The sequence below is a fragment of the Acomys minous genome, assembly GCF_964271855.1.
Source record: "Acomys minous genome assembly, chromosome: 15".
NCBI classification, from domain to species: Eukaryota; Metazoa; Chordata; class Mammalia; order Rodentia; family Muridae; genus Acomys; species Acomys minous.
In genome coordinates, this window is record NC_140497.1 from 11,572,761 (window position 1) to 11,644,849 (window position 72,089).

General features: G+C 40.9%; 1 long non-coding RNA gene across 1 annotated transcript; it reads right to left on the reverse strand.

Moving 5' to 3' along the window:
• Positions 1 to 8,021: 8,021 nt before the first annotated feature.
• On the reverse strand, positions 8,022 to 15,294 carry LOC311584730. Its single transcript, XR_014774984.1, has 3 exons — positions 15,166 to 15,294; positions 10,838 to 10,908; positions 8,022 to 8,095 (listed from the first exon to the last, which is right to left on the reverse strand). It is a non-coding gene; the product is annotated as an uncharacterized lncRNA (long non-coding RNA).
• Between the last annotated feature and the right edge of the window lie 56,795 nt (positions 15,295 to 72,089).

Below are 72,089 nucleotides of genomic sequence, written 5' to 3' on the forward strand. Positions count from 1 at the left end.
AGAATATATAGAATAAATGGAGAGGTCATTCATGGATGAAGACAGGAGTATTGTCTTGTCACCAGGGACCTGCTGTGACATGGTATGTCTTGTAGTTTTAGCATCAAAGAGGAAATGTATTTTATTTAACTCTGACAATAACACAGATGCACATTAAGGAAATATCTTTTAGTGGTGACTTAGACAGTGGCTAGAAGAATGGTGTGGCTCTCCTCTGTGAATACTGTTCCAGGCGAACCAGACAAAGGGTGAAACTTGAGACAAAGATCAAAGAGGCATCCATGTGCTATGGACAGCATATTATTTTGTGGGGTCTCTGCTTTGGTCCAGTATGGCATGTTTCCTGAAGGGACCACATCAAAGATAATGGCAATTGCTAAAGTTTTGGTATAAAGTGCAGCTACCACTCTTCTCTGAGGGGTCCTACTCAGACCAAGAAAGTTAACCAACACTCAGAGTTTATCCTTGAATTACTTGGTGGCGGTCTGTGCTGGAGGACGTGGTGGCATAAGGATGTGTAAAATTTACAGGTATTTTCCCCAAACTCACTCCTAATAAACAAGCTATCTCTGAATCCCAGGACTTGAGACAGAGAAAGACAATAATCTGTCTCTTATCCTGCAGTTTCCCCAGTTTCCCTTACCATGAGGCTGTGTGCTCTGTGTCCTGTGATCCACTCTGACCCACAGTACCCAGCATTTTGGCCATATCACTTACAAAGCATCCTGTGCCCACTCCATACAGCAACATCTCGCAGGCTATCAGTCAGTTCTCTGAATCACACACAGCTCTGCTTTCTTCTAAGAATCTCTGGAGCAATTTGCTTCCCTCCTCTGTGGAATGCTCCTACTTCACCTTACAGAGATGCTGCTGTGCATCTGACAGGCACACTTGCTCTATGGGAAGTGTACACTTTTATAATAATAAAGCCATTCCTTAGAAAGAATCAAACATATTGGTCCCATCATTTAGAGAAATTGACATAGTGAGTTTGAATTAATTGAATTAATTACACTTACCTGATTTACTGACTTGATACTGTCTAGCCAGATAGATGTCTTGTGGAGGCATCCAGTTGGTCTACTTAACTGAATGCTGAATTGTGTCCAGCGAATGGGACAGGAAATGACTCTACGTAAGAATTGACTGAATGCTTTTTCTCTCTTTATTCTATAACTCTCCTTATATATATAAAATGTCTTTTAAAGCTAAATCTCAGCAAAGATAAAAAAAAAATAGGACATAGCATCACGAAAAAGTTAATATGGAAAGAACATGGTAATGTGGTCCCTGGTTTGTGGGGTCTTATAAAGCCAGCACTAAGATGTCTTGGGGACAGCTGTAAACATCTAGCTTCTTCCAAAAACTCCCAAGTTCCTGGAAGTCAGCAAGGGAGACATGGCTGTAAACAGACAGACTAAAAGCTTCTATGCAGCTAAACCTCCCTTCATCTCCTGGTGTACCTTGTCAATCTTCATACTGTGATTACTCAGCCTGTGACCATGTAATCACTTTCCAGGCAAGCGGAGGTGAAGGATCCCTAGAAGGTGAGGTTCCTGGCCTTACTGTTGCATGCACTTTTGTTTTGAAGGTAGAGGGTTGAGTCAGAGTTTAATGTACCAAGTATCAGGGCACCCTTACCTCTTAAAAAGAAAAGAGGAGCCTCATTTGCTACTGAATAAAATCCTGCTGTGTGTATTTGCTGCATTTTAATTGTTCAGTTACCACCCATTACCTTAAAGGGACACACCTCCAAACAAGGCAGGACTGTGTCTGGGTGGGTGGGTGGGTGAGGGAGTCCATTACAAAATGTACCAAGCTGTCAAGCAATATAAAGGGAGATTCTACAATTTGAAATTCATATTTTTGACAGTTCAAATGTCTTTATTTAATTTTTTTCTTAATTTATTTACTTATTGAATCACTCTATAACATGATCAAAGGCCCCTCCCTCCTCTCCTCCCAGTCTCACCTCACAAGCCCCTCCCCCAACTTCCCCTCCTTTTAGCCTTAGAGAAGCATACCGACCCACCTAGCAGTACTGAGCACTTTCTCTGCCACTGAGGCCAGACAAGGCAGCCCAGCTAGGGGAAAGGGATCCTAAAGCAGGTTGAAACTGTATTTTTAAACAGTTACTGCACAACCAAGAGCCTTTAACTCACTGTAAATACTAAGAGACTGAGAAAAGACAAGCAGTGAAATGCATTTATCTTGTATATTCTTCAATCAAGTGTAGGCTGTACGCTGGCCTTCACTGCGGATGTGTCAACTGCCATTCCATGACTAATCCACACTGCTTAGTGCAAGCCCTCAAGTGAGGTCACTTCTCTGTAGGCCTTGGGATTGGATGCTGCTTCCAAAGAGCCACAGAGCTCTGGGGACTGTGGTGGAAGTCCTTGTGGATAACTCAGTGGGAAGGATTGATTGACTGTATTGACCAGAGTTCTTTCTGAGACAACCCAACAACAGGTTGTGTTTGTACACTTCACAGCAAGACAGTTGGACAGCATCCTCATTCTCAGACTTCTGTGTGCAAGAGATGTCACCGGATTTCTCCTCTCGTCTAACTGAGTGTCAGCAAGACACCATGGAGGTGACACTATGCACTATTTTTTTTCTTAAGTAAAACTAGATTTATATTTGAAAAGCAAAGCCTCAGAGTAAATGAAGCTTTTAATGCTCATCAGCTGTGGTAGCCGGCTCTTCCTGGGAGGAACATTCTCTTGGAGGGTTTACTTAAAGCCAGCAGCACCTCTGCTTGTCAGTTTAGGTTGCCCCAGATTTGTACTTCAATGGTCTCTGATAATTGCCATAAGACAAAGAGAAACCGAGCATTCCCATCCTGAGCTGGCATCTCCATGGAAATAGTAGGGAAACTGAGTCCTCATCTGTGATTGTAAGTCGGAACTTCCACTTAAACCCATTATTATTATTATTATTATTATTATTATTATCATCATCATCATCATCATCATCATCATCATCATCATCACCACCATCATCATCATCATTATTATCATTATTTATTACAAATATGTTTGCTGGTATCATATCTATTAAAAAAACAATTATGTTCATGGGCAACAAGGATATGTTTAAAGATGTAACAAGGCAGTTGTGAACCCATCACAGCCCTTGAGTTTGTGTAAGGCGTCCTATCAAGATTTGTCCTAGTGAGCTTGACATGTGCAGTAAGTATCCTCATGCAGAATATAAGCCTCCACCCACTGTACATCTCAGAACTTACTCTTCAGGTGCATCACAGCTGGGCTAGCCTTGAACAGTAGCTTCTCTCACTTCTTCCTCCACTGCTGCTTCTGGCTGTAGCTGTTTCTCTCTCTCTCTCTCTCTCTCTCTCTCTCTCTCTCTCTCTCTCTCTCTCTCTCTCTCTCTCTCTCTCTCTGAGTTCCTTCCACGAGTGATATCAGAAGACATTAATTGCCTTTTTTTTTGTCACAAGTATTCTATTTAATGCAATGCCCTCTAGGCTTATCCATGTTTTTACAAAAGACAAAATTTCATTCTTTTCCACTGCTTACTAGTACCCCATTGTGGTCACATTCTAAATACCCTTTGTCCATTCATCTGTTGGTGGAAACTAAGGCAGTTCTGTATTTAGCCTGTTGTGAATAGCATGCAGTAAACGTGGGAGTTTATTGCACACCTTCCTTCAACCTCTTTATTTCAGCCCCTTTGGAGACTTTCCCAGAAGGAGAATTGCTTCATCATGGGGTTGTTTGTTCAAATTTCAGCTTTCTGAGGAACTGCACTAATGCACGACACAATGGCTATACTAAATTACGTTCATTCCTGCCACCAGCAAGAGTTCCTTTTCCTCTACTTTCTTGCCAGTTCTTGATACCTTTTTTTTTTTTAAATCATTTTCTAAGTTATGCTCCCAGGTCTGGGGTGATTTCTTACTATGGGTCTCATGGTCATGTCCCAGGATGGAGGGCTAAAAATCTTTCTCTGGACTTGGGGGTCATTTCCATGTCCTTCCTGGCTGTGCATGTTACATTTTCAGGTGTTAACACCTTTTCAAACATACGGGCTGTGAATCTTTTTTGAATTCTATGTATCTCCTTTTCATCTCATCTTCACCATTTACATTGCTCTTCAGAAACATAATTTTGATGTAATCTGATTGCTCAATTTCTCCTTCTTGACTTGAATTTTGGAGGCATAGCAAAAGTACTCTCCTTTGTCCAAAGAACTATTTTAGGGTTTATTCCCTATATTTTCTTTTAGTAGTTTCAAGTTTTACAATTCAAGTATTTAAGTCATTTCGAGATGACTTTTATGCATGTTGTAAGGTCATGTCAGTTTCTTCTTCATGTATATGCTGGTTTTCTAAGCTCTACTGCTATGTAGCCTGACACTTTCCTGGCACTGTCTCAGATGATAATTGGCTGTAAACACTTGAATTTCCTTCAGGAATTCTATCTAATCCCATTGCTCAGTGTTTTCATTTTAAATACCAATGCCCTGGCATTTTGGTTACTACAGCTTTGCCTTACATTTGAAAAACGGACAGTGTGAGGTGAGAAACTCTGTGTTCTTTTTGAGTAGAATTGCTTTTGACATTTTGCTTTTGCAAGTTCAATGCAAATTTATGGATTCGTTGTTCTTTTTCTAGAAAACCATGACATGGAATCCTTGATAGACTTCACCAATTTTGACTATAATTTCAGATAGAATAGATCTTTAAACAAAATTAATGACCCAAGGTACAAAATAGACTATTTCCTATTGTTACTCATATTTCCCTTGACTCATCAAGATTGTATATTTTTCAGTACACAGGTCTTTCATTTTCTGAATCAAGCTTAAGTTATGTATTTCTGTGGCAGTTGTTTCTTTTGCAAATGCATAATCTGAAATTTTTGGGGGGTATCTCCACATCAATATGTAGAGACAGTACTGTTGTTGCGCATTCCCCCCCTTTTTTTGAGTCCTGAAAATTTACTACTATACTTATTCCCCCCAAACAAAAAGAAACAGAAGGAGCACCTACAAGCTCATTCCATGAAGTCAGTGTTAGTCTAATAACAAAATCAAGTAAAGAAACAACCAAAACCCCAAAATCACAGACCTGTATTCCTGGAAAACATAGACACAAATATTCTCAATAAAATATTTCCAAAATGAATATAGGCACATATTGGGAAATCATCCACCATGATCAAGTTGGCTTTACTCATGAAATACAGGATCAGTTTTGACATATATAAGTAAAAAACATATTATATAAACAAACATAAAGATAAAAATCACATGATCATCTCAATACACGCATAAAAAAACTTTGACAATTCAACATGCTTTCATGATAAAGGTCCTAGAGAGAATAGAACTGCAAAGAACAGACCTCAACAAAATAAGGGTATATATAACAAAACCACAGCTAACATTATCCCAAATGGAGAAAACTCAAAGCAAATCCCCTTAATAATATTATGAACAGGATAGGGATTTTCATACTGCCCATTTTTTTTTCTACATGTTGTTGGAAGAACGAGCCAGAACAACAAGGCAAGAGAAAGAAATTAAAGGGATGAAGTGGGAAAATAAGTCAAACTATCCCCATTTGCAGAAGATATGATATTATACATAAGAGATCCAAAGAATTCCATCAGCAATTCCAGCAAAGTGGCATGGTGCAAAATCAGCTTACAAAACTCAGTATCCTTTATATATAGCACCAACAAACACACTGAGAAAGAGATCATGGCAACACTCCCATTTAAAATAGCATCAGAGACAATAAAATATCTTGGCATTAATCTATCAAAGGAGTTGCAGGACTTCCACAGTCAAAACATCGATTCTCTAAAGAAAGTTATAAAGACATGAAAATCAGAAAGACATCTGTGTTCACGGATCAGTATTGTTAGTATTGAATATCAATACTAACAGATTTTGGAGACATTTTAAGGTTTTCTCTACATAAGATCTTCCTTTCCTATCAAGATACAACTCTATATTTTCTCTGTGGACAGCCTCTGAACTAGGGAGAGCCATATTTCTTGTCTTGCTGTATCCTAGAGGAGAGGTCTGCTCTCCTCTTTAAGCCTCTCTGTGTGTTGGGGGGGGGGGTGAGAGAGAGACAGAGAGAGACAGAGAGAGACAGAGAGAGAGAGAGACAGTGAGAGAGACAGAGACACAGAGACACAGAGAGAGAAACAGAGAGAGAGACTGAGAGACACAGAGACAGAGACTGGACACCATTCAAACTCTGGCTTATCTATGCTGAGGTCTATTGATTTCACTTCCATTGAGAGATTTGTCATCAACCAGTACTAGATTTAGCCAAATGTTTCCCATTCCCTATTTTTATCACAGTGATTGACCTCAGACTCCAGATTTTGGTTGAACAAACAGTAAGTATGGAGGAATGGTAACTAAATTAGTATCTCACGTGAAGGAAAAACACTTTCACAGAATGCCCAGGTTGTAAGTGTGCTGTTTGTGCATGCGTGTGTGTGTGTGTGTGTGTGTGTGTGTGTGTGTATGTGTGTGTGTGTGAGATAAGTGTTTATTTTCTTAATTAGCTACAAGACACTCCATCTGTTTACTTCCAACTACCACTCTGACAAATTATAGATTCTAAAGACAGCTACAGCAACCCTATTCCACATGCTGCTGCAATATGGTTTTGAAACTTGGCCTTTTGAAGATGAGCAGATTCTGAAATAAACAGAATATGTGGAAAATGACATTGCCCAAATCCAGCAAGAGCCCTTGGTAGGAGTGGAGGCTCCTGACTATTCCTGCTACTCATACCTTCTTTTCCCTTAAATTCATCAAAGGTTATCAGAGCCTTTGGGAAAGACGTGTTATCCCTTGGACAGAAAGGCACAGATGACTCTCAGCTGAGAGACAGCTTCACTTGGTGTCTGTTGAGATCATCTGCTCAAACATCCAACCTGGTCAAGACACCAGAACCATGCCTCTCTGACCACATCTAACACCATGCCTGAGGGAACCAAAGAAAGACAGTCCCAGCACATCCCTGTCTTCTCACAGAGCTAATGAGAGACAGAAGACATGTTCAGGAAGGGAGTGGCTTCATGTGTTCCACAACAGGAAGTTGAACATCATCCATTAAAATCTTATGCCAGAGCTTTAGAAGTTCCACCCACATTTTAATAAATCTTTACATTCTACAAAGTAGCTGTGCAGTGCAGACTCCTAGAGGACAGATTTGCATGGGCTCCTGTGGGTTGCCTGTAAACAGGCCTATTTGCTCACAGGTTTGAAAGTTTGGGAGAAGACTTCATATGGGGAATACCTTCTGCTCTTTGGGTCAGCTGTGGGCTGCCTGAAGAGTCCCAGGCAGATAGTTACATAACCCAGCTCTGGGTTGACAAAGAGATTATGTGCACACTGCCTCACGTCAGCAGGTCACACCTGGATTCCAGTTAGGCATACGGTTCTGAGCATGGTCCTTGTGTGTCTTCACGCTGTGCCTATGGCCACCACACTCGTTCTGTGGCTTTCCGAGTTCGTTTGCATTTTTGGTTTTTGGGTTTTGTTTGTTTTGTTTTGTTGACAAATGTGCTTTCCACATACATTGTAGAACTAATTACTTAGAGTGAATTCTACTTTCTCAACGTTGCAAAAAGAAAATTAACACTGGGCCACACATTTAACAAGCCTGTTTACCTTTCCCTAGGAAACTAGCCAGCACCATGGGGCCAAGAACTTTTATAGAAATCGTTCAGTGTATCTTTAAGCATGTGAGAATTGGAGATTTATCTCTTAGTTCCTCCAGTGTCACCAACCCGCTTTGCCAGTGACAACAAGCAGTATTCCAGATAGTTCTTGTTTTATGAACCCTCCTGTTTGTGCCACTATACTTATCAAACAAAAGGAACTTAGGGTTCTTGTTCGAAAACTTATTCACCTAGTGTTTAGAGAACAGACTGATGGTTTCGCCAGCATGAGGAGCAAGGTTACTTTTCCTCTACACATCCTGGTACATAAAAGACTGACCTTGTCAACACCACCACAGCACACTTCTGCAAAGACTTCTTATGGTCACTTGATGCATGACCACCAGATGCCGGATGAAGACCATCCTCACTTCTTTGACCTGTTGAGTAAAAAGAACTCAGGTGATCTTCCACACAATATGCTAAACAGCAAGTCAGCCATGTGCTCTCACATGCCAGGCTCTGCCTATGCCATGCAGCCAAACCATTCCTAGTTTGGAATGCCTAGGAAAGCATCCTCTTCACCACCAAGAAAGCTGTTGAAACTGCAAATTTTTAGATCTCTATTTTGACTTTGATACTTCTGAAGTGACTTCAAGCAACCGGTTTCAGCCCCACCCCCCCATCCCCTTAGGTAATCTTGACTCATGCATAATTCTCTGGGTCCAGTTTTCTAGACTTTACTAGCCCACAGTTGACCAATGGTACAGGGTGCTAAGGAATCACACTGAAGGAAGCAAGGTGACCTTCTTCAGGGTCTGTCATCACATTATCTCAGAAGTCAGAGGTCACTGGCCATATGTCAAGGGAAAAAAGTCTTTCTCCAACTTTTATCACAGGCTTTAACTAAATTCAGTGTTTGAATAGGAATTCCTCCTCCACCTGGGGCCCTCTTATGCTATTGTATTTGATCTAATGCTTTGTTTTATAGTGTACCAATTCTGGAGTCTATTGTGGAAGTTGCTTTTATAATCCGGGTGAATTTATAAGCTTTCGTGTTGCATTTACTGCTCCATAAATACGTCTGTTTAGTGGTAGACCTGCTCGGTCATGCTGCAGCTAATCATCGCTTTTATTCTCCGAGGTTAATTTTCCTTTCCCCAGGACTGCCAACAAAGCAAAGCTGCGTGCTTTTCCTCCACTGAGCCATGTGACTCTAAAACATTGCCGTGTGAGGCTTCACCCACACTCAGATTAAACAGGCTTGTTGGGGTTTTATTATTTCCTACGCATTGTGCTCTACCATACCTGTCAGGGCTGCCTCCAAATATTGTATGAAACGTTCTTTATAAATGTAAGAACACTGTGGAAATATATAGCCACGCATATGATTAAAAAATTTTTACAGTGGCAAACATGCATTTTATAATGGATAAATGTGTCCGGAGCAATATATTTGTGTTGAGCACTGTGCTCCAGAATTATTGACAGTTAAGGAACTCTGATTTCCAGGGAACTCTAGTGGTAGAGACTTGGAGCTCTCTGCCTGGTTGGTGGCTGAGGTCATTTTAATCGTGTGTGTCTGAGCTGATAGAGGAACAGCTGCTTGAGTTAGTAGTGTAGGGTCTGTGATGTGACCTGAGATCCGATGCCGGCTGGCCAGGGCATTTGCATGGTGGGGTTATAGCAGTGAATTCCATTCACTGTTGCTTGTGTTGGAAAGTTAGAAGCAACTTCTTCTGTGTGTGCTATTGTCTAGTTTCAACTGAGGCTACCTACTCGAAATGCTATCTAAAGCCAATCAAGTATGAGCAGCAACACACCAAGTGTTAATCTCTGCTGCCTCTGCAGGAAGATCTTTTCAGCCTCCCTGGCTCAGGTTGAATATGCAAGAATAGGTCACTTTGTCCTTAGCACGTGACACCTGAATCCAATCTGGTGGTATCTATATATGGCTGTAGGTAATGTTGCTGGTAACATCCCACAGTAGCCCAGATAGCTTCTTCTCTCTGTGTCTGCATGTTTGTCTATTCTGTTGTGTCTCTTACATCATCAGTGTGAGATGGTTTTCAGTTACAAAAATAGGACACTCTACACCTTGGCTTTAGAAATAAGAAAGAAAGGGATTTATGAGCCTGAGGAACAAATCCGCTTTTCTCCTACATTTTGCCACTTTTGATATGGAATTGCCTTTGGCAGACTCTCCACGCTGCTCTGATCCACCCACATCATGTGTTGTACCAGCTAACGAACACATCAGGAAGATCTTTCTGTGAAACTGAATGTATGTCTTTACGTCCATACAGTGACCTCATTTCTGTGTGAAGTGCCCTGCTGAAACCACAGTTTAGTGATCGAGGGCAGGAAAGCCACGCAGTTGAAAGTGCAACAAGGTGGATTTTTAGAAAAACTGCTAATGTTAACAGAAAAAGAAAGAACGACAGAGAGAGAAGGGCCAAAACTGCTGCCGTCCAGTGCAGTCTAACTGGACTGAAATAACGAGAGAAGCATGGGAGAATGGCAGAGTAGAAGGATCCAGAGGGTTCTAGAAGCCTACAAGTAGAACATTATGATAGGCAGATATGGGCCCAGGGGTCCCGCTCAAACTAAGGCACCAGCCAAGGACAATACAGGCGGTAAACCTTAAACCCCTACCCAGATCTAGCCAATGGACAGAACACTCTCCACAGTAGAGTGGAGAGTGGGATATTACTTTCTCACATACTCTGGTGCCTCACCTTTGACCATGTCCCCTGGAGGGGGAGACCTGGTGGCACTCAGAGGAAGGACAGCAGGTTACCAAGAAGAGACTTGATACCCTATGATCATATAGAGGGGGAGGAAATCCCCCTCAGGAACAGTCATAGGGGAGGGGAATAAGGGGAAATTGGGAGGGAGGGAAGAATGGGAGGATACAAGGGATGGGATAACCATTGAGATGTAACAAGAATAAATTAATTAAAAAAGGAAAAAAAAAAGAAATAATCACTATGTGAGTGACATTATTCTTGTTCCATAGATATCGTAAATCTGGAGGAAGTAAGCCAGGGTTTGGTGAGATGATAGAAGAATCTACATTCCTTCACTTTCATCAGATCAATGAGAGTGACAGCCTCTGAATTGTGACCCTTGCTAAGTCAGTGAAATCATCAGAGTTGCTACCGAGAAAAGAGTGAACTCACCTCACCACATGTTCCTCCTCCCAGCAGACATTATAAACACCCATAGCTTCATGGACCTCCTTCACATGTTCCTGTTAACAGTATAATGCATTAAAATTTGAATACTATTTCTTGACACTCAAATACATACAAATGCGATTTCTGAGAGACGGAGTGTTGATCAAGTAGTAAGTTTTATAGTGAGTTTCTTACGAAACATGGTCATAAAGAGCACATGGGATTAAATGACATTATTTAAATGTATTTTCTTCAGATTTGGAGATGTTTCCAGTTAGAGTGGAGAACATGGAGGTTTCTCAAAAACACTTAAATTAGGATATCCCCATGACCAGCAGTATCCCACCCAGTGACACTTGCATAACCATGTTCACTGCTACTCCTTTCACAAGAGCCAGGAAGCAGAATCAGACAAGATGGCTATCAAGAAATGAACAGACAGCAAAAGTACACAAGGAGATTTTATTTGGCCATGAAAACAGAATAGTAAAATTTTCAGGAAAGTGGATGCAGCTGCAAGATATTAGATTGAGTGAGGTAACCCAAGGTCAAAAAGGCAAAAGCTGTACGTTCTCTCTCAAAAATGAATTATATGTAGCCTTTAACTGTAGAAATGTGTATCCTTGTGGAGATAATTGAGGCAAGACCCAGGAATCTAGAAATGGACCCATGAGACTGGAAAACAAGTGGTTTTCTTTAAGTTAGGTGTGTTGGGGGAGGCAAGTGAACAAAGGAGAAGCACTGAGAGTAGAGAGGGAAATAAGGAAGAGTCATGGTGGCAAGTGTGAGAATCAATCAAAATATACGGAAATTCTACATGGGAATTTGTTACTCTACAAGCAAGTTTTTTTTTCTTAAGATATCAAATTATGATGTGTCTGCTTGGTAGAATGTAATTTAAGCCTATCTTCAGAAAAGCTGGTTTCCAGTTTGGGAGGGATGTAGGGATTCTATTTTTAACATTCACCTATTGATTGATTTTGTGTGGGGGGGGCGGGGAAGGGATGTCAGTACAGGGTTCAGATGACTGAGTTCTCTGCAGGTCCCAGGATAACACTCAAGCCTTCTGGTTTGGTGGCAGGTGCCTTTAACCACATTGATTGCAAAGCTGAATGGCATCTTGAGTGCCATCTTGGGAGTGTTCGCTCTGCTGATGGGGATACAGATGACATTAGAAAGGAATTGCACGGTGACTTCCCCCTTTGTATGGCTAAATCTGGGAGAATAAGAGGACAGAAATCACATCCTCACATCTCTGTCTGTTTGTGTTTGCTTTCAAGAAACATATATACTCCAGTGTGGTTCTGTCCTGGCCTCTTATACATGGGCAGGGCAATGCTGGAAACTTGCTAAAAGAGAGACTCATGAAAGAGCCTGCCTGGATAGTAACCACAGCATCAAGAATGTGAATGGTTTGATCTGAGCAACATGGGGCACGTTAGAGGAAGCCCAAGCTCATTACAACACCCCTGCTCCTGTAGTCAGTGAGCCAGCCCAAGCCCATTGCCAACAGCAAGCACTCCGTCTGAAAGCAAGAGTCTTAGCTCAGCCCACACTGCCTCCCTGCCTGGGATCAGGACACTGACGAGAGTCACAAGGATAGCCACCATTGTTGAATATCTGAACTTATAAGCCTCCCAGGCTATGTCACGGAGGGGAACTTTTCCATCAATGAAAAGTGAGCACAGGGGAAAGAGAGAACTGCAAATTTGGGAGAAAATTACAGCGTTTTCTAAAATGAGACATAAAAAAAATTTTCCCCCACAGGGAAGGCTTTGCCCCACAGGAAGATGTCATTTAAAAATGCAAAATTTAACATGCGGTTTAACATTTTTTCTGAAATGTGTTGAACGTTCTTGTGCTCCCTGGGGAAACACTCTTACTTTTCGTAGAGAAAATAGGGTCCCTTCCTGTGGTTGCAAATAGGAATGCTTTAATTTAGTTGCCAAAATCAGGGATGTTCTCATGCTTACAGTTGTGCATATGCTCGCACATGCGTACACGTTCACACATGTATATAATTTTATCACTCTAACAATAACTACATCTGAGTAAATGATAATATAGGTGGAGATTTGTTTTGCTTTTATAACTTAACCTAATATGCATACCTCAGAGCAATTACTTCAGTCTTAACCTTATAGGACATAGACTTAATCAATACATGCCTCGTTTCTCATGGAGGGCCAGTGGTATAGCTGGTTTCAGGCCTTTTGGTACACAAGAGAACATCTGGAGTTCTTAAAAACATTAAAGTTTTCACACATAGAGCCAATCAATTTTATACAATTATTCAGCTGCATGCATATGATGTATTCTCACTGACAGATTACCACGGCCATGGAAATGTCTGAGGGGAAGTGACTCTAAATATTATTCTTTTAATTTTTCTTTTATTCTATGTATATGTGTGAGTGCTTACACATATGTAAGCACACCATGAGTGTGCCTAGTGCCTAAGGAGATCAGAAGAGGACATAAGGTATCCTGGAAGTGGCGTTACAAGTGGCTGTGGGCCACCTGACATAGGAGCTGGGAACCAATCCTGAGTCTTGTATATTGGCAGGAAGTGACCTTAGTGCTAGCCATCTCTCTACTCCCAACCCTAAGTACTATAGTGAATCCATTTCACTGTTGAGATTGCAGACTGGTTCTGAGTGCATGCCTTTAGTGAGGAGAAAATCTAGGCAGAAACATAGACTGACTCCATCTTTCTATGAGGACACTTGAAACTTTCCTTTCTGAAGATAATCCATTTTCAATCTTGATTTTGGTAGGTTGTGAAGTGACAATGGGTCTTGCAGAAGGAAAGTTTCAAATCCCAACATTTATAATTCACTAGTTTTGTTGGTTGACAGGTTGTATATGTTACATGGATAAAACATAATTTATGAAAGGTTTATCATTAATTTAGACCTTAAAAACTACATATGTATGACATACATACAAGGGGATTGCAATCCAATTCTTCCTCCACTTCTTCTTAATATCTAGTAATTATTGGTATATGGATAACCTATAGAAAATTCTAAAATAAATATGAAAATTAGTAATCAAAGCATCTATTATTAAAAGAAATTCAAGAGGACTAGTGGAAGGAATGAGACAGAATGAAAGTTTTATTTAATCCCAGTATAATCTGTGACTAATGTGTTTTTACTTAGTAGTGATTTGACATTTCATAGGATTTTTTTGAGTCTATAGGATGCGCAGTTTCTAGAACACCCATTGGCATGTGTATTTATTTTAAGCCTGCTTCTACATCCATCACAGAATATTCACCACCAATGAGGATTACGGGCTAATTTTTATACATTTCATATCTTTAAGATAATTAAGTCTTTAAAAACCCTCCAGAAATGAGAAGCAAAAATATTGGTCCATAAACTTCATTTTGTTTGCATTAGGTAGTAAGTTTAAAATAAAAGGTTTTGAGATAAAAAAGATAATAAAGTCTAATATTTTTGCCTAGCATTTCCATAAGTGAATGGAGTGAGATTCAAATTGAGTGTTACTTAAAGTTTTTTATTTGAAATCACCAAAGCCAGGGATTAGAGTTGATTTTTTTTCTTCCTCCTCTAAAAAGAAGAAAATTCTTACAGTGTGCTTTAAGTCGTCCAATATTTCTGCTACAGAGAAAAACATAATAAGATTAGCATTCTGTTACAGCCATCAGCTACATCTCTTGTGTTGGTTTCAAGCTAGGATGTAAATGTATTTTTGGTTCATGGTTGAGCACAGGATGGTATTTGGAAATCACACTCACTGACAGGATGACCAGAGTCTTTCCACTAGAAGACTCTGCCATGTGTACGTCCTCATTGCTATCACAGGCTGCCTCTGAAAAGAGAAGATGAAGGTATGAGGGAAGGGAAGAGATAGGCCTTCTTTTCTTTAAAGAAAAAAATAATTATTTGAGAACTTTGACGGGTTCTGAACATATTCAAGCTCCCACACCCAACTCTTCACAGAGCCAGCTCTCTCCTCTTGCCACTAAACTTTACATCATTTTCTCTCTAAAGAAAAACAACAACAACAACAACAACAACAACAACTTGTGCTACCAAATATTCTAGGCTACATGATTTACCAATTTACCCGGGGCTGAGCTCTTAGAGAAACCTCACGTTTCCTTCCCAGCAGCTAGGAATTGCCAATAGCTCCTTGTCTAAGGGGAACTTCATCCCCACCTTCTTTCTCCAAGTCCACGTCCAGATGAGACACATGGAAGCCATCCTCACTTTCTTTTGTTAAGAACTGGTCACATGCCCGCCATGCTCTGTGGGGACCTGAGGAATCACACCGCATAAATAGTTTCTGCAAATACTTACCTTCGGTTTTAAACTGAAGTAGTTGATTTTTGACATCTGATCGTATCTTCTCTTTTAAAAACTCAGCACATTTGATCAGATCAGGAAATAATCCTCAGATTTCCAAAACGCTGCTTCATGAAGACAGGCAAATACTAGATTCTATTCAGAACAGAAGAGTGACACGTGGCACAGTTTTGTATTGGGATGTGTCACTGTGTACATCTTGTGAAAGTCTCAATGTCCATTTCATCAGTGAGGTTTCCTTAGCATGGGGACAATGCAGTGGGTGTGGGGAGGAGGGGCAAACAGTGCCCTGTAAGACAACCCAACCCACAATCCTTTAACCTTCATTATCTGATTTGTTCCCCAGGATGCTAGGAAGAACATTTGCTGGGAATGTCTTTGAGAAGCTAAAATCTATTCCAACAGGTAAAGCCTTTCGGTGTGGTGGTCTTTCTGGTACTGCCTGTGCTGCCATTTTACTGAGGGAAAAGAGCCAATGTAGTCCCCAGTTCTTATAGACAAGCATTTGGATTGAGTATATGGTATGATAATTTCTCATGATACAAAGGTTTTGCTATGTAACCTAGGCTGGCACTGAACTGGGGAGCCTTCTGCCTCAGCCTCCTGAATACTGTGATTATAGGTATGTGCCACCACAGGCAATGATGACTCTTACTAAAAGTTGCTTGAGAAATAGGGTGCATTTCCAGCATTTTGTATATTGTAACTTACTTTTTTCCTTTTATCAAATTTATTTATTTATTCATTTTACATCCCAATAATACTCCTTTCCACCCAGGCCCACCCTTTCTTCCCTTTCCTCCCTCCCCTCTCCTGAGAAAAGAGGAGCCACCCTCCTCTGAACAAACCCATCCCAGCACATCAAAATGCATCACAAGTAAGCATATCCCTTTCCACTGAGGAACGGACAAGATGGCTCAGTTAGGGGAAAGTGATCCAAAAGCAGGCAACAGAGTACATGTCATGGACATCCCCCACTCTACTTTTTAGGGAACCCTCATGAAGACTAAGATGCCCATCAGTTACGTCTGTGTAGGGGGCCTAGGTACAGTCCATGCATGCTTTTTGATTGGTGCTTTGGACTCTGTAAGTCCCTGTGGGGTTGGCTCTTTCCTATTGGGTGGGTCTCAGATTAGACTAGTCATTGGTTGACCATTCCCTCAAGCTCTGCTCCATCTTAATCCCTGCACTACTTATAGGCAGGGAAAATTTTGGGTCAAAGGCTTTGTGGATGGGTTGGGGTCCTTTTCCCTCCACTAGAAGTCTTGCCTGGCTAGGAGGTAGGCTTTCTAGTCTCTGTGTCTCCCATAGTTAGGTGTTTCAGCCAGAGTCAACCCCATCTCCTCATAGGAGCCTACCTAGCCGCAGAGCTCCAGCTTGTCTCAGAGAAGCCCTCCCTCCTTGGTGTCCCTCCTCTCTCCCAGCCATCTTGTCTCCCACTCCCCACTCTGCCCACATCTGATGCCCTTTGTTTCACTCTCCACATCCTCTGCCACCTAGTTCCCTCTTCATCTATTTCTGATGTCTATTCTATTTCCCCTTCTGAGTGGGATTCAAGCAACCTCTTTGTTACTTAGTTTCTTTGGGTCTATGAATTTTAGCATGGATATCCTGTACTATATGGCTAATATCCATTTATAGGTGGGTACATACCATGTGTGTTTTTTAGGTCTGGGTTATCTCACTCAGGATGATCATTTCTAGTTCTACCCATCTGCCTGAAAATTGCATGGTTTCTTTGTTTTTAATAGATGAAAAGTATTTAATTGTATAAATGTATCACGCTTTCTTTATCCACTCTCAGATTGAGGGACATCTGGGTTATTTCCAGTTTGTCGCTATAATGAGTAAAGCTACTATGAACATAGTTGAGCAAGCATCCTTGTTGTATGGCAAAAAAGTCAAATTATCAATATTCTCAGTTGATATGCTAGTATACATAAGTGACACCAAAAATTCTACCATAGAACTCCTGTAGCTGATAAACATCTTCAGCAAAGCAGCTAGATATAAAGTTAACTTTAAAAATCAGTAGCTCTCCTCTATACAAATGATAAATGGGCTGAGAAAGAAATTAGAGAAACAACATCCCTCACAAACCGCAAATAATATAAAATATCTTGAGGTAACTCCAATCAAGCAAGTCCAAGACCTGTATTTAACTTACTTTTTCAAATCTCCATGAAAAGGAAATGTCATCTCCAAACAGCACATAAAGAATTTAAAACTCAAGAGCAGATAGCCTCTCCAAGATTCAAGTGTCAAGGGCTCTCCTCCTGCTGAGGCGCACACCTCTCTTGAAAGCTGGATTCTGATGCAGACTGATGTTAATGTGTGGTAGGATTAGATAGATGTCAAGGAGTTCTCTGTCTGATTGTTTGTTGTGCACACTCTCTCTTTCTCCCTCTGCAGTCTGTGCCTGCAGTCTTCAGAAGTCATCTGATGGAAAGGAGATGCATAGCAGTTATGACCTATGCCCTTGCCAGTGAAAACTATTGCACAAGGTTAGCAAGGTCATCTCTTTCTCCATTATCACACTGTGTAAATTCTCATGGTGAAGGAGTGTATCCTTAAGTACTGACGCTTGATAGTCCTGTCATCACCAGAGTTCCACCATGGGCTCCACTTTGGGAGGCAGTCAGCCTAAGGATGTGGCTGTGATTTTTATTTAATTAGATAATGAAAAGGATATATCTCAGGACAGACCACATATCATAGTGACCCAAATTGCTTGTGCAATTCCATGTTTTTATACGATACCTTCTAATTTGCCATTATAATTCAGAATAACTTCATTTTCCCTGGTGGAGCACTGAAAATTACTGTAACTTATAATTTTATGGTAATTATAGAGCTAACTCACATAATTAGTGCTGCAAGATCACTGTTCCATTTATTTTCCCAAATGAATCACATCCTTAGGACAGGAAACCCTTACATAGAGTTTTAAGGTCTTGAGTTGTGATCTACAGATTAGCTGATATCTCAGTAACCACAATCTGTGTTTCCTTCTATTTCCTTCTAGAACATTATTCCTGGCCAAACTAAGGAAAGAGCAGCAACAAGCATAGAAATTCTCGAGGTCTGGATATGCCTGAATTATCTGAGATCTGACGACATGATGTGTAAACACACCTGGGATGTTCTTTGCATTTGCAACTATCTGTTGTTGAATTTTTCTCATGAAATACAAGTTGAACATGACATGAAAACATGAATCTGAAACGCTACAAACTCCAACACTTTCACACCTGATCTTGCATGAAGGGTCAAGGTCAGAGTGCAGGTGTCCTAAAGTATTCCACCAAGTCCATGAGGCGTACACAAGGCTTCTATGAAACCAATTACATGTTTAGAATTGATGCCCACACCCAAGATGTCTCATTATACATATGTAAGTATTTCAAAGCTGAAATAGAAAAGCCTTCTGGACCTAAACATTTAAAATGAGGGATGCAGAAGGCTGTGGATGCAGCTAAGTTGGTAAAGTGCTTGCCTAGCATGCGTGAAGCTCTTGGATGATGCCCATTAAACTGGACGTAGTGGTACACATGCCTGTAACCCCAGCACTGGAGCTCAAAGTCATTCTCATACACAAAGAATTTAAGGACATCCTAGGATATATGAGATACTGCCCTCTACTTCACACCGTTACCCCCCCCCACACACACACACATAAAAACTATTAGGGACATTAAGTTTGTGTATATGCACTTAACAAACATGCCTCTTTCTATTCTGACCACAGGCCACACTGCCCTTCTGACATACAGATGGTGACCCCCACAGTACCTAAATTCTATACTCTCCAAATTTCATGTTCCTTTTAAATTCCCACTCTATGTAAGCAGCCTCTTACTAATGCTAGAACATGGGTTGTGTGTTTTAGTCCCTTCAAAAGACTCTCCCCTAATCCCATTGGTCTTTTATTTCAAGATCTCATAACTTCTTGCTTTATTTCATCGCCTTGTGAACAAGCTCCTCCACATGTCATAAGACACTTGGTAGTTTCCAAAGCCAAAATTATCAGTTTATCAATTATTAGTATCAGGTCTGAGAGAAGACATTGTGAAAATCTGTGAGAATGCATAAAGGTTGGTGGTCCAGGAGATGAACTAATCAAAGGCGTTGGGACAGCTGGAGCGCCTGCAGGTATGTCTGGGGAGCAGAGCAGGAAGAGGGGGCACTAAACAGGGAGTCAGTTGAGAAATAACCAATGAAGCTGGTTATCAACGTGCAAACAAAGGATAAATATAAATTGGCATTCCAATTCAGAGCTGGGGGAACTCTCACAAGGCCCCAACCCAAGATGAAGAACTACAAGCAATCAATGGCTGTTTAGAGAGGGCAAATCAGTCATCTCCAGGAGTGAGTCCCTTGGACATTATCCTGTCCTAGGGCCAGTGTTAAACATATACACATACAAGCAAGACTAAACGGACTCAGAAGAAAAGTACACACACACACACACACAGAGACACACAGGCACACAGACACACACATGCACACGTGCGCGCACACACACATGCATACCACATAGACACAGGAAGAGAGAGACAGAAACAGAAAAACAGAGACAGGGAGAGACACGGACTAACAGTAATAATAAAGAAGAGGTTATGAATTTGGGAGAGAGTAGGCTAGAACAGAGAAGGAGGTGTGGGGAAGAAAGGGGTGGAAACAATGTAAATACAGGAAACATTAAACATTAATTTTAAAAGAAATTAAAACTACAGACATTTTAATGACATAATGCCACTAATAAGCTTTGGGCTCAGTGATTAATGCCAAAAAGAACAAGAAGTTCAAATAAATCAATGTCCTCATAATTTGCTAGACTTTGCATGACCCAGACTACACACAACCCACAAAAGTACATCTCAGATAAGGCCACCTCCAAAGCAACTAGACAGAGTTAGTAATCTTCTTTCTGCCACAGCCCCCCACATAGACTTCCAGACCCTTCTTTGATCTTCAATACCTTGCTTTCTCTTATTTTATTTTGCTTTTTGCCCCATGCCAAACACCCCCAGGGTACAGGCCTGGAGCTGCCTCTCCTCCACGGGGCTTCTCAGCACGGCACTTGCTACTTGCAAGGCGTTCAGTTTTCTGCTTAAAGTAAGGCAGGGATGAATACTAAATATGGTTTGCTTACAATGCAGTCTTCATTTTTGATCTGCCTTTCATAAGACAAGAGAGAAAGCACACCACTTGCTTTCGAGAGACGTGCATGTGTTTAATATATCTGTAACAAGGATGGCTGTCATAAAGATCTCTGCTTCAGGGAATGTTTGAAAGGTGTCTGTTTCTTTCTGCCTCCTTTCTACCTGAGACTTCTGGCTGCCTAGTGGACACACTGTGCTGGCTATCCTCAATACCAAGTATCATGATGGACCTTCAGTAACGGAGTCTAAAAATTTGCAGGTTTATGTTCAAGACATCTATTTCAAATATGTATCTTATGGAACAACATTGTAATTGATCAGACCCCATTATCCAATGCAAATTAACCTCTAGTCCCAGAATGTATGGTTCTGATATTTTGTGGGAACTTGCAACACACTTAACTGAGCTCCTGAGTGATGGGATGCTATAGTTTCCCAGCCGTTTGCATGGGGTTGAATGAGGGGACCAGCTCACAGTCTAGGCCCATGTGTCATAAACTAGAGCCCGTCTTGCCTGTTGCAGGGCCTGACTCATGACAAACACGGTTCCTTTATCATTACTCTGGGTTTTGTAGCACATACGTAGTTCACAAATAGTGAGCAATTGGGTCTGGAGAGATAGCTCAGCCATTTGGAACTCTGGCTCTCCTTGTAAAGAACCTGGGTTCAATTCCCAGTACCCACATGGCTGCTCACAACTATCTCTAACTCCAGTCCCAGGGGTCCCAGTGTCTTCTTCTGACCTCCTTAGGTGCTGCACTTACATGATTCACAGACATACATGCAGGCAGAAAACCATACACGGAAGAGAAAAAAGTTAAAATAATGCGGAATCTAGCAACCTGAACTAGGCAGAAAGGAATCCAGTTCATTGCTCAGCCTTACTTGCAGAAGAAAAGCAACTGAAGCAATTCCCATATTTTTTCTTCTGAGCAAGCCACCTGGGGGCGGGAATCCAGAGATCTCCCCTATGCACCTGCAATGGTAACTTTTGTGACAACTGTCCCAGCAGGCTCCCAGATACAGTACTCCCCTCCCCCTCCCCCGTGGAGGCCTGCTCATTGCCTGGGCATTCCTGGGAGATGGCACAGAAGGCTCTATTGTAGGCACTTGCTCCCTGCCACCAACCTTTCACATGAGATCTTCTGAACTGAGCTTATCAGTGGACCTGGATGAACTTATTTACAGTAAAATGAACAAAATGTGGGGCATGACTTCTGTATCTTTAAGAGTAGGAAAGGCAGATGATGGAACAATTGGTCTGCTCCTAATTCCTAGGTCCTTTGGCTGGACTGCCAAATGATTTTTATTATTTTTATTATTCAAGTTAATGATGAAAATAATTCTTATGGTAAGGATTATGAGGAGGGCCAAATGACTGAAGCGTAAGGCAGCCCACTATGGAAGGTAAGTGGGCATTAGGAAAAAGGAGGGAAGGTCTGTAAACAAAGGCTGCCATATTGGTAAGGGTAAGAATTTCTTATGGTCAAAACACCTTGGAGTCTTCTCTTCCTCTTACAGGTCCCTTCACAAGTGACAAGTTCCATTATAGATATGAAATTTCATTTAAAAATGAGAATACTTTGTTGTAGACAGCTAAAGGCAAGTGAAAGGATTTACCTTCAATGCAGTGGTTAATAAGAGAAGCAATTTATGGTTTCCCATGGTCTGTGTGACCTCGGGGGTGATGTGCCCTGAAACCTAAGAATAAAAAGGATAAGAACACTCCAGGGTTACCAGCAGACTCCACTTTCATCTCCACTCACTGCTGTGACAAATCAGCCTCCCAAAATGACTAAAGACAGAATGAGACATCACTAACTCCATGTTATGTGGCCAATGAAGCTACAAGTGCTTTATGTACCTACTCACTCGGGCTATTCAAAGAGTCCAGTTGGAGTTTGCCACAAGAAAGGTACATCCCACTACATAGATGCACCTTTGCCATGTTTAACTGCATTCACATGATCAGTCACTTTCTTGCTGATATTTCAAGACATCAATTACCAGAGGCAAGAGAAATCAGGGTAGGTGCATTCTATGACACACCAAAACAACTGAAAATTAATTCTGATCAGAGTGCTCACTATAAGGGTAAGTGCACAGCATTTTAAAGGAGCCCAGTACACAGTCTGATGATGTGTCTTTACAGCACACTTGTAAATGAAAAGAATAACCATGCAAATGTATAATTAAAAGCAACACATTTTCACAGTGCTCTCAGGAGTGAATAAAATTAATTCTTGCGCTGTGAAGTTGGGTTTGCACAGTTTACGCTCATCCTGCACTTTCAGAGATTAGGGAAGGGATCAGGTCCTATAATTAGTGTCAACTTTGGGATGAGATGTCCAAATATTTTTCTTCAGGTTCTGCAAATGGTAAGACCTCTTGCAAATGTTTAAGGTTCATGTTTCAGAAAGTAGATCCCAGATGTTCACCTGCTCACAAACACTTGTGCACATGAGTTCACAGGTCGCGTGAGTAGTGTCGTTCATTTGTGTAAGTCAGTGAGAAACCCGGTGTTTTAAATGCCAGGCAACAAGTCTAGAATGTGTAGGCAGCCACTTGAAATGCCACAAAGTTTCCAACTGTGAAGTTTGAATTCCAGAGAGGAGGAATGACCCTCTTTTAGGAGACCTGTCTAAGCTTGCTTTTCAGTTTGTCCCTGGAGCAGGGAGCTGAGGCATCTCTGTCCCCAGATAATTATTTGTTGAACACTGGGCTGCCCATCAACTCATCAGAGAGACTTATCAAAGCCTTCACAGAATGAAATAGAACAAACACAAAAGATTTTGCTAATCCACACAGCACGTTTAAAATGGTGTAGAACATTCTAGAAAGGTTATTTTAAAACAAGTTTGTCTCACCATTGAGAAAGGGAAACATATTTTAAATGTACAGGCAACCAGCTCTTGGTTCTATCACCATGTCTTGCTGCTTAATTGAGAAAACAGCCTTCCAAGAAGACATAAAAATCATGTATAAAAACAAAAACAGAAGTGGCCAACATCATGTGTTTCTGTTAGGGTAAGCGGCTTAGTGGATATGGATGGCATGTGAATGAGTTCTGGAGACCGTGTGTGCCAAGCACCGTTCCAGCTGGCCCTGCAGGCAGCACAGATCAAAGAAAAGAGAGCGGATCTTGGAGCCAGGCAGATCTGGGCATAGAGCACACTTTTGCAGGCTCCACTACTCAATAACTGGATGACTGTGGGTGGGTAATCTAATATTTCAGCTCCTCGGTTGTTATGCTACATAAAATCATTACCTGGTTATTCTAACAGTGATAATTAACCCTTGAGTTATCTCTGCACAATAAATAATTTTCACAACAGGTGGAGGTAACTAGCTGCCATAGAAGAAGAGTAAAGCGGGGGCAAAGGATGTGGTTGTCATGATCAGCCCCCAGGCCGCACACCAAAGCTGATGCTGAAGAATGTGACGGTCACAGAAGCAACAGAATTTGGAAAGGAAAGTTTTGGCTGATGGTTGGCAGAGAGGCTCATCTGTGAAGTCTCATGCCGTACACACCCCCTCTATACTTAATAGCTACTGCTTTGATTGCTATGACAGAATACTGACAAAAGCAACGTAAGGGAAGAAAGGTATGCTGTCTTTTGCTGTTCAAGCAGGGAAGGCATGAGTGGCCCTCTGTGTGAGGAGGCTGGTTGCATATGGCATTTGCAGTCAGGAGGCAAACAGAAGACAGGAAGTGATGCTGGGCTATCAAACCTCAAGGCCCACCTTTAGTGACTCACCTCCACCAGCAAGGAGGAGGCACATGTTAAACGTTATCCAGTCTTTTTCAAAAAGCACCACCACACAAACGATTCTCTGCCTTGGTGCATGGTGAGCTGGAGGGCAATGGGAAGCTCAGTGGCAAGTGTTCTGAGTCTCTTGCCTTCAGCTCCTCTCTCTTTCCTGACAAGAACCATAAAAAGGAGCGTCTCCTTTCCCCAGAATAGTTCCTAGAACTCCCTATCTGAACCGAACTCACCCATCCTTAAACAGGACTTAGGGTACTTGGCAAGATCAATAGTTTTAGATGCTTATGCTCTTAATAAACTTAAGCTCAAATGTAAAAGGTATTTGATGAACAAGAGTCTTCTTTGCTTATAACTACATTGGTGCTTCTATTCTTAGTACACTCCAAGCCTTCATCTTTAGGTCTAATTGAAAATACTCTCGTTTGGAATTAGTCAGAGAAAAAAAAACTAACAGAGAACCTACTTATTAAAAATCTACTTCTGAAACAATTACTGCTTTTAGTTTTGGCTTGATACAGAGATATTTAGAATTGAGGCTGGTGCGATGGCTCAGCAGGTAAAATACTTGCTGCAGAAGCCAGATGAATAGAGTTCAACCCCAGAACTCACATGGTAGAAGGAAAGAAATGATGTCTGTGAGTTGTTCTTTGACTTCTACATGCCCACGGGCATGTGCCCCCCCCCACCAATAATAAAAAAATTAAATTACAAATATTTTAAATTGTGATTGTCCCTTATTGCTGTGTCTACTGTCACTTCTTGACAAAAGTCTTGTCATTCAGTGGTTACTCAAAAAAGAAAGAAAGAAAGAAAGAAAGAAAGAAAGAAAGAAAGAAAGAAAGAGAGAGAGAGAAAGAAAATCTAAACATGGTTTATATAGGAAGAAATACATACAAGATATGTGTTCTCATGCAAAGGTCATTGGTTAGCAACCAAACTTTAATAGATGTTAAGAGTTTCCCATGTTCCAAAATGATACTAAATATTTATCACTGCTATACAGCAATATGATTAGAAAGCTCTAGAAATCCAAATGCCTGAGCCCAAATCTCTGAATCTCTGCCTTATTTGCCTTATCCAGTAGGAAGAAATTTGAGCCCTTGCCAGGCTCAAAGCTTATTGTAAATGTCACCTAGTTAAGAGAGTTAGGCGCTGGAAAACAGCCTGGTGCACTGGAGGATCCAGGAACCACTGGCTGGCGGTGACCGTGATTCAGTATCCTTTGCTTATCCCCTGCCTGTCTTTTCAGGTTTCAGTGAATCCTCCGTGGGCCGCACATCCTCATTGTCTTTTACACAGACTGATATCCCAGAGGTTCCTGCTGGGAGTCCTGGAGGACTGCGATTCATGTGAGGGCTCAAATTTTTCTCTTTCAGTTAGAGTTAGAATTCTATGTATCTCTATATTAGATTGACTTGACTATACGTATATCATATATTAATGTGTTGTGAGAATTGTATTTATTAACAATCATAACAGTATGATCCATTGTATTATGTTATAAAATATGTATGTATGTATGTATGTATATAAAATACACATACCATCTTATTATATATGGATAGATACCTAGATATATCACAATGTAATAAGATGCTATAATTCTCTAACCATATAAGAAGTGCATCCTTTTTGTCTCAAGTGGACCATTGCTGCACAGCATTATATTGCCCACTCAGTGCCTGTTGCGCTTGGGAGATCGGTGACTTCCACCAGGGCTGATCCTCATGTTCTTGTCTGCCTTACTCCTACAATTCTCTATTCTCTCCATCTTTCCAATGTCGAAATTGCTCAGCCTTTCCTTCACTCAACCAATGCATATCTGAGATCCACTTGGAACTGTTACTGTATGTGGCTTTTCACTGTCTGAAAAGTCAGGACTTAAACTTCATAAGTCTTGTCTGTCCGCAAAGACTTGTTAACGCACCCATAATGTAGGGCCTTTAAAGGAGAGGTTAGACCTCAGGCACCATAGTCATTTCCAGCAGGAACTGGAGGCCCATGCACATCTGAGAGAGAGAGAGAAAGAGAGAGAGAGAGAGAGAGAGAGAGAGAGAGAGAGAGAGAGAGAGAGAGAAAGAGAGAGAGAGACAGACAGACAGACAGACAGACAGACAGAGACAGAGACAGAGACAGACAGACAGACAGACAGACAGACAGACAGACAGAGACAGACAGACACAGAGACAGACACAGAGATGTGAAATCTGGTGTAAGAATGGACACAAGTTGATATGAAGTCAATCAGTAATGCTTGCAAGCCACCATCAGCGATACTTCTTCCTGCAGCAAATGGGAACAAATACAGAGAATCACTGGCAGACAATAGGCAGAGATGGAAAGACATTGGGACCTTCCCCTATCAAATTCTTGCCCTTTGGGCTCAGGGAACCCTGTGGAAGAGGAGGTGGAAATAGTTTAAGAGCCAGAGAAGATGGAGGACACCAAGAAACCAAGCCCTAATAAACACACCACACACAGCACTTGAACGCATAGATGAACTCACAGAGACTGTAGCAGCATTTACAGGTCCTCCATGGTCTGTACCAGCTGGGGTCCCCATCCCTAACCCAGAAGCTATCTCTAGTTCATAACCACTTGCAAATAACAAATTAGTTCTTTCCAAGGGAGTCTCCCTGGGTTAACAAACCACTCTTAAAGGTAGGCTCCATGCTCAGCAGAAGATGGCCAACACGAAATGAACACAATATCCTTGCTGGAGGTCCCTGGCCTCATAATGTCTTCATGTACATTATGGCTTCTGCTGTCTGTATTTACGTGATTCCTGTATTTGTGATCATGCATCTTGGCATCTGTCTTTTCCTTTTCCTTTGGCTCTTTTTCTTGTTTGATTGTTTAGTCCTATTCAGATTTGCTTAATTTTTTTATATTAATTTATTTGTTATTCCTTAGTTCCCTGCTTGTTTTCACTTTCCTTTTTTTCTTTTCCTTTATTTTTTTCTTCTACTACACGTTCCAACCTCAGACTCCCTTCCCAGTTTTCCCCTACCTCCCCTCTCCCCAGATCCACTGCCCCTCCACACCCACTCAGAAAACAGCCACCCAAAGAGAGAGAAAGAATGTGGTTCTGGTTGGGAGGGGAGGTGGGAAGGAACTGGGGGGAGTATGTGGAAGGGAACCATAATCAGAATATAGTGTGTTCAAAAAATCTATTTTCAATTTTTTAAATAGTTAAAAAATATTTAATTGTTATAGATAAAATAAATGATATATACAAATAAAATTATTAAATACTAGATATAAAACATGGACACAAAAACTCAGAGCTCTATACAGATCAAAACTCTATACATTTTTATGATTTCATAAAATAAATAAAGAATAAATTGAATTATTTATACATTATATAAACATGATAAACACTTATTCCCATTGACTCATAAATGTTTTGTTTGGATCAAGTATGGGATCAGGTTTTGAGCAGAATAAACTTCCTGTATCACTAAAACAACTAATTTATTTCTGAATTGTTTCAGTTATATTAATACCATGATTAAGACATACATAAGGGTATTATGTTTCCTTTAATTAAAGTCTCTAAGTATAGCCAGGGGTAGGGGTATAAGGTAGGGCTGAACTTAAGGAGCACACATCTACAGTGTGCAGAGGAGCTGGATCTTCAACACAAACCTCTTCACTCTGCTTTAAGTAAAATATCTTCTTTGAGGCATAACTTCCCCATCCCACTGTTGACCTACATGAAGTGTAGGATTCAAGTATTCTTAGCACACTGAAGGAATGGGCGGCTGCCATCACAGGAGTGTTTGAACGTTTTTTATGTCTCTAAGTTGAAACTGCAACATCCTTCTTGTTCAACATCTCCCTTCCCTGTTCCCCCCTTTTTTCCCTGACCCCTGACCCCAGGCACTTGCTCCCATCTACTCTCTGACACATCCATGATTATCCTGGACACTATTTTAATACTCCTGCTATTTAAATCAGCTTCATAATCCTTGCCTGGCATCTCCTTCCTCTGGTAAGGTTGCAGTTCTCTGGTGACCACCATTCTTCTGATGGCTTCATAAGACCATCCTTTATTTAGATGTCAAGTGTGACCAATGTCGTATGGTACTTGACATCCTTGCCTGGCTTAAGTTGCCTTATCTAACAATCTTTAGGGTCAGTCACATTGCTTTATATGCGCGCGCGCGCACACACACACACACACACACACACACACACACACACACACACAAGATTAGCCTTAGCTTTTACAACTGATGTTTTTCTGACCCTATTACCATTCTGGTCACAACAACTCCACATTTAGAAACTGCTCTTCTAAGACTTTGGGCACTGGACCAACTCTTTCACAAAACTCTTTCTTATTATTGTAGCTTTGATTACTCTTGCCTCAATTTCTTCACTTCACAAGCCTTGGTTACAAGAAGGAAAAATGAATTTGCGACAACAGCCTGGCAGGTTTTGAGGGCTGCCAATATGGAGTGAGTTTGTGTTCCAATCAGTCCAGAAAAGAAATACAGTGTATTCATAGTTAAAGGAGCCTTTAAAACGAAGGGCTTGCTATTCTTGTCATATTGACTTTAGATAAGGTGACCTCAGGATTTGGGGATGATATTCATTGCTGACCTGGTCCTCTAATAGCAGCCAAGAATCCAAGACCTTTTGCCTCTCTTACCCAATCTCCATAGAATGTTCTTTTGTAATCAAAATGATACTGCAGAACGAAAAGGAAAAAAAAAAAAACAACAAAAAACGGACTCTAAAATTGAAATTTGTCAGTCTACCTTTAGGTTTTGCTTAGAAAATGGATTGTCTACATACACCAAATTAAGTATTTTCTTGATCACACTGAGAACTTGTGAGGGGAGGGGCCGCGAGCGTGTATCTTAACATCCTACTAAAGAATGATGGATGCTTCGTGTTTCAGAGTGCGGCGTGTGGGTAGGAGGAGGATCACGATATAACGCTGAGGCCTCTCCTGGGGTCTTCCTACCACAGCCGCTTCTGAGCAACTAGGACTGATACACCTCTCACTGCTTATAGATGACATATTCTTATAACAAATGTACATTCCACATAATAGCTCTTGAAATAAAGTGTGTGTTTTCTCCTTGCATCATCCTGGAAGAACATTTCTGGAGCATTGTCAGGCACATTTACTACCTCCAATGAAAGTGCCATCATATTCTTTTTATCCATAACCATTCGGATACTTAAAAATACAAAATGAAAACTGTATTAATAATTAAACCTTTGCTTACAATTTTGCACATCTTTTTCCTATTACTTTTAGAGACCTTTTGACACCCCAAATCGTACTAAACTTTTATACTGGACTTTTACAATTATTAAAATCATACAAAATGTTTCTTGAAAATATTAATAAAACTGGGCTTTATATGAATGATGCAGACATAGGACCTGAGGTCAGACAACACAAGGAGCTTATCATGAACAGCATGTACTCAAGGCTATGAAAAGACATAGTCAAATATATACGTACAATAGCGTGCTAAGCTAATGTGACCCAGGCTGCAGATGTGGGTCAGGGGTCAGAAGTTCTTGCTGCTCTTCTAGAGGATCTGGATTCTCAGTCTTGTTCTGATCATTCCCTTTGGGCACCCACAGCTACCTGTGCCTCCAGCTTCAGGGGAGCAAATGCTCCCTTTTGTCCTTCCTGCTCAACTTCACACATGTGGCATTACACACGCACACACACGCACACACACGCACACACACACACACACGTGTGATGTGTGTGTGTGTGGGGTGTGTATGTATGTGTGTGTGTGTGGAAATAAGAAAAATAAATTTACAAGTTAGTGTGAACTAGAAACAAGTGACTCAGGCAACGATGTAGACAATAGCTGAGGTGATTTCTTCTTGTATTATATTTAAGATATAATATCTGCATAAAAACTAAAGTTCAACAAAACCTCATTGGATAGACAGAACTCAACCACCTGAGTAACTAGTTTCCAGGTGCTGTAACTGTGCGTGGAAACAGTGAGAGTGAGTGCTCCTCAGGGCATTCTGTGACAGAAACCACAATCGAGAACACATTTGTGTGCATGTCCTTACATCTCTTCAAAAGTGGGACACCTGCTTAATGTTCAAGAACCAAGAATTGTTTGAAAATGACACTAAACATTGTAGGTAATTTATAAACTAAATGCTATAGAAAGCATTTGTTGGACTTCCTGAGGAGAAAACGGAAGTAAAACTTAATGTAAGGTTAATAATAAAGATGTATTGAATAGGCAGTTTCACACATAAGCATTCCGGTGAACAAGTTTTTAAAAAGACACATGTTCCATAGGATATTAGTATCACAAATACTTCTATGCCTGAAAAATATAAAATTTCCTGCAACCATAAGAAACAAACTCACAGCAGTTTGCTTTTCTGTCGATGTCTACTGGGGATTAAAACAAGTTCTAACTTCATAGTTAGGCACAGAAGAGGGACATGGTCTAACAACAGTGATAGAGCCTGAAGTTTTACACTGGTTTGAAGGCTCAATAAGATGCCATAAATCACTTTCACAGAATATGAGCTGGTTCATGGCAGGTGCACCATCAGGTGTTGGGCAGGCTCTTTCCTGGGCATCCTCCAGGGAACCCTCTCCTGTGCTCTGCGCTTGGATTCTTCCCTTGAACCATAATGTTGACCCAGTCATCTCATGCCAAAATGAGAAAAATCCACAGGGGCTGACTCAGCTGATGCCGAACCTGATTCTATGGCCAACAAAGCCTTTGTCAAGTTTCTATGTAACGTGTCTCCCTATTCAACTTTCCTGCTGAGTCCTTCAGAAGAAAACCATCATAAAAAGAAAAACAAAATGTGAGAAGTGTGTCATTAACTTCAGCTCCCTCAGAGAAGAAGACAAATGTCTTGGGCAGAAATATATTTTTCTATCCTATTTATTTATATGCCTCTTAATAACCAACCTATGAGAATATGGAATAACAGACAATTTCTTTATATCTTGGATCATAATCTATCACTGCTATAATTATCATTAGCCCCTAGGGTGATTTGGATGAGAACTGTTCTTCATAGTCGCAAGCATTTGATCACGTGATTCTCCACTTGGTGGTGCTGTTTGGGAGGTGTGGCCTTGAGACAGGTAGTATGTCAGTGGTAGCACACTCTGAGAGTTCACCGCTTCACTCCACTTTCAGTTCATTTTCTTCTGTTTGCCTTTAAAGATGTGGGCTCCCCACTTGCTGCTCCTGACGCCATGCCTGCCACTTGCCACCTGCCTCTCTGTCAGGATGGACTCTCATTCCTCTGGAACCATAAAGCCAATTGCTTTGTTTTTTCCTTCTTTAATTTGCTTTTGGACATGACATCTTATCACAGCAATAGAAAAGTAATTAATACACTTATCAATTATCCTCAATCCTAAATAGGTCCAGCTTTTATAGGGAGAATCTTGTACCCTCTGGTCTGTCCCTACAGTATTCTTTCAGTTTCTGATGTCTGGATGTTAGTACTCCCTTGCTTTTTATCATCCATAGATATACCCCTGGCTTCATAATCTGTGACTAACACAAGGAACATTGGCCACTTTCTTTAGAGAATAGAATTAAAAAAGCATCGTCTCACAATTATATATGCTGAAGACTAGTCTGTGACTAACACAAGGAACATTGGCCACTTTCTTTAGAGAATAGAATAAAAAAAGCAAGGGGAGGGGAATAAGGGGAAAAGAGGAGGGAGGGAAGAATGGGAGGATACAAGGGATGGGATAACCATTGAGATGTAACAAGAATAAATTAATAAAGGAAAAAAATGTGAAAAAAAAAAAAGCAACGTCTCACAATTAGATATGCTGAAGACTAGGACTCTCTCTGTATCCTGGCCATCTTCGCTGATGAAGCCAGTGTGTGTGCCACAACACCTCTACACACACACACACACACACACACACAGAGAGAGAGAGAGAGAGAGAGAGAGAGAGAGAGAGAGAGAGAGAGAGAGCACTTAAGATTTTCTTTGTGCAGTTAACTCTATCTCCATAACTCTGAGTATAAGTTCTCACTGAAGCCACCAGATGCTAACATAAAGCCGTGCGCATGAACCAAGCCCCTGCTCTCAATAATCTATTAACTCCCACTGCAGCTATGAAAAGCTACCAAGTCACTCAAGATTCTCTTCCTGTAAATTCGACAAAGCAGTATTGATGTTGTTAACCTTTAACCCCCAGGAAGTGCCTTTATCAAATAATAGACAGTGTTATTACTCAGTTTCTTGTAAATTCTATCTACACACTACACTAGTACTAGAAGTTACACATTCCAGCCTCTCTCACATTTGCACTCAGTGGGTGTGCTTCACACATTTTGCAACACAATCACACATCTATGTAATTCTGCATTCATCCACTTCACGCGCATACCTCCACCTGCTCTTGCCACGAGTTGAAAGGCTTACATCAGAATATATTATTTCTGTTTCCTGGGAGAAACATGGAAATGACTTTTAAAAAAATCTTTTTAAATACTTGGATAATTGACCAATAAAGCCAGGAGGCCGGGTAACATATTTTTGAAGGCTAGTCATCTCTAATTCATTTTCTTTAATGGTCACAGGCCTGTCTGGATTGTCTAGTGTCTTTCTTTAACTTTTGGTAATGTGTGCCTTTTATGCCTCAAATAATCATTCTCATTCACCCAAATTATCAAATTTATCTGCATATGTCAAAGCAGTTAGATTCTATTGTTTTAGATTTCTTCTGCATCCTGTGTGTTAAGAGATAATGCCCCCCCTTTCCATTTCTGATGGGAATCATTCCTTCTTCTCTCCCTTTGTCTCTGGCAGGCCTGTCTAAAGTTTTATCAATTTTATTGATCTTTTCAAATAGTCATCTCGTGGTTTTCTTGATTTTTTTCTATTGCTTTCCTGTTTGCAATTTCATAGATTTATTTAATATATTTTTCTGCTCTTTGCTTTACCCTCAAATTGCTTTCTTCATTATTTCCCAAGGTGAAAGCTCAGGGAGCTGCTTGAAAATATTTTTCTTTATAAATATATGCTTGTAATGCTATAAATTCTCTCTGTCACATACATTGTAAAGAAACGCAGTCTAACATTTATTTTGTTCAAACAAATGTCAACGTCTTCTGAAACCTAAAAATTCTCAGTACTCACCTTATGTAGGAATAGGTTATTTTATTGTATATAGTTGAGAACTTTCTGGGGCTGTAGTGTTGGTTTTGTAGTTTAATTGCATTCTATTTGGATAATACACATTGGGTGATTTTAGAAAAATTGACATAGCTAATGGTGCTCTTCAGATCTGCCATCCCCGGAGATATTTCAGGTAGCAATTATTGAAATACCAAACACATGGAAGGATTCAATCAAGCAAGAAACTGGTCACTTTCTCTCTAATTCTGTCTCCTTTTAACATAAAAGTTGATGTTTCCTAGATCACTCTTTTCTCTTGAAGTGCACATCAGAAAGGAGGAACGCATACAGTGTTCTGTGCTGTTCTTTCATGCTCCAGAATGTTTTCACTTGTTCTTAGTCGGCTTACTCTGGGCTAGTGCAACTGCTTGACCTCAGTTATGATTGCTCACAGGACATGGCCTCTTCTCTTTTTGCCTGCCCTTTGCCTGTATTATTGTAGACAACACATTGTTGAGTGCTGTTTTCAAACACTGAGAGCATCTAGCTCTTAATACATGTCTTTATTGTTTTCACAATTAAAGTGATTAGGTGGATTAAACCTATTGTGATTTTTAACCATTTTGTATCTGGTACAGTTGGCCTTTGCTTCTTCTTTCTAATACTTCTTCACCTTCTGTGATATTTGCCAAAATAGACACATGCTTGCTTTATATTATGCATTAGAATGTCAATAACATGTCTTTAGAGAAAGCCATTTGCATGCCTCAACACTTATAGCATGCATTTTCAACCAATGTAATCCCACTTAGAATCACCATCTCACCTAAACAAGCTTCAGAGTGTTGTGGCTATAGGAGAGTCATTTTTGAACTGGTAATTGCTTTCAGCTTTTCAGCTTTCTGGAGAAAGATGGTGATGACAATATTACTCTCACTGCTGGGATGTGTGCTCAAACATGCTTAAGAAGGTGAGCCTTGGTGATATGTACTTCTCACAAGAACAAAGAGTGAGAGTGACAAGACATTTAATTTACCTGTATTCCTCTTGCCTGAGCTTTCCCCTCTTCAGAGCCAAAGGTCTTCATAGTCCACTATTTATTCTCCCAAAATAACTTGTAAAATTTTTTTCTTCAAAAAGTAAGATTTTCTTAATAGAATATTTTTGTTGCTTTAACAACTCATCTCACTGGACAGACAATTCTAGTTTTTCTTTTTTTTCAACATTTCAAATGTTTTAGTGGACACTCTACTTGCTTGCAAGTTTCTGGTGAAAATCTTTTCTTTTCTTCTCCTGCTGCTTCTCCTCTTCCGTCTCTTTCTGTCCCCTGCCTTCTGCTCCCTCCTTCTCGTCTCCCTTCTTTTCACTCCCCTCTTCCTCCTTTCCGTTTTCTTCCTTCTCCTCCTCCTTCTCCTCCCCCTCTTCCTCTTCTTCCTCTTCTGTTTACTCCTTCTCCTGCTCTTTTTTCGTCCCTTCCTTTTCAGCCTCCTCTGACCGCTCTTCCCTTTTGACTTAAGAAGCTGGCACCCAGCCTGGTGATGCTTACGTAGCTTCTGTGTTACCAGGTTCTTTATGAGAGGCTTGGGATTCTGGAAAGAGAACAGGAGAACCCGGGGCCAATATCAGAGAGTTGCCCTGACTGAGAGGCATCGAGTGTTCTGGAAACCACATCCGGTCCCTTGAAAAGGCACAAAACAAAAATAAAGTACGAAAAGATAAGACTTCCTTCAGATTGTGGCGGCTTGGGGCACTTTGATCTGATGCCAAAGGCCGGAGGTGCAGATGACACTTTGGGCTGGTGCCAAAGGTAGTGGTGGTGTGGTGGCATCCACCCTTTCGTATTCCAACCAGAGGTTCTGTTGCCCAAGTTGGGCCTCAGTTGTCGCCCTGCACCCCACTTCTTCCCTGGGGGTGTCCAGGCGCTAATGCACATCTAGCAGGGAAGCATAAAGCAGAGCTACATGCATGGGTCTGCAGTATCTCAGTCCGGCTGCAGGTGCCAGGGGGTGAGAGGTGGGGAGGAGAAGGCCTTTTCTGAGGATTTCAGTGTTGCAGCTATCTTAGATGGTATTCAGCGAAACAGCTTGCGCATTTGGGATGAACAGGGGCTATACGAACTTTGGTGAGTGGGAAGGGATGTTCAGTGTGGGAGCATATTGCTGCCTGGGCTGAGACACTGTGGATGCTTTATTTGCACGGAGAGGAATTCCAGGTGCTGGGCTATGTGACTGCCTCGAGAATTGCTAGGGTCAGAAATGCAAGGCTATGTGTGCCAGGGAATTCAGGCACAGAATTGGAACGGAACGATTCTTAATCCTGCTGGTCTAGAACATTGAGATTGTAGAGGTTTGGACGAATCTCGACCTCATTTTATTTAGCTCCATGCCAGCTTCTCCAATGGCACAGTCCATGTGCCTCACATATAGGGATAAGTAGAAAATTTTAATCTTCTTTCTTCTAATGTTTTAATCGTTGTCTTCTGAGAACTAAAGACACACAGTATACAAACTGAATGTGAGAAGCCCATGAGATTTCTGGCTTTTCCCTCCCTGCTTTGTGCGTCCTAAACTACCTTAATTTGGTCTGAGCATGTGATGGGTTTGTAGCATTCATCTTCATGATTACTCCATAGATTTCCTCATCTCACTCCCCCTTTCCTCACTTGGTGTTCTGATCACTGCTATTTCACCTTTCAAGTCAAGTTATCTTGTAATTAAGGGTGGGAAGATTCTTGTCTCAGACTCTGAGAGCAAGACTGCTGCACTGATGGTGTTTAATATACAAGGCCAGAAGAGACTTCGTCCGTCTTTGCCAGAGGGCAGGGACTCAGGGCTTCCTTTCGGTTCCTTTTGGAGTGTCCACTGTAGACTTTTCTAAGTCCTTCTCTTCCTCGTGCTATCTGCATTTTTTTCCATTCTAACCCTAACACACTAATACTAGCTCCTTGAGACAAACTCCCAGAATACACCTAACTGCTTTTCATGTATGTTTTGATAGCAACTTAATTCTCTAAATTTCTCTCTCCTGTCATCCTCCTCTTTCCCTGCTTCTCTCTTTATTTCAGACTCCTTTTCTTTTACATACAAAATCTTATTTAACTGATTCTTCTTGGTTTGTGGTTTTTGTTTGAAAGCGTGGTATGATCTATGCAGTAGTAGGGACTGGGGAGAATTCATCATGAATGCCTACTGGTTTACGTTTCATGGCTTCACTTTAACCTAGCTGGGAGCTGGACTCTGTTGAATGCCTGATATAGAAGGTGAATTTCTTCCCTGGTTCTGGTTTTGCTCTTCTTGTTGACTTTGGAGATCCCTTAGGAGTCCTGTGAGAGTCTCTGTCCTGTGAATCAGAGCTGGGTGCTGTACCCCTGTCTCCATGGTGAAAACAAAAGGCAGAAAAAGACTCTATGACCCTTGATAGAGTCCAGTGCTTTACTAAGCCTCCAACTACAGTCTGACATCACGGTTGTTCTTACAGCACCATAGTTTCTCCTTCAGCCTTCATGAGTGGATGAAGAAAGCGTGAGGGCACCGCAGTGGCAGAAAAACCTCTTTCCCCTCAGAAGAGACTTCATGAAAAGGATGCCTCTTGATTCATCTCACAAAATTACAGCTTTCTTCTCCCTCTGGAGCTACTTGAAGACACAAAATACACGTGTGTGTGTGTGTGTGTGTGCGTGTGTGTGTGTGTGTGTCCGTGTCTTTTTACAGTTCCAAGAAAGATAACGAACATGAATGTGACCTCTACACAAGACTGTACCCACGTGCTGGGGCTTCACATCCCTCTATATCCAGCCCTATCACTCGACCACAGTTGCTGTGTGTTGCTGAAAGGGTGTGGCCTAGAAAGCCACCTCTTAGTCAGCAGCTCTGAGGTTCACCTCAGAATTCACCTGTGATTTCTGATCTCCTAGAGCTGACGTCTCTGGAAAACTCACCCCACTGCTGGGTTCAATAAAGGTCATTTACTCTCAGTTTGCTCAGGTGTTGCTTGTGATGTTTTGAGTGGGAGCTCCCCTTACCTCCTAGACGCTGGAGCAATGAACAAATCCTGTAGTGGTTTTATGTTCAAGAAGACATGCAGAGATTAAGTACCACCATGTAGCAGTAATGGCTCCTGGGAGGGGGCAGGAGAACCCCAATCAATTCCAGCCAGATCTTACTACCTGATTAGTGATAATTTACCCAGAACTTGAAGGAACAGCCATTAGCCTAGGAATATAAAGCCTTTGAAAACAGTAGGCCAGTATGAGTCATTGACACCTTCTTCTTCTGCCAAGATGTGGGAAGCCTGCCTGGATACAGTAGCTCTGGATGCTTGGCCGCCTTGTCAACTGCTGCCATCTGTCTGCCTCTCATATAAATCCTTCCCCTTGTTGGTTGATATACATCATGTTTTGTAGATAATTCTCTAAGGCAGGAATGATATTTGTCATTCTTGTGCAGCTAGGTTTCGGCACGCCTTTCCCACAGCCGGGGTTGCAAAGCAGCTTTTGATGCAGCTCCCTGTGAATGGTGTTATGTGCTGGCTAATTTACTGCTTCCTATTGCAGCCAGCCTTACTCATTCTACAGTTCTGCTCAGTGAGATTCAAAAGGTGAGTTTAACAGATTATACATGGTAGTTTGGGACCACTGGCCACAAGTACTATGGAAGAAGCCAGATATATATTGCTGGTGACTAACACAAGGCAGTGATTGTGTATGTCATCTTGTTTGGTGTTCCTTCCCCTTTGGGCATTGGCCAGGAGCTGAAACAGGGAGAATAAAGGTGCCTTTGTGTTAGCCTCTCTCAGAAGATTCCCAGGCATGGAGGAGAGTAGTTGCTCTTGGTAATGGTGTGTGATTGTCAGGCTATCTTGGCAATAAGCCCAGAGCTTTGTTTATTTGTAGTCTCTTCCACACTTGTGCAATAGTGGAGTTAGTGAGTGCTGACTCTGTAGATAATTTTACACACAATGAAGTTAGCTAGGAAGAACCACAAGGTTTGCTCTTTTGATCCCAGGAAGGGATGGATGCGCTAAGTCAATTTATCACACCCTGCAAGTCACAGACCAACTAGACTGACACTGTCTGGTAAATCCACAGCTTAGTGATGCTTCCCTTATGTGTCTGGAAGAAAGATGTTCGTTAAGACCATTTTTTAAAGCCAGGGAAGGGTCACCTCAATGCAGAAGGTGAGGGTGATGTTTATTTCTTCATTATGCCTTGTCAGCACTTAAGGGACAAGGACAGGAGAGGAGGAGATAAGAGAAAGCAGTAGAAAGAAAGAAAAGAGATATTTGTTGCTTTTCCAAATCAAAATGTTCTGCCCTGTTCTGCCCACTCTGCCCTACCTACCCTCTTATCTCCTTCCTAAAGTGCTTCCCATGATTGTATTCACCTCCTGCTTTAACCAAAAAATTAAGAAAACAGGGACCTTTTAGGGACAATGATAATGAGTTGAGCTCAACCTGAAACTCAAGAGAACATTACACTGATTTTAGAAAGCCATGCTTTACTGAGAAAACCTCATAGCCCACTGTAAAACAGCGGCTTCAAGTCAAGATGGCCACATGACCAGCTTCTCTGAAGTCAACATACTGAGAAATTGAAACAGTAAACTGCTTCGTTGCCTTACAGGCTGTCTTCTTTCTGGCACAGCATCATAGAATGAACATCTATGTTTCCGTTGGTGCATTTTACCCAACTCAGGTATTTAGAAGGTAATTAGGAAGTAGTGTGAAGATGGGGCCTGGGAACCAGCCCTTCCTTGCCTATTCAGCTTGTGTCCTTTACTTTAGAGACTTAATGTGAAATTGAAACATAGTTTCTTCATATTCAAAATGCATCAAAATGTGAGTAACAACCTATCTTTTTCTCAGAGTTGCTGGAAGGGTCTAGTCATTGCACTGGTTTAGTTATGGGTGCCTGGGAAACTGGCTAGCAATGCGCAAGGAGAATAGAGAAGCAGAAATGTAAGGTTGCTAAAATGGACACCACCTGAGGGTGGAATGCTGTTCCCTGACAGTCTGATGCCCTTTTCCCTTAAGGAGAAGTCCTATTTGCCCCACTGGTGTGTTCTCTTATCTTTAAATTTGATTGTAGACTAAAGCTCGTTGACTTTTCTACATTCTATTTGACATTTTATTTGTTGAAACTCCTGAAAATGCCATGAATCTTTGCATGAAATGTATGACCAGGTTCCCTGTTCAAGGCTGGTTCATTCATCTTGCAGACATGGGCAATGCTAGCTGCTGATGGCTCTGAGCTACATCCTGGCGACTGTTAAAAGCAAAAGGCTCCCACAGGTGTGTGTCTCAGAAACCTGTCTCAATCCCTTGATCTGGGTTGCTGAAATCCTTCACCTCTCAGAAATGTCTGGTCTTCCTTGATCAATGTAATTTCTCAGGATGCCTGAGTTTGGAGGAAGGGTGACTAGAGAGTGCCTTACTGTTTATAACATAGTGTCACAATGGCATGGATTGAGTGGATTAACATTCTTAATTCTCATAATTCTGAAGACTGAGAGTTTCAATACAGGGCACTGGAAGATCTAGTGCTTCATGATTCTGAGCCTTTTGTTCTCAGATTTTCTTGATATTTCTGTATCCTAAAGAGGAGGAATAAGGGAGAGATCTCTCTAGAGTCACAAAGAAACAAAATTCAACTTTCAAAGGCTCCATCCTCCAGGTGTCACTGGCTGCTAATGACATCATACTATGGATTTGGATTTCAGCACATGCATTTGGAGAAGATGCAAACATTTGGTAGAGCACAAGGAAACACCTCATGGATAATAGGGAGGAAAAACAGGTTACACATAAAATATGGAAGTGAGAGCAATGACAGCACTGTCAGCACAGCTGGTCTTGCATTGTTTATGTCCTTTATGGCCTTATCAGCATATGGTTTGATGTGACAATTCATATGCTTTAAGTCACTTTGGAAACATTGACTTTCTCTGTGTGTCTCTGTCTCTCCCTCCTCCCCCGTCTCTCTCTCTCAATCTCTCTCTCTCTCTCTCTCTCTCTCTCTCTCTCTCTCTCTCTCTCTCTCTGTATATATACATATATATATATATATATATATATATATATATATATATATCCCTTCCCCCGCCCATATGTGTGTGTTTTTGTGTGTGTGCATTCCTGTACTTTTGCCTGTGCGTTTGTGTGTGGTTCTTTGGAGCACTGGTTTATTTTTGAAGTATCAAAAAGTAAAGATGAACAATGGGCATCTAATATCCAGGGAGTAAATGCAGTTGAGTTTGAAGGAGAGGTAGGTGCATGTAAGTGACGAGATCAAGGCTACACTTAGCATAAACTGGAAGGTGGGCATCTGCACTCAGAAGACAAAGTAGAGTTGAGTAGTTAGTAGGAAAAACAAATTTCATGTTTCCATAGAGAATCCATTAAGTCTCCCTTCTCAATTTTGGAACTAGCTCACAAGAAATAGGCAAGGATCATTTCCTATTGTACAAAGAGCTTAAGCAGGAGGAGCTCAAAAGACTCTAGCTTTTCAGGACCCTGGAGAGGGGCACCTGACCCCAGTCTGTGCCAACTTCATGGGTTATCACATCAGCTCATGGATAGTGCAGAATTTTAGACAAGAATGTCCTACTCGCTTCTCATTTCTCTGCATCATAATTCCTTTCTTTCTCACCTTATTGATTAAGATGAATAATATAATTAAAACAACATGTTTTGGGATGTAACTGTCAAGATAGTCTAACACACATACATATAAATATATACATTAGAGTTGTACATAATCATATTAAACTAAATCCTCTCAGGCTAATTCAATTGATTCTAAGGAGAATATTGAGTTAAGCAATTGATGTCAGAAAATTTAGGATTTTCTTATGCCTTTTTAAAAATTTTTATTAGTTTATTCAGATTACAATTCAATTGTTATCCCATCACTTGTACCCTCCCATTCCTCCCTCCCTCCCACTTTCACTCTATTCCCCTCCCCTAGGTCTATGACAGACGGGGATCTTCTCCCCCACTATATGGTCATAGGCTATGAAGTCTCATTTTGGTAGCCTGCTTATTCTTATGCCTTATTCACTTATGTGAATGTGACACCATTCACTTTTGCTGAATGGCACCAAATGATTGCATAAAATCATGTATATGCTGAATGAGCATACTCACTTGAATTATACAATGCGCATACCCTAACTTGTATCCACAATTGATTGGCCCATTTTATTTATAATTCTATATATTTATATGCATTTTACTTATAGGTTGCCATGGCACTTCTGAACCTTTGCAATGCTCTAAAGGTAGACTCATCCTTCAATATTACTTCTGATAATTTAAGGCAAACACCCATTGTAATCAATCACTCATAAAAAGTTAATGCTGAAAAAACTAAGAGGCAATCCAAAAATAATATCTCCATCATTAACGACAACAATGGCAAATTATGCATGAATGCTAAGAGTATAAGCTCTAAAGTGCATCTGATAGCTTTATAAAATATTGATATCTGGGGAGAGGCCTTCTTGAAACCTGACAAGGCTTACTGGAAGACACAGATATTAAAACACTATTGTAGTTATTGTGAAAGCAGTGATGGGCTGAGAGTAAGATCTATCTAAGTGGAGTCAATGATATTGAGGTGCCTCTATCAAGCCTTAGGCCAAAAGCCTTGATTGATAAATAATTACCTGGTAAAGCTAAGCTCCTGGTACATACTCCGCACATGCATATTTGAGTAACTCTATATCTCAATTTCTTTCAAAAGCAAGCACAGTGGAAAACAGAGAAGCAAATAAATAAATGAATAAATGCAATTTAAAACCAGAGCTTGAATCAGCATAAGCCCAATCCTGTGTCTCGCAGAGCTGCTCATTGCCTTGTCTCCAGCAATACAGAATGTCAATATGTCTGGGTGAGTCTAATGTACTAAGTTACTGGAAGGAAACTGGATATTGCAGTGCATATCAGTTGCAGCCGATTGCATAAAAATAATAAGGAGGAGAATAAGGATGAATGGCTCATTTTAAGGCTCATTTCTATTGCTCGCATTTATAATTATCAAACCCAATCCCTTTATTGCTTAATCAAGTAGTTTGCACTTGCATATTCCATGCTAAGGATGGGAATGGTCTCTAAGCCAAGATTATTCTTATCTAGAAAGTCGCAGTCCCATCTATGGCTTCACAAAGCCTCTTAACACAGATCTATTATAAATCTGTATCAACATTTAAGTTTCTTTATAAGGAGAACATGAGTAAAATTACAAATGATTAAATGATTTCTTGTTTTTTGTTTTTTGTTTTTTATTTTAGAGATAGGGTCTCTCTTTAGTGTTGGCTGTCCTGGAACTGTCTATGTAGACCTGGCTGGCCTTGAGCTCAGAGAGATCCACCTGCCTCTGCCTAGATTAAGGACTTGCCAGCTCAAATTATTCTTAAGATGACCTACAAGAGAAAGCTAAATAATTCTTCAGGAGATTCAAATACAGTTATTTGCAGAAGGGTAATTACTTTTTGTTGAGATAATTCCCATTGGACCGTGTGTTTGTGTAGTCTCTAAGCTGAGATCCTGATTGTCTTACTCAAGGCTATTTTGCCAAGAATGTCTGTTTAATTAATTGTAACCATACTCTTTAACAATGATATTTAAATGAAGCAAAAAACAAACAAACAAAAACAAAAACAAAACACACACACACACACACACACACACACACACACACACAAAACCATACAGAAAACATCTCTTAGGATCAGAAGCAAGTAAATACTCTGAAAGTTTGCATACTCTCGAAGACATGGGGTCCTTGTACTCAAGATTTGTCTCTTGTGGTGAACAACTGAAGATATGCTCCTTATGTGTATCCCTTGAGAGTCACCAATGGATTCAAACAAAAAAAATGCTGATGCTCAACTTTCACTAGTAATTCAAGACCCTGGTTATGCACAACCACATCCGTTTACTTGACCAAGAAGCTTCCTGTCCTCATTTCAGATATCCTACAAAAATACATTAGGCTGTCAAACAGCACATTTTCATTTTTCAAAGATGCTTATGTATAGAAGGACAGGGTGTTGACGGTATATAGCATTGTAGAAGCCGGAAGGATAAGGAAGAATGGTGTCTTGGACTAATTCATTGTTTGAAGTCAATAATCACGGCTAAAAAGCAATGGACAAAATCCATGGACAGAGCAGAGGGTGAGTAGAAATTGGGATGGGTGCAGCTGAGGCCTATGTTTCAAGTTGAGTCCAACTGTGAGGAGAATCAAGAATAAATATGCACAGTAACCAGACTTCTTCTACAATGGATACAAATACAATGTAATATGAATACAAATTGTTCCTGGATGGACAGAATTTTCCACCCTGTTCAGCAAAGGGTTGGGGTTGTCTAGTACTAAAGATGGGAAGTGGGGGAATTGTACCCATTAGAACTACCAGACACATGGGTAGTGTTAATAAGTTGGGTTGGAAGTTAAAAATGCGGGGCATGTACAGTTTGTTAAAGATAAATTGTTAGGGCTCAAACTGAGTTTATCATGGTAATCTCAGGGACAATTAGAGATGATAGTTCAAATCCTGAGATGTTTCCAATGAGTCCTGCCTGCTATGATGGAGACCTGACCTTTCTGGTATGATTTCTAAGGAAGAAACTGGGGCAAGTATAATGCTCTTAGCACTTTGAACAGGCTTTATGTTGCAGATAAAGATGGCTCCCCCAGAGAATGAGAACTTGAAAAAGTGATTTTTAAATGAGTTGTTTCAGACATCTTTACATCCTCAGAAAACATGCCTAGCCTAGTTTTTGGAAGTGGGTAGATCTTAATTAGGGTTATTAGGGTAGTTGGGCATGGGGGTACATTACCAGAAAATGATGCCTTTGTATGAGTCCAGCTGAAGTAAGCAGCAAAGGGACAAAATCAATGGGTCCAACTAAGATCAACAGAACCCAGACTGCTAAGTAAGGAAGCTCCTAAAATTAGAATAGCAGATGTATTGGCAAAGGCACCCCAATATTTGCTTACCCCAATATCTAGGCTGTGGGAGCTATAATTCAAATTCAAGGCATCAGAAGAAAAGGTTAATATAGAATTTGATCCTAATTATTCCATCTCAACTCTCTTAAGGGAAGAGACCATCAAGGACTTTGGACTCCATGGCTAGATGGGGCTATGCTTCTATGGATCAAAGACACAGGATAGCAAGCCATGTTGTCCACAATTTACATACTCTAAGCATAGAAGCAAGGATTCATCTTGGTGGGTTTGATCAGGGTTCCTTTTTTATTTTGTTTTGTTTTGTTGTTTTTGTTTTTCGAGACAGAGTCTCTCTGTGTTAGCCTCGGCTGTCCTGAACTCGCTTTGTAGAGAAGGCTGGCCTCAAACTCACAATGATCCACCTGCCTCTGCCTCTGCCTCTGCCTCTGCCTCTGCCTCCCAAGTGCTGGGATTAAAGATATGCACCAAGATGCCCAGCTCTGATCAGGGTTCTTAAAGGGAAAAGAAGGGAATATGTTCATGATCTTGGCCAGGATTGAGTAGACCAATACAATGAGATAAGCTATTTGTATCTAACTGAACTGGAGGAATCAAAATGCCCTGCTTTTGTTTGTCCCTGCCATGTGAATTCAAAGAGCTGTCTTTACAGTACTAAAGTCAACTACAATTGAGACCAACAACTTTTGAGTTATAAGTGTCTCTTTTTTGTGGGGCGGTCAAGGCAGCATGTGAGAAAGAGAGGCAGCCTCCTCTTAGTGAGATATTCTCGGATTCTGTGCTCAACACCCAAATACAGCTACAATGCTCACATCACTCAAAAAGCAGCTGTTTATCTTGCTGATGGCACAAATGGGCTCCTGCTTCAATCAAACACCTGACTCCTGACCCAGGGAGGACTCCTGGCTGATAGGGGCATCCTGTCATGGCCGGAGCAGACATGAGGACTGCCAATCTAGAGGTTTCATGAACCTTGTCAGTTGGGGTAGGAATACCTCACATCAATAGACTCTCTTTGACTACACTTCAGCAGGCTGCTAAGAGCACCTCTCTTGAAGAGGCCTCAGCCAGTGCCAGCAAAGACAATCGCCTCTCAACTCACCAATTCCATCCATAGAAAATGTCACAGAGGCCAGAATGGCTGCCAACAGCTCAAGGCTACCTTCCCAGGAAGACCACTGCAGCCTCTCTAACCTCCTGCTCAAGAAAGCATAATGCTCCCTGGAGAATTCATTGTTCTCTCTAGCCAAATCTACGACAGGCAAATAGGGCCCTCCTATTTCAAATGTGAAGCTTCTAGCACTGTTACCTTCAAAACTCTGCATCCTTAATTTTAAAAGGCCTGTTTGTCTCTGGAGGCTATGATCTGCCTTCCCGGACTTCTCTCTTCCCAAGACTCTAGAGACAGCCATTTGAAAGGAAGGCATGCAAATAAGTGAATCTTCCCAGAGCTCCTGAGGGAAACTGGAGAAGAATTTCAAATAGTGTCCTGTGCTGTGTCCCTCCTGGATTTTACAAACATCGCCTACCTTACCTGGGCGTAAGTTATAACATCATCCCCCTACACTCCCTTTTCTCCCTGAAAAATGCTATGCTATCTGTATAAACTGAACCTGAGAGACCATTTTAGAGTAGACCTGATAAAAACCCATCCTAGACACTTGGCTTTGTTTATTCTTTATATAATAAATATTTTGTTAATTATTATAATACATGTTATACCATGTATTTTGAATATTTTCTCTCTCTTGTTCCCTTACCACCCTCTCAAACCTCCCAACCTCTCCATCCCAACATTTTTCCTCCAGAGCCAAGTTTATATTGCTCAGCTAGTCTTGGGAATGCAGCTTATTTTGATGTGTAGTCAACCTACCAGGGGCCACATCATTCTAAACATCTGACTATCTTCCGACAGCAGTTATCAAATGCTAAGTCTCATCAGCTAGTGATAAGAGTCCATGTACATCTTCTCTCCCTCTGTGCTGGGATTGTGTCTGGCAGGAACTTGCACAGGTCTAACGGATATTGTAACACATGGTGCACGTTCTTACATGCAGCCCTCCTCTTGTGTCTGGAGATACTGTAGCCCTGCACCATTATGCTGGCCTGGGAGCAACCCTACTGCCTACATTTTGGAAACATCACTGTTTTGTTCCTCTGCCAGAAGCAAATCCACATATGTTGCTAAGTTCTATTAATAGGGATTTGTCCACCTTAGAGCTGGGTAGCCACTGAGTCACCCAAATGGAAAACACATCGCTATTGCTCTTCACCACAATCAGCTGCACATTCGTCTTGTATTAGTGGACCAATGAATGGGTGTGGTCACCACTCAGCTCTGAATAAAGTTCTCCTTAAAGGACTGTGTTATATATATTTACTGACAGCTCATTGCCAGTGGTGTAGCCACATAGAGTGTCACTTAGAAACTGCAGAGAAGATTGACATCTTTTTCTTCTTTAGGTCAAGACCTCCAGAGAAAAGCTCCCCAATTGAACACTCTGTGCCGCTGACATCAATGCGTGCCTGAGACTCTGTCTTTCTAGAATACCAATGAGACTTTAGCTGCTATTGGAACCTCTGCTGCTTTTGAGACCACTAGTAACACCTGCCCTTTGTTACAACTGGGGCATATAATAATGGCCTCCATTTCTAATGGAGCAGACTGAGCTGCATACCAAACTACTGTCTAAAGTTGGCCCACTTGTGGTAGAGAGAAGAACACTTCGCAAGATGTTAGCCATGGCCATACTTTGTATAATTAACCATCCTCTGGTTCTTGTCTTCCTCTGTGAATATTCTGCCCCTATTGCACAAGGCAAGTAGAAACCTCATGTAACTCCTCAGAGGCAGTGTCAGCCATTGGTGCCGACGGCATCTCAGAGTGGACCTTTTACCGCATGCGGTCAATGGGCTAAGGGCTACACTATTTATGCACCATCCATGCCACCTACAACTCCCAGGTTTCAGATACATGCGCTATGGGGAAGCATCCACTGAGAACGGAATGTTTCTGGCAGCATCCTTCCACCATTTGGACTAATATAGGCATGTCAGTCTTTTCGCCAATGACGCTAATGTCAAAGTGAGTGGGTACATGTACCGGGAGACTACTTTATGGTGTTCATTTTGGTTTGTGACTTGTGTTTCTAGTATTTCCACTAGGAACAAGTCATTTTTCTATCCTTGCCATTTCTTTCCTATACTGCTTATGCATAATTTGTCTTGTTTTAATTTAAAATAAAAAAACAATGATAGTCTAAATTTTAATTTCATACATTCAATGATCCTGGTTTTTCATCAAGGTTCTGATGTCATAGCTTAACTGTGTAACAGTTCACCCTTCTGGATTGTTTCTTCACATAGCTGTGAGAACGACTGTAAGTACCAAAGGCAGCAGGAAGTATAGAAGAAAGCAAGTTTCAATTTTGAGAAACAGGAACAAGAATGAAAAAGCAGGTGACCAATATCAATAATGCACACGGGCTTGTACTTGGAGGAAAATAACTATAAGGTTTCTCACATGATATGTGCAAAGTATGAGACTGAAATCTTAGTCATTCTCTTTTCCTGATTAGTTACTCTATGGAAACAGTTTATGCTACCAAAAAATTAAACAGAAGTGCGATAGTGTACGATTTTTATTTGAATCTATTAAGATAAGGTTATTTTTGGAAGCAACGGTGACTGCGGATGGGGGAAGTGCTTAGAATCAGAAGCTTAATGATGCTACCCAGAATGTTCACCTACCTGAAAGTCAATGAAAGAAATGTGTCATGTTGGCTCTCTGCCTCTCATGCAGCTGTGTGTGAACACGGGGCCTAATGAATCTCCGAATGCATGTATCCAGGCTTATAGTATAAAGTGTCTACCTCAGACACTCAGTAGAAGACAAACCATCCCTAAAATGCAAGCCATTAGCTGTGGCCTCAGCCGACTTTAGAAAATCCAGTTTGAGATTTGATTCTCTAGTTGTTTTATGTCAGAAATCTTATCCATGATGCTTTTCTGCTCATCTCTTCTAGAGATGGTGAGTTATAACATAGACCCAACCTCACTGTAAATTCTTCAATATTCAGATCCACTTGAGCTGCTAACGCCAGGCTTTATGCTATACCGCCTGGCACTGTAAGGGAAGTCCTGGAGGTGCCTGTCGGTACTAAGCACATCGCACCTTTATCTCTCAGGCCTGATGTTGGCTGGTTCCTACAAGAGTTTCCTGCCCAGTCACTTAGCACAAAGCAACGTGAATATGACAAAACAAAAGAAAAACCCAAAAACATCACCCACACTTGGGGTAACTGATGTGATTCTCTTGGGTCCTAAAATTCATGAGATGAAATCATTGTCATTAAATCCTGGAGAGAGAGGGGGGGGGAAAGAGAGAGAGAGAGAGAGAGAGAGAGAGAGAGAGAGAGAGAGAGAGAGAGAGAGAGAGATGTTGAAACAAGGCAGTTAACCAGAAGCATCTTAGAGACTGAGAAGGATGGCAACTGTGTGACCTGGAAAGCAAGCCTGATGAGAGCTGATCTCTGCTTCTTGTTGAGTGTTCCTGTGGTAGGACTAGAAAAGTGTTTCCAGTATTGGAGGTGATGATCCCATCAAAGAGAGGAGGCTCTGTGGTCTACTCATGTTCTGGATGTCTCACCTGTTTATCTTTCAGACTGGGTATCAGGCTACATCACAGGAGGTTGGAGAAGACAAACCTTCTCACTGAAAAGTCCAATCACAAAGACGCCATAGGAGACAATGGATTTCCCTGGGTACTGTTCTGGTATGCAGTTTTAATCTTGACATGCTGAAAAATGCAGAGCTATGAAGTGGCTGACTTTGGCTGTAGAAAGTGAATCTCTGAGGATTAAGGTTAATTCTAGGTCACAGGCCACGTGGAGGTGTGGCATTTGTTGAAAACCTGCCCCAGCTATGTTAATTACACTCCGTGGTCAATTACAAATGCCAATGTTCTTCGTTTTCTTTTTTTCTTTTTCAGCAGAAAATAAAAAATTTCAATAATTTACTTAGATCACATACAAATCAGGTTTCTCATGAGTAACAACATCCTTGACTATGAAGGACAAAAAATAACCCTTTAATTACCATGTTTATGTCTCCTTTTTTTAGTTACCCACAGAAAGTAAACAAGTTTAAGAGCGCCTCAGCAATTACAGCCTGCTTTTCAGACTGTTTAATTATGAGTGAATCAATCAATATAGTTCTCTCCACTGCCTCATCCCAATGCATCAAACCAGTTTCAAAAGTGATGTATGTCTTCCATAATTTTCATAATTTTAGGCTGTATTCCACTTCTACAGTTATCCCAACCCTTAAAAATGATCAAGACTGAAAACACATCATTCTTTTTTCATTTTGCCCGGTATTTACTTTTGACTTATCACAAGCTTTTAGTGATTTTCCATTGGTTGCTTTCATCTTCAAAGCCATCCCTGTAGGCAGATGGCTGGTTGATTACCACCTGTCCAGCCAAGAGGCTCCTCAGACACATGCCTCTGTTACCATTGTTTCTGTCACAGGAGGGAAGTTTTTCATTTCCCATATGAATTTGCAATTTTAATCCCTTAGCACTTCAGTGTATGTGGCTATATATACTCTGCCTCAGGTGGCTGTTGGTAACCTTGAACCAGACCTCAAATTTCACCCAGGCTGAAGCATCAAATCAGCTGCGGGCAGATTACCCACATTATGTAACCCCTCCATTACATTCAATGTTTTGCCTGGACATCTATATGTTTGTGCTACAAAAGATGACTAGAACATTGAATTATGGATTATTTACTCATCAAGGCTTATCTACTCTATTGGTAGTTTGTCTTTCTTAGTGAGTGTCTCTTGCGTATCCGCTGGGCAGAGTTGTCATTTTCCTACCATGATGTAACCATAGTTACATAATTATTACCTCAAAATACAATGATAAATACTAAGCCAAGTACAAAAATAAAAACTGGCAGGTCATGGAGGCCCATGTTGAGGTTCAGGAATAGCGACACACTGGCCACTTGGACACCAGACTCAGATAGATGGAAATTTATTGAACACTTAGCAAAGTCTAACCTGTCAGCGACACAGTCTGAATTCAGGAACCAGGACTGTGATTCAGGGTCATTTGAAAATGAGTTTTTTTTTTAAAAAAAGAACATAGACAAGCAGGAAGAATCAATTCTATTTCAGATATATTGTGTCTAGGTAGCTAGACAAAGCATTTATATGGTAGGGGAACTTGGAGGCTTTCCAGTCCCCCACCATTTGGAAGAAAGGAACATAGCAGGGTATTTTGGTTTTGTTTAAATAAAATATTCATTTATCATCAATTCAAGCAGAACATTAAAAAAGTATTGAATTGTAAGTAAAAGGCTATTCTTATGTTAGGCAGAGCCTGAGAACTTGAACTCAGTTTCACCTTAAGATCAAAATGGAGGCTAAAGACATAATGGCTTTAGTTATGCTAAGGATGGAAGCAGGTGCCAACAGAGGAGCTACAGTGATGCTAAAACTAAAGTAAGCCTCAACAGAAGGGCTGTAGTTATGCAAAAATTAAAGCAGCCCTCAACAACCCACACCTATGATCCCAGCACTGGGAAGCTAAAGACAAAATACTCAGTATAAGTCTGAGTTCAGTTCTGTCCACACAAGGAGTTTGAGTCTGGGTACAAATATATAGTTAGACTTGACTCAAAAAATACTCAGCTGTTAGGAAAAAAAAAAAGAAATCATGAACTTTACGGTAAAATATATGGACCTGTGAATTATGAAGCAAAGTGAGGTAGCTCAGACTCAAAGTGAAAGACACAGCATGTTCTCATATGTGGTTGTATGCTCTATGTGGTTATATGCTCTAGGTTGTATACATGCATGTACATATGGGTGTACGCATGGACGTGAATCATGAATCCAAAAAGGGAACCATGAGAGGAAGGTGGTTTTTAAAAATGCGTAGAGGATGGCAGAATACACAACACACAGAAGTAGAAGGGGAACTACTCAGAATAGAAAGATACACGCAAGATACAGTCAGGAGGAAGGGAAGAGGAATCTCCCACCAATGAAAGCAAAATATGATGAAAATGACATAATGAAACCCATTACAGTGTTTGCTAACCAACAAATAACAACAAAAAATATAAACTAAAAGTAATTTCATATTAGGTCAATAAACTTGCATATTGAAATCATGGACCCAAGGCATAATATCCTATAGTTTCCTTTGAGCCCATGGACATTTACAGATAAATTTATAATTTATTATCAGCTACCACAATTACTATACGACTCTTACTTCTCGTTAATTGAGGGAAACTTGACTCATTTGAAGAACCTTTTCCTCTCTTATTTTGACCAGTGACTCATCCATCTATTCATTTTCTAAGAAATAAAATCTAGAGGCAAGCTATCCTTTCACTTTTTGCAAATGGAGATTTTAAAAAAGACTTAAAAGGTGAGTTGGGTGTCCTTGGTTCCATGCCCACAACAGCAAGTGGAGTGAGTGAGGTGTGTTCTGACCGTAAACACAGTACCAGCCCCATCACTGGGCTGCTGACATTTCCCCTGCTTTCTATTTTGACAAATGGTAATTGATCAAATTCTAAGAAAGTAGCAAGGACATAGTTATAGGAAGTAACAGAGAATTTGTGAACATTAAATGATGACATGGCCTGAGGCAGCAGGGACTTGAGAAAGAGACAGTAGATGAGAAGATGAAGAAGAAAAGAAGGTTTGGGAACAGGTCGTGAAGAAACTGATGGCTCATGCAAGCAAGTTGATTAAGAAATAAAGCATCTTATAAACTATTTCTAGGGGAGAAATGGGACAATGTCCCATAAAGCATAAAGCGATTCGCTTATACAATAGAATGAAGTCAGTAAGAGGCCAATCAAGCAATGATGCACAATGGGAAAACAGGAGATCTCGGGGCGGGGGGGGGGGGGGGGGACCAGAGACGAAGCATACAACAGCCTTGCGGGGGGAGGGGCATCTTCAGTCTCTTCAGGAGTGGAAAGCCATGTTTCCAAGAACTGAAATACTGACTCCTTTGAAGTCCTGGCTGACAACCTGACAACCCCAACTGGCCTTGTCAAGTCTATTCCTGCAAAAAATAAATACACAGAACTAGATTTCTTTCATCCTTTCATCAGAGCCTCCAAGAAAGCTTTGGATAGCCCTGGGTAACACTCATGGTAGAAGTAGCCAAAGAGCTGAATTGTCATCATGACCTGGTGACTAGAGGAAACCAGCCATTGCTCCAGGAGAATATGTCCAGAAGCACCAGGGACCAAGGGGACATGGACACACCTTTCTTTTTTTCAGTGAATAGTGAGCTTGGAAACAGAACTTAGAAAACCAACTCAGAATTTGCCAATTACAAACCAGGTGGTGAAGCTGCAAGATGTGCCTTCAGCTACATCATGTTGACTTTGCATTGAAGAGTGACTTCATGCCAATGCACAGATACATCTCAGTTAGAACAAATCCTTTATGCTTCCTTTATATCTGATATCAAAATTCTGAAAAAAAGTCAATATAAAGGCATCCCTAATACACACACACACACACACACACACACACACACACACACACACACACACACCCTCATGAGAGGGAAATTATGTAGCCATATGTCATTCTTCACTCTCATAATTGATATTTTAGATGTGCAAAACTAAAAGTAAAAAGTATATTTATTTGTAAAAGTTTACCAAGAAGAACCGTACAAAATGTGTGAAGACTTGGCTCTTTGTTTCCACTCATTTTAATGGAGTCCACAAACTGTAGAGAAATGTGAAGGCTATACAATTTACAGCACTGTACTAAAGTGGCTTTTAGCATTTCTACCACTAATTGGTGTTTCTTGTTTATTATAACATGTATTATATGATCCTTATTTGATACGTGTGACATAAGATGCTGTGACTCAGGCAACCAAGCAATGCTGCTTGTTTGAGAGTCTGTTGCCTTTTCAGAGGTCACAATTCCCTTCAATTAGTGTGAGACAGTATGTCTTACTGCTGCCTCAAGTGAGTTACTGCAGCTTTGATAATTGACAATTCTCTTAAGAATCTACAGTTTAAAAAAATCTACAGTTTAAAAGGAAAAGAGAAACACATCTATTTTTGTGGAAATGAGACACATTAAATAGACTCAGGTTCCTTGAATCAAGAGCAAAGACCTGCTAAGTCAACTCTTAGAAAGCACAACTGTGGGATACGGGGTGTGGCCCAGACATCAGTAGCAGAAATTGGCAGAACTCTCTTCCACCCAAGAGTCTCCACAAAAGAGAGCTTGTAAAGTTTGTCTGGAAAGCCTTAGGATGTGCTACCTGCAGTGTTCTACGCTGCCTTGAGGTCAAGGCATCAAGAAAGAAAAGATAACAAGGTCTAGATCAGGAGCCAGAGGCACAGTCCAGCATACACTCGACCTGGGCTTTACAGAATCTGAGCAGGGAATCCCTCTTCACGCCAATTCTCTCTTTTCCTAGCTTTTTCTCCTTAAAAGCTCTATTTTTCCCCTTCAGTCAACACAAATCCTTACTCAGATCTAGTCAATGGACAGGACGTTCTTCACAGTTGAGTGAAAAGTGAGGACTGACTTTCACACGGACTCTGGTGTCCCATATTTGACCACATCCCCTGGTTGGGGAGGCTGGGTAGCACTCAGAGAAAGGGTAACAGGCTACCAAGAAGAGACTTGATACCCTATGAGCATATACAGGGGGTGGAGGTCCCCCTCAGTCACAGTCATAGGGGAGAGGAGTAGGTGGAAAGCAGGAGGAAGGGATAACAATTGAGATGTAATATAAATAAATTAATAAAAATTATACATATATATATAGATGCCTTTGTAATTTTATTCAGGTGGCTCTTTGAATCACAAACTTCAGAGCTCAGATCCGAAGCTTTGACTTAGCATTGAAATCAGACAATTTTACCCAGTTTATTGAGAGTACAGGAGCGTGCCCAGATAATTTCCATCTTGTGTACTAACTTTCAGATGAGACACAATAGAGTATAAGTGTCACTTAGGAGAGACTGAAAGCTATTAAAATGTTTTTTATTGAATTTATTTGTGTGTGTGCCCATGTGCAGGTGTCTCGGGGAGGTGTGTGAGTGTGTGTGCCTGTGTCTGGGGGAAGTGTGTGGATGTGGGTGTGCCTGTGTGAATATACAGTCCATGGTACTCATGTGGAGAACACCCAATGAACTGCAGGAATATTGCCTTTCTTTTTAGCCCATGGTCCCTAAGAATCAAACTCAGGTGCTCAGGCTTAGCAGCAAGTACCCATTTCATAGGCCTGAAGACTGTTTTTTAAAAAGCAATAATGAAACCCTTTAGGTTTTCATATTCGTATATAATCTAAGCATATAGGCTGACTCAAGAGTTACTATTACCTAAATGGATATTTACAATTCCATCTAGAGTTTGTCAAACTAGGATCAGGTTTGTCTTAACAGGTTCACTGACTTTAATTACTGTTTGGTACCATGCCACCAACATGGCACATATTCAGTGAGACAGAAACTCACATGGCATGTCAACGTTTCATGTCAAATCCCAGATCAACTTAAGAACCACTCACCGCCATTACAGGTAAATGGATTTAACTTAACATTTAGGAATCTTTCAGGGGAAAATATATGTTGCATTCAGATGAAAATGTTTCATTGTGTAGGTTTGAGTCAGCACTTAAATTACATATTTCTTTTTAAAGGTGATATTTATAGGGGAGAGTAATAGGTGAAAGAGGGAGGAAGGAGGAAACATAAAGATACGAGTGAGGAGATAAAATTTGGCATGTAATCTGAGTAAACTATTTAAATAAAAAGTAAAAAAAATGCAGGGAAAAATCAGTAATGCAACCCACAGTATAAACAAACTGAAAGAACATAAATAAAGGCACATTGAAAATTAATTCTTCTATGACAGCCACAGAAGTATCTCCTAGCAAATATAACAAGACTAAGCCCTGAAGACATAACAACCAAACCATGTGCATGTTTTATTTTAAAGTGTGTCTCTGTAAAAGCTTAGTGAGCTCATGTTTTGGTTTATGAGAGTGTGTCAAAATCATCACACCAGACATGCTCTGAAAGAAGTGTGAAGTGGGTCTCCAATATCTCAGACCTTGGAGATCTGTAACTCAAAAATCACCCAGCACAAAGGTATAAAAAGCTCTCTTAATTGACAAACATCCTCACATCACAAACCAAGTCTTCCTGACCTTCTTAAGGGATTAGATACACTTAAGATTTTCTTCAGAGTGAATTTGGTGTGTTTAAGAAAGTAGACACTTTTTCCCAAAATATTTTGAGTTCGCCTGAAGGCATGCATATTCTCTCTTGAGTTGTGTTTTTTGTATATATATGCTCGAATGAGTTCTTGTCTGAATAAACCTTTACTTCAATACTAAGGACCTAGTTAAGGTAAGAGTCCCATTCATGACAACATGGCAGATCTGTGGTCTCCTGTGTTCTCCTGATGACCCTGAACCAGCACCTCCAATGAAACATTTGGGAGAGCCAATTGTCCATCTGATTAGTGGTTTGGGTGACTCTTGCTGTGATGAAACACCATGACCAGAGCGATTTGAGGAGGAAAGGATTACTTTGTCTTACACTTTCATATCACTGTTCATCATCAAAGGAAGTCAGGACAGGAACTCAAAACAGGGCAGGAACCTGGAGTTAGGAATTGATGAAGAGGCCATGAAGGGGTGCTGCTTACTGGCTGGCTGTCTACGGCTTGCTCAGTCTTCCTTCCTTCCTTCCTTCCTTCCTTCCTTCCTTCCTTCCTTCCATTCTTTTTTATTTTATTTTTCTTAAATTTATTAATTTATTCATTTACATCCTCATCATAGCCCCATCCTTCCTCACTTCCCAGCCCCACTCTCCCTCCCTCTTCTCCGTTCCCATCCACTATTCCTCAGAAAACAGGAATCCCCGTTTCCCGTTCACCCCAGCTCATCAAGTCATATCAGGACTGTGTGTCCTCCTTGCACCTGTTTTGAGTTCACTGAAGCTGCTCATTATCATTTTATTTTATGAACTTTGGATCTGCAAAGTGTGTTATTCTTTGACCTGAATTTTCTTTCATTCCTTTCTCTGTCCTCTGTATCTCTTTGCCTTTGTCTCTCTTTTGTCATATGGAATATAAATCCAAGTGTGTTTCTCCAGTGATGTTTTCTACTGTTGTAAGAATTGTAATTAGAGGACAGAACAACAACAAAAACAACAACAAAACAAATTCTAGGTAACACGGAACTGAGAAGAGGAAGCAAGGTCCCTTTCTCACAGATGTCCACCCTCTCTTTTCACTTGGCTTAAGTGTTACCCCTACATGCTGATTTGTAAAGAAATGAAATGGTTGAATTTCTGCTTCTACAGAATTTGCTTTTTTATTAAATTTTATATTTGTTTGTGGGTCAGAAATTTACTATCATTTATCAATATGTAAGTCAAAATGCAGTAAATTTAACAACATCTACTGTTAGAGTTCCAGCTTTTATCAATACATACACAATACACAGGGGGACACAGGCACATGCACACACACACGTGCGCGCGCGCACACACACACACACACACACACACACACACACACAAATGCAGGTCAATCATGAGTGTCTTTCATAGGCTAGAGCTCAGATTTTTCTATGTGTTAATTATTCCCTAAAATTAACACTAAGAAGTAATGTGACTGCAAATGTATGTCACTAAAATTGTCTATAAGCCTTTATGTTTTTACCTACTTGTTTCATTGCTTTGTGTCCCCATACTCATGATATGTAAGAAACGTCTTAGCACATTTGAAGGCCAGTGGCATGGGTCAATGGGTAAACGTGCTTTCTGTCAAGCCTAACAACACAAGTTCAATCACTAGAACAACATGGTGGAATGAGAAAAGAACTGGTTTCTACACATTATTCTCCAGCATTCTCAAGTTCATTCTCTCCTCTCTCCTCTCTCCCCTCTCCCCTCTCCTCTCTCTCTCTCTCTCTCTCTCTCTCTCTCTCTCTCTCTCTCTCTCTCTCTCTCTCTCAAAATCAAATGTTCAAACAAAATAAATCTCTGTGAATGAAGAGTTCTTTCCAAATAGTCTTGTACTTTCTCATCTCCTTTTCACAGGGACACATTCACCAAAATGTCACCAAACACACAAAATCTTCAGAAAGACTCAAGACACTGAGTCATGTGCAACACTTTTCATTCTGTTTTACATTTAAATGAAACCAAATGGGGAAAACGAGATACGCTGGGCTAGCCCATCAGCACATGTAAAGGCAAAGCGGATTAACGCCAGCTCATCAGGCATCACGCTGAGTCTTCTGTAGAGAAGACATGGCAGCCCCAAGCAGAACTGGGAACTGTTTATCTTTTTGTTGGCAAATGTTCCTAGAAAAAAGTCCCCTTCCCCCCTATGATTCACTTTCTGTGTTTTATTCTTTTTCTCTAAACCCCCTTATTGTCAATTTTAGTTTCCTTCTGGAATAGTCATTACAGTGTCTTTTCCAAAACTGTGGTAAGATAGTATGGTTCTCCCAGGGCACCTGAGGCCTGCGTGCCTAATTCCTTTACCCTCTTCAAGGATTATTTTATAAACTCTGTCCTGAGGAAGATGATCTTGGAATGATGTCAGCAACATGGACACTAAAGCAGCTACAAGCTCATTCTCCAAAACGGACAGAAAATGAGCCAGCTCCACTCCATGGACCATCAAAGGCTTATAGCAACCAAACCTAAACAACAAAAACAAAGCAAGCAGAACTTCGCCATGCAAGAGAAGGCTGTGCAGATGTCTTTCATCTCTAACTTTCCTCTTCTCTTCCTTGTGTTGAAGAAGAGAAGACTGATTTCTGAGTCCAGCCCTTCAGCTAAGGTCAGAATATAGCCATCCATTCAGGGGCTGCTGTGTTTGACCTGTCTTGGGGTACACAAAGCCTTGAGGTAAGGTGTCTCTCCCTGAAGAACTCAGAACTCAAGTGGAAAAAGAGAGCATTCTCATAAAGTCCATGAAGGATAAGGAAGCCAGTCCTAACAGATGGAGCACAAAGCAGAAAAACTAAAGGTACACACTCATGTGCAAAGATCAGTGGGAGGCAGGAGGTAGAAAGAGAAAATAGAGAAGAGAAATGGAGAGGTGAGAAGGAGAGAAGAGGGGAGGGGAGAAGAGGGATGAGAAGGGCAGAGGAGGGATGGGGAGAGAAGGTGAAGGAAGGGGAGATGAGGGGGAAGGGAGGGCTGTGAAAATGGTTCAGGACATTAGTCTCCCCTTACATAAGGAACACTACAAAGGCAAAAGGTAAGTGAGGAGCTCCAGACTTGGACTCACACAGTAAGCTAAGCATCTGGATCTATATCTGCAGAACTTTCACCACGCAGGGACAAAGCACACCCTTCTCCTCAAATATTCCTCAGGACAGACCATGCACTAATTTCTAATATTTCCAATGATGAATCACGACTCAAAATCAATAGCAAAAGGAAAATGGAAATTTATCAACAATGTAGGAAATAAACAGGGCAGTCAAATGACTGATGGACCAAACCCAATCAGAAAATGCCCTCAGACAAAGGCGAACAAAGGCTCCATGAGCTCTGCCAACACAGAAAGAGAGAGTAAGCAGACATCTCCCACAAGGGAAGAGGAGATGCCTAGGACTATGCGAAGTGGACAGGTCAGGGAAGGCCTTTCAGGACCTCTCCCCAGAGACTTGGGGGACAGCATATCACTGAGTACCTGGTGTCAGAAGTGTGGTCTCTAGACTATGGACCAATAAAGAGTAAAATGTGAGATATCAAAAATGTCGGGGGGTAATTTTGATGTTTGGGTATATGCATGTATAATGAGATGTTTAGAGGACTGAGTACCAAGCCTAACCATGACATAATGGATGTTTTATATCGAGCACATAACCTGCAAGTAACTTAAAAACAATAATCTGTCAACAGAACAAAGTACATGGTATAGGTATTTCCACATAGGGCTTCAAATTGGTTCTCAAAATGTTTCAAATTGAAACCACTTCATATTTTGGGTTTGGGACTAGACATGTCCACACATGTAATTTTCATGGCGATGTGGACTCAGTCTTTGTTACTTGTACTTGTTTACCAAAGCAGCACTAAGAAATGTGTTACTAGGCATGGTGGATCACACCTGAAATCCCAGCACATAGGATGTTAAGCAAGACTATTATTTAAAGGTTTAGATAGGCATGAAGTAAAATGTGACCCTCTGTCAGAAGGACAAGGAGGAGAAGGATGATGACAACAACAAATAAACAAACAAACAACAACAAACCTTGACTACCACAACAGCAGAATCTCCAAAGAAACAAAACCCAAGAAAACACAAGTAATAATCTTGTTATCCTTGAAATGCAGAGGCTGGGAATGTCTTCTGACTCCCAGGCTGACCATCTCGGACCCAGAGTGCTCACAAACAAGCATAGAAGCCAAAGCCCAGACTGACACATTTCTGCACCTAGAGTTCACGTTCTTCTGTCCCTAGTCACAGTCTGCCACTCAACATCAGAAACTCATTCAAGTTCAATTTAGAGTCATGTATTTGGTTAAGTAAACAAACACACACACACACACATACACACACACACACACACACACACACACACACACACACACACACAAAACCATTTCAGGTTATAGTGGATTTAGATTACCAAGAAAATGACCCATTCTGGTGCTGGAGAGAAGTCTCAGCCATTGCGATCACATACTGCTCTTCCAGAGCACCTGAGCTCTGTTCCCAGCACCTAAGCCATATAATTCACAACCTCCTGTAACTCCAGTTCAATATGATCTGATGCTTTCTTCTAGTTTCCATGGAGATCTACATGCACGCATGTGCACACACGCGCGTGCATACACACACACACACACACACACACACACACACACACACACACACACACACACACCACTTAAGGTTTTGAAGTCACCCACCTGTGTTTCACCCTTGCCTCTGTATTCTATTAGCAGCCATTTATGTAAGAAGTAATTCCATCCTGGGACCCTCCTGGCTGATGGCTGGAGACCTGTGCTTTTCACGTTACTCTGCATACTCACCTTGATTGATCGTGTAGATGCGTACGTCTCTTCACTGAACTTTTGATGTTGGGTAACTATGGATTTGGATGATTTTCTTTAACAACATAACAACATCCAAGAGACCCTGGATGTTTCTAAAGCAGACTCTTGAATGATAAAATCTTGCAAAACGACAGTGTATTGTCTTAACCAGGACATGGCAGTCAGCAGTTGGGTTAAGAATGTATCTCTCACCTCCAGGATAAACCATCCTCCTCTTTTAGAGGCACACCTTTCTCCTACCACACAAATGTTTCACTATTGTCACTGCTCATATTCTATGTTTATAATTTTACCAGATTTACTTATAAAATTCCATCATATCATATAGTATCATTGGTATTCACTTCATTTCCTTCAACATTATTTAAGGGGGTTACATCCAGAATATTTTAATGAATGCTACATCCATCTTTATTTCACAGTATGGGAAGCCACAATTTAATTGTTCACCTGTTGGGGAACTTACAGATTAATCTCAAACTTGGACCCTACAAGTAGATAGACCTGGACTGGATACACATGCAAAGGTTTTATGCAGAGCTAAATATTTGTTTCTCAGTAGTGGACAACTAAGTATTGTGCAATTGTTGCTTTATACAGCAGAGGTGTTTGGACTTTTATATAAAATCTCCAAAACTGTTTCCCAATATGTTTACATTACTTCTCATTCACAATAGCACTTTACACGTGATACAGTTTTCTCAGTGTTCTCACTTTTATGTGTTATCAGTATTTGTTTATGGTAGCTATTCTGAGAGATGTGATATCACGTTGTGGAATCAATGGTACAGCTAAAGTGGAACATGCATCAGACAGTGTTTATCAATTGTGTATTTTTTAGTAGTATGTGTGTACGTGCATGTGCATTTGTGTGTCTGTGTGTGAAAAAGTGAGTTTATGTGTATTTGAATGTGTGTTGCCTGTCTTAAGTTTTATATGATTCTTAGTATGGGTATACTTTAACAATTTTTTTTTACCAGTTCTATGCTCTAAAATTTTTCTTTCACTCTCCCCATTTATAGCCTTCCTTTCCTATCTTATTGATCTTGAAGCATTTAGAGATAAGCTCTTTGTGCGTCATGCTAGTCATCTGTTGATTTTACTGGGAATTCAAAGAGTCATTTTGTTTTACTCATATTCTACATTGTTTTCTATTTTTCAGTTTTGTTGACTACTTTTTCTTATTCATTATTTTGTTCTTCCTTTTTTTGTGTGTTCTTGAGGAGAGAACTGACACTAATCCCTTTTGTATTGAACACATATAACACTAAGCAATTCTTCCTCAAGACTCTTCAGTGTTTTTTCTTGATTCTTGATATAATTAAATTGAATTCTCTGAATTTTTATTGTTTGTTTTTTAGTTCAGTTTGTTTTTTTGTGTTTTTTTTGTATTTTTATATTGTTTTGAAGTTCAGTTCCCTGATGTTTGAACATTTTCCTATTTTCTTCAACTCAATAGTCTCTGATTTTATTCTGATGAGCTCACACAACATTGGCAACCCAATTTGAATTCTTTTAAAGTTATATATTTTGGGTACGTGGAAAACTGCACAGCCAGGTTCCTCTCCCATAGAGGCCAAGAACCATGTGCCACTCTTCTGGGTTGCTGCGTTTGGGCATAAGCCTTAGCTCCGTGTTACAGCAGATGCCTTTGCTATCTCTCCTAAGCTTGTTTCTGATCCCATCATTTGTTGAGAAAGGGTGTTGGCTCCTACATCAGCTTCTGCCTCACAAGTAACTTGGTGGCTACACCAAGGAATGTCCAGTCTTCTCTCTCTATCACCATCCTAAGGAGCTTCGTTTTATCTGGTGAGTGTTGCCCTCTAGTCTGCGTTGAAGGGTAATGACACATTGCGGCTCATCTTGCTTCCTTCATATTCATGTTTGTGTGATACACACTTCTCATTCACTTATTTTCAACAAGCTGATGTCACCAAATTTTATTTACTCATTTTAAATGATTTCATACAATATATTTTAATCATTTTCTTTCTGCTCCTAACTTTTCCTAGATTCCCCCACCTCTTTGCCTGCTCAACTTTATGTTCTTCTGGAAAAATTAATCAAAATACTGCTGGGAGAAGAAAAATCAGTTTCCTTCTCTACAGTGGACTCTTGGTATCTGAGTGTATCAGTGTCACTTCTGAAAAGCTTTTGAATCTACTCCACCATCTCTGTATTTAGTTGGTGTGTGTGAACTCATAGCTACTACAATTGTCTTGATGTTATAGTGTGTGCCTGGTTCAATGCCTACTTCTGTTTGCTTGTTCTCCCTCCCTCCCTCCCTCCTTCCCTCCCTCCCTCCCTCCCTCCCTCCTTCCCCCCCCTCTGTGTTTGTGTATACCTTTCCCTCCTCCCCTCCCTCCTCTGCCTCTCTTTGTTCTCTAAGAAATCTTCTAATTTCTTCTTAAATGTACATAGTTTAACATTTATTTCCATGTGATCATATTGTTCTTCTGTGTATCTCTGAAAACATTCTGCAGTAGTTCCAAAGGCATGATCTAAATGTACAGTAGGTCACTACCCTCTAGCGTTGGTTTGTCAGCTTCAATACGTGTATGATCTACTTGCCTCTTTTTGGTGAAAGGTAAAGCTCTCATCATAATACCAGTGCAATTCATATGTTTTGTCCATATGTAGTACATTAAGCTTTCTTCCAACACCCAGTGCAATACAGAATACAAAGACAAGAACACTCAATGTTTATGTGTAGACGTCTATTATCCCTATGGCTTCTGTCATCAGATGGGTCCTTCTATGGAAAATTTCTACTTGTCTCCATCTGGGAGGCTCCTGTGTGCCTTCTCATTCTTGAAGGGTGTTTTCGTTAGATTAAAAATTCTTTCAAAGTTCTTGAAGATGCTACATTACTTTCCTTATGCCTCTAGAGATCTGATAAGAACCCCACAATGCCACTCGGATATGGACTGCCCTTGCTTATATGTATATATACCTTCTATCTATGTATCAGTTATCTATATCCCTAGTATAGAGCTTTCGATTATTATCTACAGTCTGTCTGTCTATCTATCTATCTATCTATCTATCTATCTGTCTGTCTGTCTGTCTATCTATCTATCTATCTCTGTCTCTACCTACCAATCAGCTATCCATTCACTTGTAACAAATATATGAAGGCATGGCAAGACACAAACATAATTGGTGACTTTGATTCTGGAAACATGGTACAACAACTGTCATCACAGCCTTAGTTGAGACACAATATGAAATGAAAGAAAGAACAAGAAATGTGGAAAAAGGTGAAATGGAAATTTACCCAGTATAAAAGTAAATATTGCCAAGTATAAGACTGAACTCCAGAGGAAATACTCACATTATTACAAATGAATATATTGACTATACACAAAACATTACTAGATAATTTTCAGCTTAAATAAAAAAAGCATTTAAGTTTGAGCCAATATATTGCATTGAATATATGGAAAATATGAATATCCTAATAAAACCCCAAGCTTGGCAGTATTGGAGTTCACTACACCATTTTTAAAAAATCTCTTCACTTTACATCCTGATTATAACCACTTCCCTCATCACCTCCCAATCCCACCCTCCTTCCTTCATACCCTCTCCCTCCCTAACCTCGGTCTCAGAATGGGGAGTCCTCCTCACCTAACATGTACCATAAGTCCCATCTGGACTGCCTGTATCATCTTCCTCTGTGTCCTGGCAAGGCTGCCCTGCCAGGGGCAATGAATCAATGTGTGGGAGTCCCTACTCCCTATATTATGGGACCCACAGTTTTTAGAGACTCAGAAGTATTGGCATTTATTCTAGAAGCTTCACATGAATGGCACAGTTCTTTCCTCTTGGAAGGCACTGGCACACTTTTCAGCTTAAATGCCTCTGGTTTCTCATCAAAGCAACTCAGGATCAATTTATTTAGCCATATTCAAATAGTAGATTTCATATTGAAATGTAACAGCAGTGTAATGAAGGGAAACTATAGTTATCCATCTTGTAGTTAAGGATGACTTTTTTTCAGAACTCCCGGTGACACTGAAATCTTGAAAAGCACTGATCCTTTATTTAAAATTGCTGAGGACTTACACACTACCCTCAACAGTCTGTGTGGATACACTGTTATCTCTCCCTTATTTGTAAGCCTTTAAATAACACAAAGTCTCTAGGTACAATTGTTAAATGGAATGGCAGGGAATACCAGGGTGCAATAACAAGAAAGAGGACTGTCCATGTTTAAAGCAGGTATAATTAACTATACAAATATTTGACCCATAGTTGGTTGCATCTATGAATACAAAGCCTTCAAATACAAATGGCCAGTCACATAAGCAAGAAGAGTATAGCTGACAGTGACCTGACTGTGTTTAAAGTTTGGCCTCCATTGTATTCATATTAAACATTTTAAACATAGCTGCAGACATCTGTATTTCGCTTAGAACAATCCTTTAACAATCAAGAATTATATATTTACGTATATGTGTTTATACATATTTTGTTTGCTTATTCATGTATACATTTGGCTGATTTTGTGTCCTGTCTGGCCCTGCATAGTTCAAATATGGATGCTACCTACCATACAGGAGGGGTAAGAAACAGTCTCTTTATATGTGGCTAGATGTTGTACATATGAAAGCCCTTACAGTCTAAATTAATTCTTATTTTTTCAAATGATGAGTACAATTTAAGATTTTTTAAAAAAAAATCTAGCATGCAGTTTTAGAATTTGGTCATGTTTTGTTTTGAAGATTCTGACTTTTAAAAATAAATTTAGATCATTCAATGGGTTAAAGTAGGTCCCTGATAGACCACATTATATGTCAGGTTTTAACTCATTAATATAAAAAATCAGCTAACATAAAATGTTTGTTTCTTGAAATTTACATAAAAATATTTTAGTTAAAGGGCAAGTGATTAACTATTAGTATACTAAGTGACTTTGTGTCACTCCTGAAAACTACATGACAGTTCCTTTAGTGGCCCAAGCATCAGAGCTAGAAACTCCTACCCACAGGCATCCCTTCTGCCCCAGCTCCTAAGATTAGAGAGCAATGTATCTCTATTCAGACTTTCTTCTCAAGATTGATTTTTCAAAGAGGGACAACAATGAAACTATTCATGTTTGTGATTTGAAGATGTCCAAGGATGAGAGTAAAAAGGAAATTAATAATAACAAAAAACATACATATGAATTTAAAGCCACACCCAAAAATCAAGGAGCCTGTCCACAGGACACCTGTTGCAAGACACAAGATTCATCAGACTAATGCAAGTCAAGATCAATTTCACTGCGATCAGGGACAAGACAAGGCTGTCCACTCTCTCTGTATCTCTTCAGTGTAGTTCCTGAAGTTGCAGCTAGAGCAATAAGACAACCAAAGGAGATCAAAGGGATTCAAATTGGAAAGGAAGAAGTCAAATTATCACTATTCACAGATGATATGTAGTATACAAAAGTGACCCCAAGAATTCTACCAAGCATCTCTTACAGCAGATAAACACCTTCAGCATAGTGGCTGGATAAAAAATCAATTTAAAAAAAGATTAGTAGCCCTCCTTTATACAAAAGACAAACAGGCTTAGAAAGAAATTAGGGAAACAATGCTCTTCATAATAGCCACAAACCCATAAATTATCTTGGTGTAACTCTAACCAAGCAAGTAAAAGACATGTATAAAAAATTAAAGTCTTTGAAGAAAGAAATTGAAAAAAATATTAAAATATTGAAAGATCTCCCATGATCATGGATCAATAGGATTAAGATAGTAAAAATGGCCATTTTACCAAAGCACTCTACAGATTCAATGCAATTCCTATCAAATGCCAACACAATTCTTTACAGATTAAGAGAACAATTCACAACTTCATTTGGAAAAACAAAAAACTACAATAGCTAAGGCAATCCTGTATGACAATGATCTTCTGGAGGCATCTCCATACTTGATGTCAGGCTGTACTATAGAGCAAGAGTAATAAAAACTGCATGGTCTTGGCAAAGAAACAGACAGGTGGATCAATGGAATCAAATCGAAGACACAAAAATAAACCCGCACGCCAATAGACACTTGGTATTTGACAAAGTCAAAACCATACAATGAGAAAAAGATAGCATCTTCAACAAATGGTGCTGGTCTAACTGGATGTCTACTTGTAGAAAATGCAAATGTACCCTTATTTATCACCCTTCACAAAACTAAAGTCCAAGTGGATTAAAGATTACAACATAAAATCAGACACGTTAAAATCTATTGGAAGAAAAAGTGGGGAGGAGCCTTGAGTTGATTGGCACAGAAGACAACTTCCTAAACAAAACGACAATAGCTCAGGCTCTAAGATCAAAAATTAATAAATAGGACCTCATGAAACTGAAAAGCTTCTGTAAAAGAAAGGACACTGTCAACAGAACAAAATGACAGCATATAGGCTGGGAAAAGATCTTCCCCAACCCTACATCTAACCTAGGGCTAATATCCAAAATATATAAAGAACTCAAGAAATTAAATACCACAAAACCAAATAATACAATTAAAAATATGGTACAGAGCTAAACCGAGAATTCTCAATAGAGGAATATTGATCGAATGGCTAAAAACACTTAAAGAAATGCTCAACATCACTCGTCATCAGGGAAATGCAACCCAAAACTCTGAGATTCCATCTTCTACCTGTCAGAATGGCCAAGATCAAAAACTCAAGTGACAGTTCATGCTGGCGAGGATGTAGGGAAAGAGGAACACCCCTCCGTTGCTGGTGGGAGTGCAAACTTGTACAAGTACTTTGGAAATCTATCTGGCTCTTTCTCAGAATATTAGGAATAATTCTACCTCAAGACCCAGCCATACCACTCCTGGGAATATACCCAAAAGATGCTATACCATACAACAATGACATTTGCTCAACTATTTTCACAGCAGGTTTATTCAAAATAGCTAGAATCTGGAAACAACCTAGAAGTCCCTCAACTGAAGAGTGGATAAACAAACTGTGGTACTTTTACATAATGGAATACTACTCAGCTATTAAAAACAAGGAAACCATGAAAATTGAAAGTTTCAGGCAAATGGATGGATCATCCTGAGTGAGGTAATCCAGACCCAGAAAGACACACATGGTATATACTCACTCATAAGAGGATATTATCCATATAATACAGGATAACCACAGTACAATACAGACTGATGCATCTACCAAGGACCATGTATGATGTGGACATAGATCCTCTGGTCATATGTAGTAAATAGGCAGCACAGTCTCCTCATGTGTCCCACAATACAGGGAGTAGGGACTACTTCTGACATGGACCCTGCCCCCCACTCCACGTTGATCACTTCCCCCTGGCAGAGTGGCTTTACCAAGCCACAGAGGAATCGGATTCAGCTAGTATATATGAGAGTTGATAGTCTGACGTCAGATGTTAGGGGAGAGGGATCCATTTTCTGAGGACTAGAGGAGGAAAGGAGAAGATATGAGAGAGGGAGAGTAGGAATGGGAGGTGAGGAGGGAGGGGGCTACAATTAGGATGTAAAACGAACAAATTAAAAAAAAAATAAAGTACTGAGCAGAGCCCCCCAATTACTGCAAAACTTTCTCAGTTACAGCATCCTGTTCATGAATTCTGGCTCACTTGCTGTGTGCTCAGGCTACACTTAATTATGGGGAACCATGGAACACAAAGGCCCAAACAAGCAGAATGGCCAGAAATGGTCCATTGAGAAGCCTAGCCAGAGCATGTCACCAACAGAGAAAATGTCAGGGATGTTAGCCACTCGTGTTTATTTGTATAATTTTCCTATGTTCAAGTGTTATATAAGTGTTTGCAGAGTGTGAAAGCTGTCTTTGTTCCGGCAGAAAAGAAACTAGTTCAGAGTCCTTACAAAGGTGTAATTTATAAGACTGCCTTGTAATTTTTGCATGTTTTGGACACCACATCCCATAAAAAATGGGTCCAGAGTTCCTGATCCCTGATGGCAATTGGACCATGAACACAGTCAGGGCACAGATGATGCCTGAATCTTTGCCTCCCGCCTGTGGACTTACGTGGAAGTACAGGGAAGTGTGACTCCTGCTGCTGTGTCTTGCCAGCTCTGTTTTTGCATTTGTACATTATTTAGTAGGAGTCAGTAGAGGTCAAGCTCCTTGTTATTGATTTTCTTGACTATATTGCTTCCTCCCACTCCAGTCTGCATTCCCCGATTGTGAGGAGGCTTGATACCATCATCCAAGGACCAAGTGGGCTCCTCTCAGAAGTAGCCATCATCAATATTTCATAATTATGATCTGCTCATAAAACTGTATTTACACATGGTGCTTGGCCTCTGTATTTCTCTTCGTGGCAGTTGATAAAGGGCTTGAGATAGAAGATTGACTTTTGTTTTTTCCAAAGAGGGAGACCATGACTTCAAAGTATCAGGGAAATTGATGATTCAAGGGGTAGGGGAATATGGATCTTTAGCTTTTTCAGTCTTTTACTCAGTTTTGAATTATTTTACCCCTTTGTGTATTTTGCTTGAAATATGATTATTTAGTTGTCTAAGAAACAGTCATTTGTGAAAGAAAAGTCTTTGGGCAATGTGTGATTCAGGAGTTTCTTTCCTCTCTCCAAGATGGTGCTCCTATCTCAATTGCTTCGCTGATGGAAGCAAGAGTCTCATGAGTTGAGAGTCTCTAAATCATGGGCTCTGCTCTTCTTGTCTGTTTGGGTATTTTGTATGAAGCTGGCTTTGGGGAACTTAGACTGGAAGTTTCATAGCATTGTGTTGTTAGTGACACTGTGTCTTGTGAGGTGACTATGTTGTCACGTGAAGTAGTGAGGAGCATCACTGAGGTGCTCTATGCAGCCTTTCCCCACTCACGCCAAAGCTAACTCCTTGACAGCCAAGGCAGTGAGTTATGTACTGTCAAAGTAAACTAAAGTCAGACAGGCACAGATCACAGCCTCCCTCACCATCACTCACAGCTCCCTCACTGTCACTCACAGTTCCCTCACTGTCACTCACAGCTCCTTCACTGTCACTCACAGCTCCCTCACTGTCACTCACAGCTCCTTCGCTGTCACTCACAGCTCCCTCACTGTCACTCACAGCTCCTTCGCTGTCACTCACAGCTCCCTCACTGTCACTCACAGCTCCTTCACTGTCGCTCACAGCTCCTTCACTGTCGCTCACAGCTCCCTCACTGTCACTCACAGCTCCCTCACTGTCACTCACAGCTCCTTCACTGTCACTCACAGCTCCCTCACTGTCACTCACAGCTCCTTCGCTGTCACTCACAGCTCCCTCACTGTCACTCACAGCTCCCTCACTGTCACTCACAGCTCCTTCACTGTCGCTCACAGCTCCCTCACTGTCACTCACAGCTCCCTCAGTCAATCACAGCTCCCTCACTGTCACTCACAGCTCCCTCAGTCAATCACAGCTCCCTTACTGTCACTCACAGCTCCCTCACTGTCAATCACAGCTCCCTCACTGTCACTTACAGCTCCTTCACTGTCACTCACAGCTCCCTCACTGTCACTCACAGCTCCCTCACTGTCACTCACAGCTCCCTCACTGTCACTCACAGCTCCCTCACAGTCACTCACAGCTCCCTCACTGTCACTCACAGCTCCCTCACTGTCAATCACAGCTCCCTCACTGTCACTTACAGCTCCCTCACTGTCACTCACAGCTCCCTCAGTCAATCACAGCTCCCTCACTGTCACTCACAGCTCCCTCACAGTCACTCACAGCTCCCTCACTGTCACTCACAGCTCCCTCACTGTCACTCACAGCTCCCTCACTGTCACTCACAGCTCCCTCACTGTCAATCACAGCTCCCTCACTGTCGCTCACAGCTCCCTCACTGTCACTCACAGCTCCCTCAGTGTCGCTCACAGCTCCCTCACTGTCAATCACAGCTCCCTCACTGTCAATCACAGCTCCCTCACTGTCAATCACAGCTCCCTCACTGTCACTCACAGCTCCCTCACTGTCACTCACAGCTCCCTCACTGTCACTCACAGCTCCCTCACTGTCAATCACAGCTCCCTCACTGTCAATCACAGCTCCCTCACTGTCACTTACAGCTCCCTCACTGTCACTCACAGCTCCCTCAGTCAATCACAGCTCCCTCACTGTCAATCACAGCTCCTTCACTGTCACTCACAGCTCCTTCACTGTCACTCACAGCTCCTTCACTGTCATTCACAGCTCCCTCACTGTCAATCACAGCTCCCTCACTGTCACTCACAGCTCCCTCAGTCAATCACAGCTCCCTCAGTCAATCACAGCTCCCTCAGTCAATCACAGCTCCCTCACTGTCACTCACAGCTCCCTCACTGTCACTCACAGCTCCCTCACTGTCACTCACAGCTCCCTCAGTCAATCACAGCTCCTTCACTGTCACTCACAGCTCCCTCACTGTCACTCACAGCTCCCTCAGTCAATCACAGCTCCTTCACTGTCACTCACAGCTCCCTCAGTCAATCACAGCTCCCTCACTGTCACTCACAGCTCCCTCAGTCAATCACAGCTCCCTCACTGTCACTCACAGCTCCCTCAGTCAATCACAGCTCCCTCAGTCAATCACAGCTCCCTCACTGTCAATCACAGCTCCTTCACTGTCAATCACAGCTCCTTCACTGTCACTCACAGCTCCCTCAGTCAATCACAGCTCCTTCACTGTCACTCACAGCTCCCTCACTGTCACTCACAGCTCTCCTCACTGTCACTTACAGCCCCCCTCACTGTCACATTTTCCCGTCTTCTACCTCATTCTTTCATAGTCCTTGGCGACTGAATTGTTTTCTATTGTGAGGCCTCAAATACTCTGGGAGTGGAGTGTAAACAAAAGTTAATATTATGTAATGTTATATTTCTCAAGGATAACTTTTTAGAAATTGTCTCATGATTGTTTCATTTGTTCTGTTACCAACCATCCCTTTAATTTCTGTGTGGTGTTCCACAGCATCTGGGTCTATGGTCAACACACCCCTCTGCCTGTTAAATAACACTAGGTCTAATTTCAACCTTGTTATCCTTGGTCAGGGTGCTATAAATGTTTGTTTACAATGCTTATGTAAACAAATCTTCATCTCTTTCTGATGAATGTCCCACACTTTAAGTGCTGTGTCAGATGGTTGAACGGATTTTTAGGAATCCAACAGACTGAACTGGACATAGCTCAGGGACTGAAGTGAGAGGGTCAGGAGTTCAAAGGCAGGTTCTGCTGCTTAGTAGGAGGCAGCCTGGCTGAGCTACATGAGGCCTGTCTCGAAACATCCAGAGAGAAATTCCAAAATGTTCTCTTAAGTCTCCTTCCATGTTTATGTGGCTATTCAAACAATCTGTTTCTTCTCCATTGATCTTTACAGCCTTGCAGATTTTGAAACTTTGATTTAATTTCTCTTAGGCTCACGAGCACAGGGCTGGGCTGTCTCTTACGTCCTAGTGGCTTCAGGGATGACCTCATCTCTAGTCCGGCTCCTCTTATCATTGTTCCGGGCCTCACTGGCTCCTTTGGAATGATCAGCGTTTTTGTTCCCTTTGTTTTATTGCTTTGCAATTTTCAGTTCCAATCAGGTCCACCTGTGTCTTCGTTCCTCATTCTCCTGCTTGTTTTGAGACCAGCCTGGTCTCTTGTGTTGTAGCTTCTTGATATGGTGAGCCATGTGTGTCTTTTGTTCTACGGGGCAGTCCCTTCATCTTACATGTGAAGGGCTAAGGTGTCGCTCCAGTTTGGTTTTATGTGGCTTTTCCAGGTTCTGCTGCAACTGCTATGGCGTTGACTGTAGTGGCCCGAAAGGCTCAGTTATTGTGATCCC